Genomic DNA, 71,258 nt, shown 5'->3' on the forward strand with positions numbered 1-71,258 from the left:
TAAACTGTTGTACGCATTTCACGTCACACGCAATTATGCGTCACAAGTGATACTAAACGGTCCAGTCCAATGATATTACCCACGACAACTAAAATTAAATCTATACAAACTAACAAAGCACTTTTAACTCCCTTGAGAACGACCACGTGAAATGATTATTTATTATTGCGACTAAACTAAGTTTACATGCATTGTTCGAATATGCCTGTTTGAGACAAGTGATTAGCTTCAAGCTGGAATTCAAATAAGCACTTGTAATGGGATACCGATTAGAGGCATCGAGCAAATAGCCTGATGAGACGATAAGAAAATAAATTGCGTTATGTTTACAACAATCAGAAGGAGGAAAACTCGTTGAAAGGTAGCAGCAAGTCGTGAATATCAAAGCAACGATTTACGGATAATAATTAAACGACGTTAAAAATAATATGCGTCGTTAATGCCTCTCCGTCGAGTTGCGCAACAAATATTGTTTTTAATAAATAAATTCTCCTTGGCTCCCCCTTTTGATTTACCGTAACAGAATGATATGCCCATGGCTGTGGTGAACGATGATCTTTACCGCACTAATAACTAACTTGATGGCCAATGGAAGCTTAATGGAACGATAAAGCAAAATAATTTTACGATCCACTGGTTTCCCTAGAGGTCGCTGCTCAGACAGAACGCGTTTGTCAACGATAAAATTACGCAGATACGTGTAATTAAACGTAATTGTTACTTCAAGGATTATTAAGCATTCCAGGCACGTTCGAACTAAGATGGAACAAGTCTATTCACCCTTTTCAATTTGTTACAGTTTATCCTTTCTCTTCGGACACCTCTGTCATGTCCCTTACTAACGACTAGTTTTGTTTACCAATGGATTCGAGTTAGGAACTCGAACAATCCCTGTTTTAACCTACATTGAATAAAATTTTATTAGATAATTTTATGCTCCAATTTTGATTTTCTTACTCTTCTTAGCTTTTGGGAAAATATTAGCAAAGCTACATTTTTATTCCCGTTAATAATCATTAATTAAAACATCACGTTGTTATTATCGATAGGAAATAGAAGTTTATGTATCGTTAAAAACGAACTATCGTTTGAAACGAGGATCTCCGTTGAGAACCGCTACTGAAAGCAATCGTCAACATTACAGTTATTAACCCTTTGCACTTCAAGTGTATATCTACAAGGCACAAACAATATCAAGTGTTCCACTTCAAGTACGCGTCTCAGCCATTTTGTTGGTTCAACGATATCACATCCCCGACAATAAATAATGTAGAGAACCAAATAACAATTTGGTTTTGCGTCGTTAAAATGCAACAATTATCACGCGCAATCAGTTAGCTCCACTCGGAATAATAAATAAACGGCTGGAGGAAAAGCAACGATCGAAAGAGAAATAGGAGCAAACAATTTGCAACACACTGAAAGAATGAGATAACTATTTGAAACATTCCGTGTACTACCGGTACGTAATAATGTTGCAGCTTGAAATTGATTAGATAGGAACCGGACGATTATCAATATCATATTTTTATCGCGGCGGACCATTCCTCCGCGCGAACTGGAGGCTCGTCGAGGACGCAACGAGGCAGTCGTCAACGTCTATGGGCGTCGAAGGGGTCGGACGGTGCGACAGAGCGGTACAAAAGATGCAGAGAAACAGTGGTGGTAGGATGGGGGACAACGAACAATTCAGGGTCCTCGTAATCGGTTCCATATAAAAGCATATGGCGCGTCAACGGGAGAAGACATTCTCACCGAGTAATCGGTCCGGTGATGACCGAGCAGCAAGGTCATCGAATCAGCGACCCGCACAACCCACGCCACGTGTTTCGACCGATATATTTCGTATTAGATAAAATTGCGGGGAACACTTGAATATTGAAACGTGGAAACGCGAGAAGCGGGGTTTTTCTGCAGGAAGGAAGAAAAAAAAAACGTAACGGGAAATACATATAAGAAGGCAGTGTTTCGTGATTAGTCCGACAGAAAGTGAAGCAGAAGGAATACGGTCACCTCCTAAATTCCATCGGGTTTCGCGTGTGCCAGACATCGCTTAAACCTGTTTCTGGCCTCCTTCGGATTTTTCCTTGGATTCCTATTGAAGTACAGGAAACGAAGTTGAAGGCGACGCGAAGAACTGAAGATCTCGAGGCTCGCGATACATCGTTTCTAAGGTGAGCGAACGAAAATACGATTGAGCTGTTCTTAGCTGCGTGGAGAAATATCGCGTGTGATGTGCTGGGAAAGATTGCTCGCAGTAAACGAACTTTGAATCGTCCTCGTGCCCTCTCGTGTGTTTTAATTGATTTAATTGTTTCATGATAAAATGTGAGTGGGAATTAGCAGTAATTGGTGAGAAACTATTACACAGAAGATAATACAGAAATATTTAAAATTGCATTTCTCGCCTCTTTATTCGAGTGAATGAAAAGTTGTTAATTATTGTCAAAATTATACAAATATTTTTAATAGTCTATTCATTCGATTACGGTCGACAGAAACACAGGTTTCTCTAAAAAAAAAAAAACTTTCATTACCTCGGGTTGTATTTTTTGTTGAAGTAGAAAGTAGAGCGAACGATTGAAGTTATTATTCAGAAAAACAATTGGCATACTTTCGAAAAGTAACAATATGCCAGCGACCTCGAGCGTACATTGTTACGAAACGACTTTCTTTCCCTTTGATTAAACCTCAAGTTTGATTGAACCTCAAGTACAATTTTAAAGAAAAAGTAAAAGTAACGGATTTCATTTATAATCTGTTCCAATCATCTCCATCGAGGAGCCCTCGACTTTGAAGACAAATTTTAAATGACTCCGCTCCGAAGCCTTCGAATGCAAGGGGTTAATATAATTCATTAAAATTAAATGAAAACTTGAAAATATCTAAATATTAGTAAAACGAATAAACTCCGAAAATGTCTACATTAAAAAACAAGTAGAAAAAAAAAAGCAATTCTAAACTGCATTCCCAAGGAGTAATGAACAATATACGATAGAGCCACGGGACACTTTCAGTTCTGAAAGTATGGAACGTGAACTTTTCGTTTCTTTCGTACGATTACAAAAGCCGCGCGCGTTATATAAGCGTTTACATACCGCAATCTCGCTGATTTTCACAACGATCCTACAACGATTAAGTCACGTTTCGGTTCGAAAGCAATGTTGTATCATTAGATTTTTATCATCCCCTGAGAAGGAAAAGATAATCATCGAATAATCCAGCACGGCTGGTTTCGTAGCAACAACGCCACTCTGTATACACGCGAATAACTCGCAGTCTGCGGCATAAAGGTTGCTAAACTTTACAGGAGTGGAGAAAGTTTTCACGAGCCGAATAATGTCGTTCCAAAGTGTTTCGTTCGACGAAAGTAACGGAGAACATATCAAAAAAATTAATCGCAGTCTGTTAATAATAAATATGACTGTCAACAAATCGTAAAACGAAAGAAAGAGCAAGATAAAGCTTCTTAGTAAATTTCTATAAAAAATTAACCCTAACATTATCAATATTTCGATGATTAATTTTTTTATACGAACTGCCGTATAAATTAACCCTTTTTTAATAACACGGAGCAATTATTACCAAGAATTTGACTTCTTTATACGTGAAAACCGGCTATGTAAAAAAGAGTGTAAGGGGATATAATAAGAAAGATTATTGTACATTACGGTTACAGCTAATAATATGTCTATTATCCCCGTTTTGCAACTCCAGCAGATTTTTAGATGAAATAGCGTATAAAGATTTTAGAAACTGATTCGATGTCACTCTCCGTTTCTACATAATTGTTGTTTTCAGCTGATTTAATAAATTTCGGTACTTCCACGCATCATCATCTACTTTAGATACATCCCTGTATCTATCTGTACTTTACGATTTTCATATAAACAAGTTAGTTTACTAGAACAGATTACGTACACCGATCTAACATACTTTCCTCACACGTGCATGGAAAACAAGAAACAAAAATAGAGAGAGAATTTCAGCATGAAAATTAAGAAGGATCATAGTTATTCAGAAAAGAAACTGTTGCGGAAAGAACATAGTATCGAGAATGTCGATTAAACTAGATAAGAAATGAAAAAGGGAATTAGTTGATTTGAATTGTCTGGTGAAACGTCGAGTATTGAGAAAACCCATTAAATTAATAAAGAAAAGTAATACACCAAAAGGACGCGTTTCCTCATCGTCGAGTTTCCTTATCTTCGGTTAATTAAACGAGGTGTGGTGAGACAAGGATTGTCTCATCACACTGATCGTTCGAAGGCCAATTGAGCTGTTCCACTCGTATTATTCGAGTGGTCTATCAACCATGGCCGTCCACCAAATTCTAATCAGAAGTTAATTAGTCATTGTTCTCTGTTGCGTCGACGTGGCGAAACAGGTGAGTGGTGCACCGTTTCCTATGCTTTCACCAGCACACTAGAAAGAGAACTCGTTCCGCGTCTGATAACCAACTGGAGCGTGGAAAAATTACCAACCTCCTAGTGAGAGCACAGATTAAAAATGCTATGTCTCTGTATACAAACTCGTAACGTAAATCGTAACAAAATGAAGCAGCGATCCTTTCGATTGGAAGAAAAGAAAGTTTACTGTGCCGCATTTTTTTATGAATATTTTTGAGAAATTTTAATATTTAAATCCAGATTCAATTTCTGTTGCTTTTGCGAAGAGTTAATAAAGAGGACCAACATAGGTTTAATGAACTGAAAAAAAAATAAAAACTGAACAGCTCTTAATAATCGACTGACAATAATCGTGCAACAGTAATAATCGAACGACTATGGATCGTTATTGCAGTAGAAATGAAATCGCAATTCTGAAGGCCTGATGGAAATAAAATTCCTATGACGTCGACAGCTTTATATCGCGTTTACTGAATTTTTATAACAAGTAGGAAACAAGATATAATTGACGTCAAGAACGGAACTAGTAGAAAAAATAATTTGCACCTATGTAATGAGGATAATTACTTACAGCAAAGACGAAGACAATTGTTTAAATTTGCAACCTCTTGAATAACAACTCTATTTACATTTCTAATTACATTCTAATTACCCATTCAAGAGATGAAACGAAAAAAAGGATAAAAATAATCGAAGCAACGTAATTATTTTAATTTCTCCTACAGCTCTAAAGATGAAAAGCTTAGTCATCGCATTATCCCATTTTCCGTTCAATCAACTCCTCTACAGCATTTACCATCGCGCTTCCGTTAACCAGGAAAACACTTGAATATTATTCGCAGTTAACATGCGCAATAATCTGCTTGGGATTTTCATAGCTTGGGTTAATCAAAGGTGAAGAGTTTTCCGGATGTAAGCCATGTCCTGGAGGATTTGTATGAAGATACACTCGGTGATTTACAAAGATACGGGAATTTGAAATTCCAAGAGAGGCTGATGGGAAAAACTTGCGAGTGTTAATCGAAAGTGAAGAGTTTTCCAAGTGTAAGCCATACCCTGAAGGGTTTGTATAAAGGATCTAGAAATACAAATCCTTCAGGACACGGCTTACACCCGGAAAACACTTCACCTTCGGTTAATACTCCAAATTTCCATATTTTTGTAAATCACCAAATGCTTGTGTCTATATTATATAATATTTGTCACTCCCTATAGATTGGTCGGTATCTCTCCGTCGATTAATTTGAAACAGAAATTACTATCAAAATACGAGACGTTAAGAACGAAGAGGAAATCCAAAATTGAAACATCCGCCGTTATGTACTTTGATAGATTTTTGGAAAATTAATTACATCAATGACAAAACCACGAAATGGCGTACGATTGTTAATTATTTCGCGAAAAACTCATAAAAGCATCTCGAAGAATGAAATTCTAAACGTCTCGTATTAAATAGAATTAATTATAGGGGCATTAACCTAACCTAACCTAATCTAACCTAACCTAATCTAACCTAACCTAATCCAACCAAACCTCGTTTAACCATAAAGTTCTGAACACGAACAAATTTGTACCCGCAGATGGGAACTATTCTACAACAGTCTGTTTTTAAAGGCAGACAGAGGAACGCAGGCAAGAATACGCTTCATAAATTATTCAGCCAGGCTGCGGCAAATTATTCCAATCAGCGGGCGATCCACTATGAAGGTATTCACTTGTCATTGATGTTACTAAGAAAAAATAAACCGTGCATAAGCGTGTACGCCAAAAAAAGTGTAAGCAGAGGTATGCCTAACGAGCGAGTGGCAAAAAGGAGATAGAAAAACTCGATTCCTATCAAATTACCTATACATATTATCTAGACGCACAACTTATTAGCATTCCGTTTTAATTGCACGCAAATAATAATATACTAGAACATACGACATTGTTTTAATAAAATAAAACTGATCAAAGTGTTTCAAAAGTACTCGGAACGTGTATTTCCACGTTTTATCGCACCTCGCTTTTCCTATTGTCATTAAAAGTTAAATAGAGGTCGACTAAAACGAATAATTAAAATTTTTCGAAAACTCTTTTAACTGCATAGCAACGTTTCGTAAGAATAAGGTGAAAAGAATTATCCGGGAACATCAGAATATACATTTTGGATCTTAACAAAAAATTTTTTATTGATTTATTCGATATAGACGATGATGGACAGGAGTACACGATTTCTTACGGAGAATTGGACGAGTTGACCAATAAATTGGCTCGAGTGTTCGAAAAGTACGAAAAACCAGAGAACGCGTCAAAGTCGATCGTAGCGGTGTGTATCAAGCCTTCTCATCGACTACCAACGGTGTTAATTGCTATTCTGAAAGCTGGGATGGCATACCTGCCCTTAGACGCGGAATTCCCAATGGTCAGAATGAAACACGTTCTGCAAGAAGCGAAACCATTCGCAGTGGTAATCGAGGAAGAAGGTAATCAATCGTGAATCTTTCATTTTTTTTCTTTTTTCTCGCGGAACGAACAATTTTCAAAACCAATTTCGAATACTTTAAATGCTTTTTGCGAACTAATATCACGTCACTGGCTCGCGATTATTATATCATTAGACTTTCACGGGTAGAAAAATTTCTATACCATATATGGTGTCCGATGAGACCAAGATAATTTATTTTGTAAATATCATTTAGTTTTATAATAATTTTGCTTCCTTTGTCTCGATGGCAATCCTTGAGTATTATTTTTAATGAAAACTCGACACTGAGTAACAGAATTTTTGATATTGGAAATATTCAGAAACCGGTTTTCATATGCGTGGTGTAGATTGGATGATGCAGATTGGAAAGTTGTTCATTTCTTACCAGGTAAACCTTCGATATTCGATCCTCAAACACTGGGATATCCAGAAATACCAATCTTTAGTAATTCTAAAATTTTTACGATCGAATAAAAATTGAAATGATTCACTAAAATTCGCACAATCTTCAAAGAGTAATTATATACGAGCAAATAATTCTCACGTGTACTCAAACAAACATATTCTCGCGGGACTCCCGTGTGTATTAAAAATACTGCATAGTAATGGGATAAAGAATATTTTCCAAGAAACGAAGTAAATCAAGTCGAACTCTGAAATTCATACAGTTCTAAACAACTTATTATTAATGGCTGACTGAATCACGTATTTACTCGAAGAGAATCACGCGTACGTTGAATTTTTCCTTCGCACAACTTCCTCGTGTTCTACGAAACGCGATTATTAATGAGAGGAAAGATAAATGCAAAACGGAAGAGGGTTTGAGGAGGCATTCGAATCGGATCTGCAAGAGCGTATCGCGTTCAAGTACGATTTTCCCCTCTAGCGGTAAACGGAAGGACCTTGCCGCGTATACAAATCGCCGTACTCGACTTAAGGTCGACTCGACACGAGATAAAAATCTCGTTCGATTTTCTCCGGGTAGAACTTCCGGAACTTTAACACGGCCGAGGTTTCATTGGCGTAGAAACCACGTTCCTGTCTCGGTTAACTGACCGCTATTTTATAGCGTACAAATTCTTCACTCAAAGATTACAAAGAGTTAAACAGTCAAAGAAGGAAAAAGATGCTGCTATGAGGGTCCTCTAACTTTACAGTTTGTTCTTTTTATCAATCTTTTAGCGGATCCGTCGATTTACGAAGGATCGAGCACGATTACATATCAACAATTGCTAAAACGATCTGAAGGCGAGGAGAAAGAGGACTTAGAAGTCGAGGAAGACGTTGAGAAGACAGCCATTGTTCTGTATACCTCTGGAAGCACCGGAACACCGAAAGGTGGGTGCCTTATTTATATGGAAGTTGATTAAGTTTTATTGTATCAACGAATAATATTAATTGTTAAGGACCTTTGGTGTACAATGATCCATAATTTATGCTAATAATATTATTATATAATTAATGTATCTATTTCCTTTCTACAAATCGTCCGTAATATTTTCAGTATTTACTTCACTGCTATAAGAATTCAAGGTTACTCTGAGAACAACTGAGAGTTAATTTCTCTTCTTTTTTATATACTTATATACTTTTTTTTTATATACTTATATTACTCCATTTTCTCTAACTATAGGAGTGCTTCTGCCACATGCAACTGTGCTGAATCGTCTACAGTGGCAATGGCAAGAGCTACCGTATGCTCCAGATGAGGAATGCTGTGTATTCAAGACGTCTTTGACGTTCGTGGACAGTGTCTCCGAAATTTGGGGGCCATTGCTGCAAGGGCGCACTCTTGTAGTCGTTCCTAAACACATCACTAGAGATCCCGAAAGATTTGCAGCAATATTAGAGAAACACAAGGTGAATTGAAACAGCGAAAAATACCAACAGAAAAAGATGTTCGTACGATAAGTTTACAATTTATCTTTAATTAGTAAAGAAACCAGACAGAAATGTTCGGAATTTAGTTCTTTGCACATGTCCTTCAATTCGGTTCAGCTTGAACCGACTTATGTATGAGCTTGAATCAAATGCTTGAATATTCTGAAAATAGATTTTTTCTGCACGGAAATAATTTTTTATTTAACGTATCCTGTGTGTTTCATAACGATTTCAGATACAACGATTAGTACTGGTTCCGTCTCTGCTACAATCCATGCTAATGTATCTGAGCTTGCAGGTAAGCAAAATGGCAATTATTGCATCACGTAATTAATCGCGAACGCGGATCGTAGATTATGTAGATACATGCAAATGGCGTAGTGCCTCGTTAAGTATCTGTACGTGTTCATTTCTTTCCTCGCTGTTAAAAGATCCGTTATACGTATATACTACTATACTATTACACTACACGCGCCTACGATGCAAATTTAAAATCCAGACCATAGACGTGTGTCCCTTTCAAAGAACGTAATTTTCACACGTCGACTCCGCCAATCTAGAATGCAATTACCTATTTAATTATCTTTTACGTATTACCATCCGTGATTAACGATTTGCAAACCAAAAATTACGAAATGGCATAACACACAAAAGATATAAATAAATGTACTTATACTTAACACAAATTCGAAATTTCTTTAGATCTTATCTTTTACTTCTGTTTATAAATATTGGCTGCGACTAGTTGCACACTATATAAGTTAATAAGACACAGTTGTTTGAGTAACAATTCGCTTTAGTCACGCTCGATAATTGCCCATAACACGTTTCAGAAGGAGAACGGACTACGCTTATTGAAACTGTGGATATGTTCCGGCGAAACGTTGCCGGTTTCCTTGGCCGATCAATTCTTTGCCACGTTCGAGAACGACGATAAAATATTGGCGAATTTCTATGGAAGCACAGAAGTCATGGGGGACGTTACCTACCATTTGCTGAACAACCGGAGACAATTACAATCCACGGAAAAAGTGCCAATTGGTAAATGAAAAAAGTCAGCAATTTTAAAATTTAAAAAAATAATAAATTCTTTCGTAAAAAGAATAAGAAAAAAAAGAAAGAACATATCCTTCGAACATTCGGCGAAAAGATCTAGTTGAAACTGAAGAAGGAAACGTTTCTGAAATACAAAATGCGAAATTTGATAATCTTCGAAATCTAGAAATTTCTGCAGTCTCAGTAACGTTTCCCTAGTTCAAGGCCGCGTGAATGCAATTCTTACCACCATTATCTGATTCCAGGAAAGCCACTAGACAATTGCATTATTTATATTGTGAACAAGGAAATGCGTCTGGTCCCACAAGGTGAAGTCGGGGAACTGATTGTCGCCGGAAGGAATCTCGCGACTGGCTATATTTCCGACACCGAGTCGCGCAAGTTCCAGGACAACCCTTTCGCGATCGATCCAGGTAAATCTAACACTTTTCTACTTATTTCTATCTATTCGAGTTTTCGATCGAAATTTCAAGAAACACACTCCTATTTTCACTGTGAGTTGTCCGGCTGTGCCCTCAAGGATTTGCGTCTCTACGTTTCGCCAACATCGTTCCGTTATACTCAGAGAACTCTTCATCTTCAGTTAATCCGAGCCTTGAACAAATTGTTTCCAAAAAATATGCACTCACATTATTTTCGAATATCTTGCAATATTTTTCTTCTATTCAAACTTGTGTTTCAACAGGTTAGAAAAATTGAACAAAAATTTTAATAATCAACGGGCGATACGAAAAAACAAGAAACGTACAATAAAATTACTCGAAGCATACAAGCTCTTTCATTAGTATTCGTAATTTATGTTAACAGGAAGAACAAATTACAGGCACCCATCCTGGTGTTTGTAACACTTTTGTTGAAACGGGGCTTCCCCACTTTTTCCCGCGATACTCGCGTAATCTCGTTACGGATGTAACATTCGATCCTACTTTAAATGGAAATAATTCGTGCCAGAACCATGGAAATCCCCAGTTTCTCTCTCTCTTGTTCGTTCCATTTTTTTATTCGCTTCTCCAACAAATGAATCATCGAACAGTAAGAATTATTTATCCTCTGAACGTCTTGTTACGTCTAACAAGTGATTGATTGCCTTATATACGCGCAGAACGCGAACGAATCGATTACCATCAAACAAAACGGAAATAGGATGAGAAAACGGCAGAGACGAAGAGTTGGATATAACATCCATTGAGCCTTCTTGAGAATTATAAGTCATTGCATAACATTGAGACCATCGTTCTTGAATGTCTCATTAACTGCATCAATCATTGATAGCTGCCTATTATGTTTCTTATAGGCAATTTTTTTTCTTAACTGAAGATAACTACTTAGTCTAAAATTTAGTTTTATAAAAAGATATAAAAAATCACACGTGATGTAATTTATAATGATAGGATTCCCAGTGCAATACGATCAATAATATCGCACTGTCTGCCTTCTGAACAGAATACTCGAGAATTTATTGTACCGGTGACTACGCGAAGGTGTGTAAAGACGTGGTGATGTATGAAGGACGCGTGGACTCGCAGATCAAAGTCAGAGGACACCGTGTGGACCTCACTGAAGTAGAGAAAACGGTGTCCCGAGCACCTGGCGTGGACAAAGCAGTCGTTCTTTGCTACAAACCCGGGGAACTATTTCAGGTACTGATAAAAAGAATTGTCTTCAGGAAATAATATTTGAAAAAGTGATTGGTCTTGTTGTTTAAAAAATACTCTCTAAATATCAAACATGTAAATGTATAAACTTTATTTCATATTCAATTTCTACAGGCACTGATCGCTTTTGTGACTGTTACAAACGACTCGTCCGTATGCGCATTGAAAATTGATACATTTCTGCAGGCTACGCTGCCTGTCTACATGCTTCCACGTGTTATGGTCGTGGACAGCATACCACTCTTAACAAACGGAAAGACTGATCGTCAGACTCTGTTGAAGAAATATGAAGCCTCTAACTTTGACAATGGTACCAAACTTCCATACTTTCAATTCACCTAATCGAGACTTTTATAGTTATAATTAAACTGCATATATGAAAGCATATTAATTAATACAAACATCAAATAAAAAAACGTTCATACTTATCTTAATATTTTTCACATCTCAGAAAGTAACCAAAGCATGAATTGTGACTACACCGGTGTGCCCGAGAAACATCTGGTGAAAGCGAAAATTCTGTTCCCTACAATAGCTTCTGTGATCGGCACGCACGGTCGCGCAGACATCAAGTACGACTCAAATTTCTACGAACTTGGCGGGAACTCGCTGAACTCTATATACACGGTCACAAAGCTAAAGGATCAAGGTTACGAGATAGGCATCACGGAATTCATAACGGCAAAGAATCTGGCCGAGGTACTCGACCGAATGAGATTCAGCTCGGACGATACGTCCTTCGAGAACAATCTTAATGAGGAGGAGTACACTTTTGAAATGCTCAATTACTCCCATAAAAAGGATACCATAGAGTACGTAGAATTCGTTGAAACTTATCTGAATAAATAGGTTATATGTGATGATAATACTGAAACGCTACCACCATCTGTGCACAAGATAAAAATTTAAGAATACATGAATTATATGACTAAAAAAATGTTTTGTCTTTTACAGCATTATTACAGAAAGTTTCTACAACAAAGCGGACCTAGAGCAATGGTTAGCACCGGATATAAGCAGAGAACATTACCACGTAATGATGGAAATCCTCTGGGACCCTTTGGTTGAACAGAACCTTAGTTTCGTCGTGAAATCGTCACGAGATGGTAGAATAATCGCCGTGGGTTTAAACTTCGACCTCTGGGACGAACCTGAGTTGGTCATCGATTCGAAATTAATGGTCGTTTTCGAGTTTCTAGAATACCTCGAGGCGCCTATCAGAGAACGAAAACTACCTAAAGGGAAGGGACAGATTATACACAATTTCATGATGGCGACAAGCAGCGATCTAACTCCAGCCGAAAATGTGATTGCGATGAAAGAAATGGAGGAATACTGTTTGCAGCTAGCAAAAAGAAAAGAATACACTGGGATATTCACCACAAATACAAGTCCACTGACGCAGGTAATAATTTTCAACTAAAAACCGTGAATTGTTCTATATAACATATATATAACATCTCGTCTATCAACGTTGTACAGCCATATTGTTTTGTTATTACTTTAAATTACCTTAATTTTAAATAATATATATAGCTATATTAATTAGCGATTGGCATAAGAATTTTTCATTTAATTACCATTTTGTTTCTGTTGCAGCAACTCGGAATAGACGTGTTTGGATATGAAACGATGATGACTTACCAAGTGAACAGGTACAATGCCCCGGACGGTACGAAGCCCTTTGAGAAAGCACCGGACAGTCAACTAGCAATTTGCTCGTTAAAAATGATCGCCTGATATCTCCTGGAAACGAAACGGATATATTAATGAAACTTAAACTGTGCGAGAGCTCGATTTATCGCAGTCGTTCGAAATGATGAAATTAATATGCATGTGTATACTGATATAGCGTAGGAGATGACATTGAGTATTAATTTATCGTAAACAACATTCAATTTTTCGCACTTCGTATTTTTTTGTGACGTAATCATTTAGTGATTCTTTCGTCTTTAGCATAATTGCTATTGCTATGACTTTTTACATAAATTATTACAACACTTTAACAAATGTTGACACACACAATTAAGAAGAAACATGAATATCATGATTTACAGAACATTGTAAATATTTTTGTACATAATATAGCGTATATTGAAAAGGTTATGTACGTTACTACATGTGTAGAATAAGTAAATTGAATGATTTAATGAAAAAAGTTACCTATATCTTTTAATGTTTCTTTCTGAATCGTCAAAATCCGTGTAGATAAACAAATAACACTACACTAATTCTTAAACGTTCACTATTCATTGTAAATTAAATATATAACAATAGTATAATTAATATTAAATATGACCTTGCACTTTGAAAGTTTCAAATTGAATACTTGAAATTCTTTCAAATATATTTAATTCTAAATTTTTCCGCAGATGACAGCACATGATGATTTTATCACACTACATACGACTTCAAATATAATTGGTATCAAACATAACCTTAAGAAATGTCAACTCGATAAAACAAATTCCAATATGTATATATAATATAATTACTTGCACCCAAACATAATAATGGCATATATGTATTTGAATTTGTTATAATCGAAATAAATTGTTGATAAAGCGTCCGGTCATTTCACCGTTTAACACACTTTGACAGAGTCACCTGTTAGAAACACGTTTACGAAATGGCTCCTCTTACGGATTTATTATCATGTAGCATAATTGAAAAAGATTCTAACGGCGATATATTATGGACGTGGTCTTATCCGACAGTTTCAGAATCACAAAAAACTATGGTTGCAAGGAAATGTAATTTAGAATCAGAACATAATTCGTCCCAAGTATTTGTATTTTCAAGGCACAAATATGATTGGTTCTACATACACTGTAGTGAAGTATTTGACTCTGACAAATTACCAAAAGTAAGTTACGAATAAGTTAATTCCCTTTTGAAATAGAAACATTTAGATGATTATATTTATATGCAATAAAAATCAATTGAAATTATTTTTCAAATAGGTAAAGCAATTCGCATTGGTCTTATTTGCGAAGGATTTTAATCCCCGAAAATATGAAGTCCTTTCACGAGTCCTTAGTAAAATGTATTGTAAGACTGGGAAGCCGACGGAAATATTACAATTGTATCTCTCTGTCTTTACAAAAGGGTCGTGCTCTACACAAGAAAATGGAACATTTGTTTCTGACGATTTCAATAGCCATTGTTTCACGATAAACATAAATGTCAGAGAAATGATAAAAACATTTGAATTGGAAACAATCTTAATATATACGGCTCTACTTCTAAAAACAAGAATAATAGTTTACCATCATAGTCTGGAACAACTTTTGAAATGGATCGTGATATTTCCTGCATTGATGAAGCATCGCAAAGTCGCTGACAATTTATTCCCATGGATTGATTTAAACAACAATGAACTGGCGGAGCTAAAAGCATGTATTATATTAATCGACTTGTCTATTGTTACTTAAAATAGTAATAAATGTCAATTGATTAAATTTTTCCAGGAGCATTCGCACTACATCGCTGGCTGTAGAAACAGTTCTATTTCGTCAAGAACAGACTTGTTCGATTTACTTGTAAATATTCCAGCCAGAGAAATTACAGTTGCTTCGCATGCGAAAGGTATATGTACAAGATACAACTAAAATATATTATTTACTTTAGTAAGTGTTAAATATGATATGAAAATAACATTTGATTTTTCTAGAGAGCCTAACAATGACAAAAACGCATAAAGAAATAGCTCTCTTTATGATACAATTAAGTGAAAGTCAATCTTATACAGAAGGTCAAATAATATCTGAAATAAATGATAAAACTCAAGATCTGTTAAACCAATTAAAATCTTTAGCTGTAGTTCAAGGGCCTGATGGAAGGAAGATGGTGTCCGCCCAAACATTGAAGGAAAAGAATTTGGCGCCTGCAGTTGAAAATTTTTTGATCAACTTGGCTGTGGCAGAAAATTTGTTTCTCGTGTGAATTTGTGCATTATTCTAAATATATTCGTCTATTGTATAATATAACTAAGTAAATCATTTTACGCGACCACAGTACCACATAATAAATATATTGTTGCGTTGTAATTCGGAAAAGAAATTAAAAACTGAAATCTCTTGAAGTCATAGGTCATTCAATTCAGGGACAGAATCATTGAAAATAGATCTTTACGACATCTGGCGCCAAATCTGCTTGCTATTCTTAACTACGCGTATTAATCGACGTCAGAAAATATTTGCGATAAAAATTTATTATTTTTACAATAGAACTAATAAACTGAACTGCGCCATTTTTACGACATTTTTAATCACTATGTCAATCACATTAGGAACACTTTGAGTCAAACGTTCACTGATTTGACTAACCTATTACGGGAAGCCATTTTTCTATATAGTGGCCGCCTTTCATCCGGTACACGCGGTCGAGGTCTGTCGTGACAAACGTCGCGTAGTGAAAAGTGTAGATTCTAAATTTTCCACGTAAATCCTCTGGATTCCGTGATTACGTGTATGGTGTGAAATTAACCGTATTCGTGCGAGAAAATGGCGCGATATGGACAAAGACCTGAGAACGCTCTGAAAAGAGCGAACGGTACGTATACCATTCTGCAACAAGCATGATATGACATGGCCGATGGCTATTTAGGATAATCTAGACCCAAGAAATTCTTTTAACCCTGTTGTCCTAGTATTTCTCAATTCTCATTGTTTGGTTTGATCGCGTGTTTTCGTGATACTACTTAATTATCGTAAATAGGGCATCCTACTTGTATCGCGTTCAAGTCGCCTATAGTCACGTCTGTCTGATTTTTTCCGAAATATTCATTTCGTCCAACCATATGTACCTAGAACAGTCAAATTTTTTAAAATACTTTGTATAAGAAGAGGCTGTTCCGTGAGGTTATCTGTTGCAAATGTAACATAACGCTAAAATATTCGATATTTTTACGAACATTGGAAAAAGCATACGTTTACATTAAATAAACCTTATACATGCTACAAATTAAACTTCTTCCGTTTGTTGTTTTTATCATTATACTAGCCTTCCTTTGGAAATTTTTGCTCGTTTTATTAACATTCAATTGACTTTGACAGTACAACTATTTCTTTGTTCTGTTACATAAACTATGGATGTATATATTGTAATATAGTCAATTAGAGTAGCGGAGTGAATTATGACAGATTGCTATGACTGATTAGACATTTTTTGGCAAGTGTTAAAAACATATGTTTCATTCTTTTTTTCCCCACAGAATTCATTGAAGTAGGAAAACCTGCTCGTGCATTAGATACCTTGCAAGAAGTCTTCCGAAACAAAAAATGGACGTACAACTGGTCAGAGTCGGTGTTAGAACCAATAATGTTCAAGTACCTAGATTTATGTGTAGAACTGAAAAAGTCGCACATAGCCAAGGAGGGCCTATTTCAGTATCGAAATATGTTCCAATCTGTAAATGTTGGAAGTTTGGAGAACGTCATACGCGGATATTTGCGTATGGCTGAGGAAAAAACGAATCAAGCACGGAAGCAGAGTCAACAAGCCGTCATAGACATAGATGATCTTGATAATTTAGCCACACCCGAAAGTATTTTACTGTCGGCAGTTAGCGGTGAGGATGCACAAGACAGAAGCGATCGCACCATTTTAACACCATGGGTGAAATTCTTATGGGAGTCTTATTGTCAGTGCTTGGAATTACTGAGAACCAATGCTCACGTCGAAACATTGTATCATGATATCGCACGCATGGCCTTCCAATTTTGTCTTGAATATAACCGTAAGACTGAATTTCGTAAATTGTGTGAAAAGTTGCGAAAACATTTAGAAGAGATATGTAAATTACCACCAATGGTTTCAAACGTTTCCATGAATAGAGCTGAGACTCAACAGCTGAATCTAGAAACGCGACTAAATCAGCTTGATTCCGCGATACAAATGGAACTGTGGCAAGAAGCATTCAAATCCTCTGAAGATGTACATGGTATGATGAATTTGTCTAAGAAGCTTCCGGTGCCAAAAACAATGGCAAATTATTATCAGAAATTGGCTATGGTCTTCTGGAAAGCAGGAAATTATCTATTTCATGCTGCCGCATTATTTAAATTATTACAGCTGTCCCGTGAAATGAAAAAGAACATGTCTCTAGAGGAACAACAAAGAATGGCCAATCGTGTCTTATTAGCGACGTTGTCTATTCCACTGCCGTCAGCCCATCCTGAATTCGATCGTTTCATTGAAACAGACAAAAGTCCGTTAGAAAAAGCTCAGAAGCTTGCCACCCTTTTAGGACTTACTCAACCACCAACAAGAATCTCTTTGCTTAAAGATATTGTTCGCCTGAACATTGTTAATTTAGCGTCTCCGCAACTGCAAGAACTGTATTCATGGCTGGAGGTTGAATTTCACCCTCTAGAACTGTGTAGTCGAGTAGACACCGTCATTCAAACGCTACAGCAGGATGAGAACAGTCCTTTGGTTCAGTATGTTCCAGCTTTGCAAGACGTCACGCTAGTACGTCTAGTTCATCAAATATCGCAAGTTTATCAAACTATACAATTTGCCAGACTGTTGGAACTGGCCAAATTCACGACAGACTTTCACTTGGAGCGTTTGTTAGTCGATTGTGTACGATACAACGATATGCAAATACGAATTAATCATGGGAAAAGATGTGTGCATTTCGGGGTAGATTTGTCGGAAGCTCAGAGAGAAGACCATCCTGATGGTCCTGTATTGCAAGCAATGCCTTCTGAGCAAATCCGTTGTCAGCTCGTGAATATGGCCACCGTGTTACACCGGGCGATCAATATCATTAATCCTAACAAAAAGAAAATGGAACGTGAGAAATTACGTTCTGCCATGGTGAACCATTACCACGAGACCAAGATGAAGGAGCACCAGAGAATCCTGGGAAGGCATAAAATTATAGAGGAAAGAAAAGAGTATATTGAGCACATTAACACGGTTCGCGAGGAGGAGGAGATGCGAAGGCAGGAGGAATTGCAGAGGCAGCAGATGTTGGCAGAACAAAAGAGACTTGAGCAGGAAAGAGAAGAACGTGAAAGGAAACGGCAACAAAGTGAAATACAACAGATCAAGGATCGCCATCTTAAGGAGAAAATGCAACAAATATCTCAGACTAGTCACGGTCAGAAGGTATTGAAGAAATTAGACGAGGACGAAATCAAGAAATTAGATGCAGAACAAATCGCAGCTCGCGAAGCAGAGGAATTGCAGAAGGAACGAAGAGAGATGCAGCAAAAGTTGAAATCTCAGGAGAAGAAGATCGATTACCTGGAACGCGCGAAGCGTTTAGAAGAGATACCACTGATAGAAAAAGCGGTCGTAGAGAAAATGGAGCTGGCAAAGAAGCGCTGGGAGCAGCAGGAAGCTGAACGAATCGAGGCAACTATCGAGGAAAGAAATCAAGCTGTAGCGACTCGTGAACGAATGGCGAGGATGAAAGAGGATCATGATATATTTTTGGCCAAGATTTTAGCTGAACGTAAGAGTATTTATTTGGAGAAGCTAAAGGAGTTTGAGAAGGTGCTTAACGAAGAGCGAGCGAATAGATTATTGAAACGCAAGATGGAACGTAAGGCTGAACGAAAAGCAAAATGGGAGAAGGAACGGGCTGAAGCTCTTGAAAGAAGGCGCCTCGAGGAGTTACGTGTCAAGCAAGAGGAAGAGAAACGTCGTTTGGAGGAGGAAAGGGCCAAGAGAGAGGAAGAAGAGAGTTTGAGGCGTGCAGAGGAAGAGGCGAAAGAAGCTGAACGTTTGGCCAAGATCGAGAAACAGGCAGAGATTACTAGAGCTAGAGAAGCTGAGATTGAGAGAAAACTTGAAGAGGACAGACAGAAAGAGAAGGAGGTGTCGGATACATGGCGACGTGGAGAACGTCACCGTATGCAAGAAAAACCAAGTACGTGATGTTTTACATTATTTTCTTTTACTGTTACACCTTACATAATTCTGTTATATCTTTTTATGTTTGTCATTTGGTATTTTAGTGGAAATGTCATGGCGTCGCCCTGTTGAAGTAAAAGATGATGGTATTAAAGAGGAATCTAGCCATTGGAAGAGACGCGACGCAAGAGACACTGACACGAGAGATAAGTGGCGAAAGGATGACGATAAATCGAAGAAAGATACCAACGAAAGATGGAGAAAAGATGAGTACGATAAGGATGATATGAGGGACAGAGATCGAATAGATAAAGATCGTGGAATGGATGGACGTTCGGTAAGTGTAAAATGTTCGGTTATAACGTACAAAGTGCTTTTTCAAGAGAAAAAGTTTTTATTGTATTGTGGATATTTTCAATTATCTAATTTCACAGATGCGTGATATTTCACGTGACCCGATATCTGATGGACCTCGTAGTCGTGGTAGAATGTCCGATCGTCGCCTTGGTGGTAGTGGCGGCGGTGGTGGTGGTGGTGGTGGTAGTGGTGGTGGTGGTGGCGGCGGCGGCCATCGTCGTGAAGATGCAATGCGTAATACTAATAGTCAAAATTGGCGGGACAAGACGGATACGATACAAAGTACGCCTCGGGACTTACCGAGACGCGATGAAAAGTAAGTATATTCTCACTAACCTCTTTTGTTATCGTTTCATTATAATAATATAAACTCTTTCTACAAATATCCTAAAAGAATAGACCTCCTGGCCTTAATTTTTTATACATACTAAATTTATCATTTAAAGATGTATAATTTTCTGTTTCGATTATTTCAACTATTAATAAATATTTTATGAAAATGATCTGCCTTGAGAGTAATATAAAGCAATAATGTGTAACAATATCTGAAATTGTTACTACTATCAGTTATTTTTTAATACTAAAATTCTTCGTTTATCCATTTTTATATTTAACTATAAATAGTGAAATTCTGACATATGAAAAACTAATACGGTACAAATTAATAATGTGTGTGTGTGCGCGCGCGCGCGCATCTAATATAAGAAATACTTTTTTAATTATTAGACGCGATGATCTTAAAGAAGATAGGCTGCCACCGGTACAAATCGCAAGAAGACGACCTCAAGAGGATGATGGCTGGTCACATGTAAGCCGGCGTTAACATACAACTCGGCAGGTATCTGTTACAAGCGATGTACATTATTCTTCGAGATCAGTGCATAATACGCAGTTTGATTTTTGCCTGAAATTACTGATGAGCCCAATTCTACTGTTCTGTGCATCATTTCATTCCTCTCGAATTATAGTACGATAATAACATTATAAAGGAAATAAAGCTAAGCACAAAGATCAGTGGGTTAGAGCCAATTTGCGTATGCATTATACATAAGAGAAAAATGATACCATAATTATTAATAGGTGGCGGTAACGATGATTTTTTTATAAACGAAAATTTTCTAAATCTACCCCAGTGTGTTACAACATGTCTTAGAGTTACGAAACAAATGCAGGAACATATTCAGAATGCTCAGACATAATATACATATGAAATATGAATCGATATAGAAGAGCAAAAGAAATGGTGAGTTGTAGGAATATTAACTATATTGAATTCGTTGGGCAAAACTGATGGCAAAAGTTAGAAAAAAAAGTCTCAAAACGTTAATAAAGTTCTCTTGTATCTTAATTCTTATATTAATTTTTTTTTATAAAACCGATATACATCGTGTGGTATTGTTTTCTTGGAAAAAGGCAAGAAAAGATGGAAAGAACAATTGCGTAACTTTCAAAGATACATAGTAATCTTCCGCACACATAAGAAGCAATGATTTTTAGCTTATACAACACACATCAGAGATTTCAAACGAAGATAGGAGTAAATGTCTTTATCATGATATAAATGGAGATCTACCAGTCTTATCCGTATTGTGTTTTTAATTGTTTTATTACATTTATGATATAGTTAATGACTAAGACACTACGTAATAAATAAATCACTACCGAGTATCAAGCTCCGTTTCTATTTACATCCTGTGAAATTTAATAAGCAAATAGTTGAAACAAGTCAATGTATCTTTCACAAACGACAAACACATGAAAAACACAAGAAACACGCTGTTTTATCAACAAACGATCTATTTTTTGTATTCATCTATCTAAAAGGCAAAACGTCATCCTACGCCATCCTACGATCTTAATTGTTAATCGTACGAAATAAATGTTGACAGTTCCTTAAAAATGTAGAAATGCGAAATTAATTTAAGGATTAATAAATGTTTCTAAAAAATGGATATTTAGAACGCGCAAAAGGATAAACAAGTTGTTGATGAATATGGTTCAATTACAGTAGAACGAAAGCATACGATGAGTGTCGCAAGTATAGCTACTAAATGTATTTATCTGTAACGAGATATTTCTCGAAATTATTACACGAAAATACAGTATAGTTCAACATCCTATGTAACATACATTTTGTTTAAAGTATTTCAAATTTCGCGCATATTATGACGCACACGAACAATTAGTTGCGCGGCTTAAATACAACGTTCGAGCGGAAAGTACGTTCCGATTGAATTATTGCGTAGATCGTGTTTCTTTTCTCTTACATACTACATTTTGCGAAGTCCTAATCTTAAATGTAATATCGAATTATATTTGAATTGTACCACTTCCATGCTTCCATCGTGATTCTACAAATTTTATTCTGGTATTGTTAAATTCCGTTCTAATTTTAAATATGCTAACTTTTTTCCTTTTCTCTCTAAGAGTACGACGCTCTAAACAAACATCTAGGAACTTATCGTTTCATGAACAGTAGATATGTATTGTATACCGCAGCCGGCTTTCTGTTTAATCGACTCCTGTTGCCCCGACGTACGCAAACAGATTTGAGCACTACCGTGTGTAATTTTTTTGATGGATCTCTTTTTCTCTTTGAGTCTTGGATCCTTAAAGAGACCCGGGATATTCAATACAGCATTATTGCCGCGGCTGTCTTTTCTTCCAGCGCCGGAATTGTCTCCAGTCGCTCTATCTTGTCGCGTCCCGAGCCCCAACCAACTAATGCTATACTGATTAAATGCACCACACCGGCACACACAACGAGCCTGAAACAACAAACGATTGAACTTCAGAGAGAACGAATCATACCTTTAAAAATATAATTAATCCTTTATATTCTACTTTCCTCAAGGGAAAAATAACTGCGCTGATTACAGAAGAGAGGTTATGTACAACAATACAAAATGACTTTAATATTCACTTTCGTTCGTTTTTTTTCATTTTCAATAATGTCACAGCTTTCAATTTGCCATTTCTTAATTATTGGTATAAAACTATTCTTGTGAATATTATTCATCACCCTGAATTATGATATTATAATATTTGCGTGTTATAATTTAATACCTTATTGATTTGAATTCTCTGTCGCAACATAATTTTCTTAACAATATTTACATAAATTCTTATGAAATTATGACGACTCAAAACATTTAAACTCGTTTGTCATTCTTCCTGTAAACAAATGTATATTTTAACTTATTTAACCGCCTTAGCGCCGTAAGCACATGAATCTGCATAAAATTATGTTTATTCAATAGTTGACAAATATCAGTTGAGTTAACAAAATAATTAAATTTTTACAGTTATAATTTTGTATTTTTTTCATTTTTTCTGTATTTATGATCGTCATTTGACAACCGTTAAGTTGAATTTTAATGATAAAAATGTAACAAAATTTCTTTAAAGGAATTGCAGCAAAACAAAAAATCAAGCAAAAAACTTGGGTGTTTAAAAAATAAAACGTTCGACGATAAAAATTTAAACAGAAAAGTATTTCAACAAGATACAAGCTAAACCTCCATTCCACGCTCGCTATTCTTGATTCGAAAAGGCCTGAAACTTTACTGGAAATCGGAAAACGTCCATAGTATTGAATGGCGTGCATAAAACTTGCCAATAACTACGAAAACGCGAGATCATCGGTGAAGTTTGACTGAGTTTTTGTTATTATGAATGCGTCCTTACTATCGGACAGAATGAAAGGTCTCTTACCAAAATGAATAACCAAGCTCGGCAGACCCTTCACTGGTCCACATATTGTCAATGTCCTCTTTTGGAAGGATATTGAAGTATAGCTTTGTATAATACTGCGCAAGCCATGTGCTAGTACTTGCCATGCACATTAACACTGAAATAAATATTAATTAATACGATACTTTCTTTTTAGTTTAGCTAAAACAAACGATTATATTAGAAATTTAATTTAAATTAAAGGGCTTTTTATACTTACAGGTTAGAATATTTATGAAATACACTCCAGGATCTGAAAGAATCTTGGATCTGGGGGAAGTGGCTGTATTGAGAACAGCGAGTAGAGCAGCTAGACCCGCAGTGACTAGCGCAGCCGAGGTTGTCGTTAACGTACTAATCCACAGACCCCAGGACATCACTGTTGGGTCTTGCTTGATCATTTGAGGCACTGAAACGAAACAGACAATCGTGTTTAACATTAACAAATATACGTTACATACATTCAATCAGAACGTTTCCATCAGTAAAAGTCAGCTATCCGCAAGTTATTTTCTGATATTTCAGTGTTTTATATTTTTCGAATTAACTTTAATCAGTCAACTGCATTCAATGTGTGTACCCGTTAATCCAAAACTTCAGTTTGATGTAATTAACGAGTATAATTGCTAATTTTTGTGATCCTTCCCCGTTTTATAGAAGCATTTGTTCTGTGCCTGATGCGCATTCTATCGTCATTTTAATTACGCAGCCAGTATGTGATTTCTAAAACTAAATTCTGCACGTAACTAATTGAAATGTATACAAAGTAGAGTGTTAGAAATTGAATGTATATTGCTGAAGATTGTTTGTATTTATTGAAATCAAGCGAGCCAATAAGAGCTCCTAACTGCGTCTCGTTCCTCTCCCCTCCCCGAACCGCGAGATTCAGGTGAACCACGGATCTTATCGCGAGGGAGGAGAGAGGGTGGGGTAGCTCGTGGCCCACTGGTATCTAGTCTTATTTAATAAAGTCATCGACGTACGACTGCCGAATCTCCGAGCGTCTAATTAACCCAAGCTCTTTGTTTTGGTTGCGTCGTCCCGATAACTTTCCCCGTATAAAAGGTCAGTATTATTATTATTATTGTTATTATTATTATTATTATTATTATTATTATTATTATTATTATTATTATTATTATTATGATCATCGTCATCATCATCATCATTATTATTATAAATGATTAAAGAGCTTGTTTAATTAGCATATTATTGTACGCTACTCTATATTAATGTCCGTGAAAAAAATGTATTCCTACCAATGGTTCACTTTTTCTTAAGTAAACCGAATCGCACGCTGAATTGACGTGCAAATCGAAGTTATCGTAGCGCATAATGAATAATTAAGCGTGCAGTAAATACTCTTCTCTTAGTCGGTTCGTTGTATTGCGTTATATTGCATGGCAAATAACGGGCAATTTAATTAGTCGTTAAGTTAACAGCTCGTGTCCACGAAACGACATCCAAGAAATTTCTCAAGAACTGCGCTTTCATTATATTCAATATTAGTCAAACTACTTGGTTCCAGCATCGTGAATAGTTAGTATTTTTCGTTATTAATCACCGTATCTACGACGAAAGCGTCATAAAATAGAACATCTGTTCTATTTGCATGGAATTTTGGATAGTACGCAAAAGAATCAATTTTACTGAAATGTATCCCTGTATGGCGAGGATCGGAATACACCTACGGTATCCCCTGGTTGCTGTAAGTGATGAGTAATTGGGGGGAGAACGTGTTAACGAAGGTGTAGAAATCAGTAATGAATTTTAGTTAAAAAATTGAATAATGTATGCAAAGATATTAAATACAAAAAGTGTGCAAAGCATGCAATGAGAAAAGTATGAGAGAGAAAAGATCTATCGGTATTAAAAGATCCAGTAGAGAATATTAAATCGTTATTGAAATAGTATCAGGGTTATTGAATTTTATCAACTCTAAAGAGATTTCTATATATTTTTGAACATGAAAAATAACTCTTGATGTAACAGAACCTAATATTTCGATGTTCGCACATAGATTGTGTTGCGGCTGTTTTTTGTTGTATGTAATTTCGTTTGTTATTTTAGATTCAGCTTTAAAAAGTAAGTTTTATTTTGTACTACAACATTGAAAATACTTCCTTGTCAACCCAATAGTACTAAGGAAAGAAAGTAAGTACAAAACGTACATATAAGAGCGAAGAAAAGAATCGATAACAACAATTGTAAACACAAGAAAACAGGGAAATACGATCCAAGAGTTTCGTTGACCGCGAAAGTTTTCCAGAAAAAGGGATTCTAATGTTCCTTGCGGTTAGCATTGCAGCCGATGATACGAGGCAGCCGAGCACGTGAAAGTCGACTACGAGGCATGGTCACGAATTTTTGCACACTCAGGAACCAGTTTCTGTTCCTATTGTTAGAATCGTCGCGGCCGCTTTCAGAATCTTTCCCCGAAGCAGCTTTTCTTTTTATTCAACCACTTCTTTTTGTACTCACCACCGACAATCGCAAAATTTTTTTTTACTAATGAAATTTCGAACGAAAAAAGATTAGCTGCAAACCTTTTTTAGATTTGTTTCCGAATTGTTAATTGTACGTTCCACTGCTAAGTAATTTCTGTGGCTAGTGAAACGGTGAAGTCGTTGAACTTACTGCGACGAAGAAGGATTCCTTTTATTTTTCATTTGTGATCAAATTGAAGATATTAAATTTCACAATAGAATTCAAATTCTTCATCTTCTATTACAATATTTCTTATAATACATTCTTAGGAAAATTTATACATATTTAAACGATTAAGTCGTCTGTTGTTACGCACCCTTCGCGAGCTAAACGAATTGTGAGAATATTCGACAGAAAATCTGGGGTCTTCCCGCCTAAGAAAAAAATGACGTCTAAATTGTTTGGGGATCTCTTGAACTGATAAATTATAACTTAAAGTTCTTCCACTTTGCAGAAACCTACTCTATTAAATCCATAGTCTGGAAATGCACAGCACGCTAATTAATAACTGTTGAAACCTTTTAACTGTCGAGAGAAGACTTACGATTCAGCAGAAAAATAAAGTTCTACCGAATTTGTTGTAAAAAAGAAAAGAACTGAGTATTAGAAATGATTCAGATATTCCATTCCATTCGCTGTTGTTGTTTAGCACATGTATGACACGTACGATGAACGATTAAAGAGAACATACTATTCGCGTGTATTGACGTGTTCAATACTTTTTTCGATTTTCGGATAGAGGATATCGCAAAAGCCAGACAGAGGCAGAGGGGATTGATAAACGATTACGCGAATCCTATTGTGACACGCATAACAATGGCAGTGTTGCAAGTATAATTATACGAAGAGGCTGTTATTGACCTCACGTGCGAGGAAACACGATTCGTCAGGTATAGTAGCTATACCTGATGGTTGACCGTGCACGCGTCGCAACTGTCTTGACATACGTGATCAAATCATTGCGCACACGTGTTTCTCGCGGCGTGTCCCTTCGAGATCATTCCCCGGCCCAATGAAACAGAAGTGTTTCTCATGACGCGTGCCAGCAGTCCCATTATTCTCATCGGAAAAAAAAGAATAGCTGAATTCGATTTGACGATCGTTCAATCTAGCTGTTTTCACAGGGACGTATAGTTAGATACAGAATCCGTTGGTAAAGGTAATGCAACAGATCCTTTATGTTTCAATATACATTGACTGCAACGAGAATTTCTAATGAGCATCATCGCGCTCGACACCTCGCCTGTTTCTAACTAAAATTGGATTGTTTAAGTTGTCGGATTATGGCGATGTAGGGCTGACAGGTTAGATTTGGAAAATATGATCGATTTCAGATGTAGAAATTAGGAAAGTCTTACTTGGTAATTAATGTTTCATTATTGGTGGGTTATTTAATTGTACAGGTTATCAACTATAAAAAAGATTGATATATTTTTGATATTAATACAATATTTTAAAACAAACTATATTTTTCATAGGACAATACAAAGAGCTATCCGATTAATCAATATTATGTATGTGTTCGGTTATCGGAACAGTTTCCATTGTTTCAAATTCTAGATATAGAAATTTGATATTTATTATCAGTTATTAGTAAATCGGTAAGAGTTGGTCAAAAAAATACTATCTTTCTCGACACTGAATCATTTATAAGAAGAATGGCACTACGTTTGATATTTCACATCTCGTTGTTACTGGGTCAAACTGCTTCATCACGAAGATCTAATTACGTTTAAGTTCTGCTAAATTTTATAATTTTCCATAGGTTGCTGCCACAGGCTACTGCCTGTACATTTAATTTGAAAAGAGTTTTTAGTTTAGAAATTAAAAAATGCTAATCGAGATAGTTTTTTCTTTTTAAATTTGCAAGAATTTACTAGACGAAACTGATTAAAATTATCGGACTGAATTGTATAAAAAATAAATAACTTTGCAAAAAAATTCTAATTTTTTTCCACTGAATAATCGAGGTTTTACTGTATATTAAACTTTTCCGTGGATCGAGACTGGAATATGAAGTTCTGGTTAGACGGGAAAAATTTTGGGACTGAACAGAAGCTGAGAAGAAGGAAATACTGTCTTGCCAGATCGAGAATGCTGCACGGAACGGTTTCTGGGACAAAAATGAATATCTCGGAAGTGGCAGGATATGCTACGGCGAAATTTGTTCTGCACATCGAGCGTCCAACCCGCGAAGGTTTTACAAAAAAGAATCCAAATTTCTGGCATAGACAGATAGTAAGAAGATAAAAAAGGCACTCTACAAGCTTTACAATAATCTGATATCATTCTTCCACTAGATTTCGTAAACAGGGCAATCTTAAAACAAGAATGTTATCTTTGTAACGAGCCACAGCGACTGTGACACCAGCGAGAATATTCTTCGAAAAGAAAATGTATCTTCTCTGTTTACGTTTTCGTTCGCCAACTTTAATTTTACCTCACCTTTCCTAACTCTTTGTCCCATTTTCAAATTCCACTATGCTTACAATAATACAACATTAACATAACCCGTAATTATCATTAGCGTATTACATTTATGTTTATTTAAATTTGTAACTTAAGCCATTAACACCGATCTCTATTTTCCAAAAACGTCTACGTATACAAATGAATTAATATGTTGCTTTAATTTGTCTTAGTTAATAGGTTAAGTATCTTTTTTGAAACCCTTTGCCAAGGGTAACGATTGTGCTATGTTACAGAGACCCTGACGCCATCTGGTACGATACCTACATTCTCACCTTCTCGTGTCTATGTCTCACGAAAATTGTACCGCGTAAAGTGCGTGAGACAAACCGTTATACACGGTGATGAGCCAGTAAAATTGTTATTCAAATGTTTCAGCTGCCGGGCAGTGTGCTTCGTCGATTACGTGTGCGCTAACCAGAGACCGCATTCAGGGTAAGATGCTACGAGGGAACGAACGTTCTCGCCCGAATGCCCTCGACCGACATTGTACCACCGCTTATGCCATGATAACAGTTCCTCGAGGCAATAACGATTTCAGTATCAGGATGACGGGACACGCGAGCATTATAAACAGCCTTGTTGCGCCTCGTGTTCAACCAAGGAAGCTGGTGAAAAGCTCATTGCTGGATAACAAAGGTAGGGTTAATATCATTGTTGAAATTCTTTCGCCCCGAGTACTGTTCTGTTCGAAGCTTTAATTTCTCTTTCGTTAATCAGCGCGCGATCGATAATGTATTGTGTTTCTTATTGAAAGGTTTGTTGTTTGACCTTGACAGGAAAGAAGATAAATACGTAAATATCTTCTTACGATAAACGAAAAATTAATTACCACTTGTGATATTTGTCTTATCGTTACAAGAACCATCATAAAATAATTTCAAGAAATGATTTCTATCCAAGATGAATCTTTTGAAACAACGAAATTCCACTGAAAATCGTAGGGGCTCGTCGTTAGATTCTCATCGTGAGGATGGATTGGACGTTGACGAATACAAACGGTATTTCGCGAGCATTAAAACGAAACAGGTCCCGGACAATCGAAGCGATTAGTACGAACGAAACTGATGCGAGCACAGCGATTATCGAATGGTAGATTTATGGTAGATATACGCGCGGTTACGATCTCTGCTGGCAGAAATCGCGTGCAGGTACAGTTATGCCGAATGAGATTCCCCTGTCTGGACAACTATCCGGCAGAATTTATAGCACCAGTATCACATTGGGCACCTGAAGCGGTGGGGAATCTTCCTTGTGCGGTTCCCGCGACGATAACTCGCCGACTGATATTATTCGGTGTTACGCAGGACATTGTGCTTGTACACAGAACGAGAATCAAAGTTTAACGCCCTATTGTTAGTATTGTCGCTCGCTTGCCATTAGAGGGACCACAGAACCTTAACACGCACGGTATAGTGTACTTTCTTAAAACTACTCTTTTTTCGCCTTCGTTCCTATATAATATCAAAGAATTTCTGATCTGTTCCGAATATCCTCACGTCTAAGGCGTGGCTTCCTCTATATGGGTAGCTTATACAATGGTAAGTCCATTCGCAGGCCCAGGACTAAACCTTCCTTCTCTTTTCCTCCAAACCCTTTTTACCTACACATACACAGCTCTACAAAATACAACGCGCTTCATAATTATTTGAGTGACATCATAGTTTACAAGTAAAGTCGTTGATTAGTTTAATATTGAAATGTATGTAACGCAAAAGCTGAATTAATTATCGCAATGGAGGATGATTCATGTTACTGGGACGTTTATATCCAAAATTTTAATACACATGAATTGAAAAATATTCCTTTCTTCAACTATTACATTTCATTTCGATAGAAGGGAAATTATAATGTAGAAACGCATAACGCGGAATACTTAATTTTCTCGTTTGTGCCTTTTTTAGTTCTCTGTATTTAAATCCATAATGATTTAAATACAGAGAACTAAATAAATCATTTGCATGCATAAACGCTTATTATTTTACTGACTGATAAATCTAGTTCAAACAACATCAATTCGTTACTTCTATTAAGTATATCGTTTTTAGACTAACGCAAAGTTAAGCATCTGTTTAATATCTAGCTAGTTATTAATATCTAGCTCTCTTTATAAGAATATATTAGAACTTTTATTCAAATTGCACGTAAACGGTAAACCATAAAATTGTATCGTTTAATAAAATATTGTACGTTTATAAGAGAATTTCTGATCAGTCCCTAACGTACTTTTCTCCCTTTTTACACGTACACAGCTTCATATAAAGCAACGCGGTTCAAAGTGCTCAACGATTGTTTCGAATCTCGGCAAAACAACAGCTTGAACTCTGTCAGAGAAGAAGTTGAACTAAACCGGGTACCCGACATCGAATTAACATTGATCAGTGAGACTCGGGATTGGTAAAGTTACAGACTCATTATCGAACGGACGATTACTGTCATTGGAAGTTACGCACAGATATAACTAGCTTATTGTTCTCGGTGTTTCTTCCGAAGATAATATCACCTCCGCGGCGATGGAGAGTTATGTAAAACGCATGGTTGGTGAGAAACTCGTCAGAAACTCGGATTAACCAGTGGGGAACAGATTGAATAATTTAACAGGCAAGTATCCGTGTTTGGTGCACGATCCTGGCGAAAAACTACGTGGCCAGTGTTTTAACTCATAAACTTCATCGTAAATTAAATTCAGTAAACAGCACTGACACTCCGTAAGCACTTGCGAGTGGTAATCACGGCGCAGTAAATATTGCAGCCCACATTCTGCCTGTTTTAAAACAGCCCTTGAACCCCCAGCTTGAATCGAAGAACAAGTGAATGCATCTTTTGTGCGATAACACGCTGAAACTGTTAATACAATTATGAATAAAAAAAAAACGAGATAACCATCCGTTATTGGAACGAAATTGAAAATACCCACTCAATGATGAAACGCAATCTCAATCGTGAAAGATCAGAGGAGCTCGCGAATTGGCCATAAAGGAGTTGAAGCGTTTAATTAGCGGCGAGTAATGAATTTGTGGTCGTACAACGAATACAACAGCCATGCTTGGTGAAGCAAAATACAGCAAGATCGTAGAAAAACGATACGGAAAGGAAACGATGGTGTCTTTAGATAGAGAGTATTAACTGTTCAGGGTCGAAGCTAATCCGATCCATCAACCGTGACGTTACACCTAACAGATTATCCACTGGTCAGAACTACTTACTACTGTTTGAAATTATGGATACGGGAAACTCGAGTATCTTTCTGTGTGGACTATATGAAGAGCACTGGATCGTTTAGCACTTGATCTCATCTCAAATATTTTCTCTACACGTATAATAATAATAGTAGATCTACTTCTACCATTTCAAAAGGTGGCAACATTATTGATTGCTATCAGCCGAACAACCAACAGGTATAAGATCGTGAAATCACCGATTTTTCAACTTTAATCAAACTTCGTTTCTAATTACTAAATGACGATCATTTTGTACTTTATTGTCCATTCTAAATTCTGTATCGCATAACTTGCTGCTCTGAGAATGCAATTATCATATAACGCAGAACGAATCAAACTGATTTTATATTTTATTTATTTCCAAGTTTCTTCTAGTTGACTGTATTATATTTACAATCATCTGGGAAAAGAGTATAACGTTTATCTGAAAAACAGTTATTTAACCGCCATCAGTAATAGAGAAAGACTTACCGGATATGTGATAGGTTCTCCATCCGTAGGCGACGTTCAGTTCCTTCTTCCCTTGAAGAAGGCCGAAATGAACCCTTCCCGCGCTCTCTTGGGGGTTTGGAGTCCTTAAGGGTCGCGCCTCCACCCAATGTTGCGTGACCAACGCGGCGCAAACGAGTCCGCCGCCCAGTAACGAGAGGAAGAACGTGGCGAAGATCGTTCCCCTTCGGAACATCGACGTCATCCTTGGATCACGGGGCAAGCCAGCCTTCGGGTAGTTCGAGATCACTGGACAAAGGAGGAACGAAAGAAGCGGCGAGTCATACCGGATGCGCGGCTCCGCATTCCTTTCATTCCGATACCGAGCAACCGATGAAACTTCGATGAAGTTTATACAATATACTGCGACGGGAAACAAGCTCGTGCACGCTGCATTCCTCCGTGCAATTAAACTACGGTGAATACGGTAAGTATGCGCGCATTCTGTTTACGATTAAATGATTACAGCTCGAAGGTACGATTGGGAGAAGTTCACGGGCGAAAGAAATGCTGCGGAAAAGGAAAACGAGATTCGCGATGCACAGATGCGATGCTTAATTCATCAGACATTATTTAATGTTCATTAAATTAAGATGTCCCGCGGTATTATTGAATCCTATTTCCTATTTCCAGAGGCTACGTTGCTTCTTAGAGATTTCACAGTTTCAGGATTATAAGAAGCCATAGAAAGTTCGAAAAGTACCGTTCCAAGGATTCCGCTGGTAACAACGAGTATTCTCTGACAGATTTCAATTACTCTCGAGTATTATATTATACATATAATATATATTAGTATTATATTATACATATACATATATATATATAAATATATATATATTCTATTTTTTTTTTCTGAGATGCCAAGGTGTTGAGCATCTATGAATAGTGTATGTAAAGAACAAGGTGTTGGAACTTTTCAATCTTTTGGAATCGTACGAATCTTCAGTATTTTCTGAAACCTTTAGAAACTTGGAAACTTGAGAACTTCTCGCCAGCTATCCTGGAGCGTCCAAAGTTAGTGGAAGTAAAATTGTTCAAAATTCTTCCGCAACATTGGGCATACGCATATACGTAGATAGAGCCCAGAGGTTCGAACCTTTTGATATCTCCGGTACCACCTCGTGAACCTCGTGGAGCTTGTTGCAATTTCCTTTAGAATTTCTATCCGATCTGAAGTAAACACAATACACAAGAAGAACGTACGCGCAGAAATGTCGTCCATCTTTTATCTGCGTCACGTAACTCGCCGATCGTAAATGCGTCGAATAACTTGTTTCCTTTTACGTGTAAACGCGAAAACCGCACGGAGACAGTGCATATCTCTCCACCAAATACGACACATCCGTCTGTCTTCGTCGGACCATCGGAATGGCACCTCATATTTGGCGAACGTTTTCCTTTCTCTCAAAACGGTTTCTCTTTTCAGTGAACCAGCGTCGACGTTATGCACTCGGATGCCGCTTCCATACTCGGGGAACGAGACGCTCTCGGCGTGGGCATCGTGGTACTCTACTTGACGATGGCAACTATTTAAATTATGCCACAGAAACTATGCCGCTTTCGCAACAATTATCCGGTCCTCTAGAAAAAATCCACGGGCGTGAAAGCGCCTCGAACAACATGCACTTCACGCTACGAACTTCGCCATCCCTTTAACCCTCGGCCCTGCAAGCCATAACTGATGCGCTGTCGTTTAACCGGAATTTATACCACGAGGAATTCCAAAGTTCCGTCTACGAAATATTCTCAACGATCGCAATGTTTTGATCTCGTTAAGGCGCAGAGTACATCAAGGGCAATTACAGTAACAAACGTTCACGCAGCTCACTCGGCATATCGAAACTTTAATTAAACGACAGCACCACAATAATAATTATTTCAAGCATTATCGTGAAAGAGCGCTGGCTTTTATCATCAACATTTCATCACAATTACATTAACCTTTTATAGCGTAAACGTACCATTTTTTGTTCCCGTTGCTTTGCAATCATTGCTATACAGTTTAGAGAAATATCAACTATTAATAATTGCTACTCTGAGAGTTAAAGGCATTATGAAACTTGAACAGCGTCCTTTCAACCCATTCGTTGCCAGCAGAAAATTGTATGATTGCACAAATGAAAGTGATCCGAATAAAACAGTTTAACCCTTTGCACTGGTATGTCGCTATATCGCCGCGTATACGTATTTTATTATTATATGTACATTTACAATAGTATCACAGCTTTTAGTTTCTGGTAAAATTTGTGTAGTTTTTTTATTTTTCCCACGAAACCGGCAAATTCAGATGTAATATGTTTTCATCTTGATCGAATATGAAAACCAATTCCGAGTTGCTTGGTAGTCTTCTCAAATATAAATACGAGTGCAAACGGTTATAGGTATAAGGTACAGCGGAATTCTTATTATGAGTCATCACCAGTCATCATCATTGATTACATAGAAACGGACTTCAATGTCTCGATGAGTCTCAAAGCGTTTAAATTAATAACAGTGTACCGTGAGGAAACTGAGGGAACTTAAAAGTCTCGTCAGTAAATAAAGGATAAAATAGTAGGGAGTTGTTGGTAATAAAACTGAAAAATAATCGGATCGCGAAGGGGTTAAATGTACATACCTTGCCCCTGGCTCTCGACGAAGTGCACCTGGCTGAGGCTCCTCGAGAACTCGCCCTGCTTGACCTTTTGCGAGAAGTCGTTGTTTCCAAGCCTCTTGGAGAACTTGACGCGGCAGTTACTCCGCGGCTTGCCGGGCCTCGCCAAAGACGACGGTCTGGGCCTTTTCGCGAACGTGTACGGTATGGTGTACGGCTGCGCTACGTAAAAGTAAATCGGCCGATAGTCTTCATGGAGATGAGGCTGCGCGAAGCCGCCGTTCGCCGGATACCCGCTGTAAACGCTCGGTGCTCCGTTGCTGTACGCGTACGAGCCCGTGTAGTGGATACCGTAGTGGTTCGCCGTGTTTCGTGACTTCTTTTCCACCGTTTTAAAAGAACAAACAGAAAAAAAGAAGAAAAAAAAATATATAGGAAACAAAAAGGGAACCAAGAAGAAAAGACTGGCCCCTTTAGTTGGACGGGTCGTTCCGGACGAGCGTCGCCCGACCTGTTGCTCGATTCAATTTCTCTTTAACACCAACGACAATCGAGAATTCGTGTAATAGCCTGTTATTTTATCCGATATTTGGAGATCGTTGATTTCACTGTTTAAGGAAGTCTTTCCCTTTGTTACAGTCATCTAAACAACGCCCGGAGGAGTACAAAAGTTGGATTTCCTTCTTCTTTTCTCTTAACGGCTTCCTCTCTTCACCCGTTTGAAGTTCTCTTTTTTTCAACTTTGATGAACCAACGTTGACGAACCAACTTGGACGTAACAAGTATCCGGAATGATCGATTCGCGGTCTTGGCTCTGCGAAACGTCTCTCAAGATCGGAATTGGTTTTCTACTCGAGCAAAGAGGGGTACGATGGTCTATCAATTATAAATCTCCGGTGGATCCAGCTGGTCGGCCGGAAGCTCGACTACTGGTTATTCATTCAGAAGTTACTCCTACGAGTAGAATAGAATGAGAAGTGTAAAAACGGAAATTCCTTCCAGGCGATTCTTTATCAAGGGAAGTGATTCAAGACCGCAATTGAATTTTTCACCGGGATCGTCCGATCCGTGTGCGGCCGAGATTGTTTTCCTGGGCGCCTTCACTCCCGTTGGTATTTCAGACGGGGGAATCGCCCTTCTCCTCGCTTCTTTTTCGCTTAATTGTCAATTAACCGTGCGCGCATACACGGTTCTGAAAGTTTTCAGCCACCGACCGCCGGCCTCAAGTTAGCTGGAGACCCTCTATTTGCATGTAAGAGCGAAACACCCCGGCGTTGTCCTCTCTGTCCGCGCGTCCCTGCTTTGAATGATAAAGGGAGATCCTTCGGAAGTTACGAGTATCCTTACTGTTTTTCTTTTTTTTTCTTTTTCATGTATATTCTCACCGTGCTTTCCGTGTCACGTTGAAAGACTACACTCTCTTCCTTGCTCCTTTTGTCTGTATTTTTTAACAACCACTCAAGCACACGAGCACCGTTCGAGGTTAAAATCCCAGAGAGCTATTAAGCCTCCTTTTCTGAATTAAAATTTGAACGTCCCCGTAACGACAACGCGCAGCTTCCCGCGCATAGTAATCGCATTAATTGGACCACGTTCGTTCCCAGCGAAATCGTAAAAAGTTTAACGAACTCCTTTCTCTCTCTCTCTCTCTGTGTGTGTGTGTGTGTGTGTGTGTGTGTGTGTGTGTGTGTTAATCCTGTATTCCCCTTGCATCAACCAGCCGCCGTAAGTACCGATAAGTACAGGCTTAACGATAAGCCGACGAATACCGGGAGAAAGAACAGAGAATATGAAGAGAATATGAATGCTTATCTCGCTCCTTCGATTCTGTAATAAACTGCCGTCCGAAATACCGCCTCTTGGCCCACTTTTTGCTTTCTTCTTCTCTTCCTTCCTTCCTTTTTTCTTTCACCGAAAGTTATTGCATCGTACGTCCCGCGATTTCGTGTCCACGATGCTTCGGGATTCTCCTCAAGCACCGCTCGAAGTCTAGATTTCTCGGCATCGGCGTCGTACAGGGTACTCGTTTCCTCCTCTTGCCGTTTCACGTTGTGATGTCAACTGTAAACAATGCGGTCCACGTAAAGTATCCGACTTGAGAACGAGGTATATACAACAATAACAGAGGATAAAAGATTTTAGTGAGAATGATTCTCTTTAAAGGATCCTCCATTTGTCGAACTCGAACTTCTTGATTTACGTACTATTTAATTGTACGTAACACCCAATTTATATGGGAATGGCAAAAAAAAAAATAATTTATTTACTTTTATTTAAAATACTATTGTACAAAGGAAGCGGCGCTTCCACAGTTTTCATGGATTGCACATCACTTGAAAATGCATATATTTATTTCTGTTGATACAAGTATGACGCTCATCGTTGTCTACTTTAGACCATGATGCATTGAACATACCAAGTAAAGTCGACCGAAGAATAATATTAAAATAAAAGAAATTGAAACTGTACTTAATTTTTTGCATTATCTTTAAAGTTGGAACCATGTGGTAAATTTTATTTCAAACGAATGTTCAGACGACAAAGAAGTGCATAACGTTGCGAGAAATACAAGACGTTAAAAACCTGTACGATTTCTTGGAAGAAAGAGAGGCAAATTAGTTTGAAGAACGGATATTGCGCAAGATAGAGAACGTAAAGAATTTATTGATTTTGCTTTAAACGAACCTAGTGGTACCAAAGACATTATCTAAGACGTGTTGAAGCGGAAAACTAACACTTTTTTATTTGCTTTATTTCATAGATTGATTTTTCCTAGCATTACATAAGTATTCGGTAAACAACAAAGGAGTAACGTTAATAATATCAATCATATTTTACTATATTTCCGCATTTTGAGAATAGACAAAATTAATTCCATCAATTCGTTTATTACGTATAATTTCTGTAATACTAATGAAAACGAAAAGGAGAAATATTGCATTTTTTAATACGAAGGAAAGAGTTTCAAAGTAACTTCGTTACGTATAAGGCATATTTAACTTTATAATGGTTAGACACACTTTTCTTGAAATTCAATTTTGTCACTGAGACCCTTCTTGCATCCTAACTTGAAATCAGATATCAACTTCTATCGCGTCGCAACTTCCTTCCCCACTTTAATAATTGCCAAATGAAGGTAATTATACAGAGCGTCTCCCTCGAAAGAAGCCACCTAGCAATCTCCAGAATGTTCACTACGAAAAAAAATATTATACAAAAGGAACACATTCGTTATAAAACCTTGTCAAATTACGTCTTACGTGTACAAGTGTATAATATAGGAGACAATATCATTAGCTAATCAATTTTATGCGAAACATAACAACGTATCTCTCTCTCTCTCTCTCTCTCTCTCTCTCTCTCTCTCTCTCTCTCTCTCTCTCTCTCTCTCTCTCTCTCTCTCTCTCTCTCTCTCTCTCTCTCTCTCTCTCTCTCTCTCTCTCTCTCTCTCTCTCTCTCTCTCTCTCTCTCTCTCTCTCTCTCTCTCTCTCTCTCTCTCTCTCTCTCTCTCTCTCTTCTCAACTATTTCTCAAAGTTCTCAAAATGAGTTTACGTTGGTATTCATGAGTAACACTGTCCAGTAACGTTCCTGACGTAACTGGAGCAGCAATTGCACGAACGTAATATATTGCATTCACACGTCCGCGTGTTGCACGGACGCATCGGTTTTTACGAATTATTTAAGGGTTCCATCTTCGTTCCTGTGCAACCAGGACGTAGATGGTGTTAATTCACGCGGAGTGGCGCTCGCGTCGTCTCGAGGCTGTCACCGATCCGTGTAACGGCAGTAAACCACCATCGAATTTCTCGCTGGCCGATTTTAGCTAATAATTACGTAAACAAACGGCCTTTTCACGGTTTGTAAACGAAAACAGGTTACGGGAGGACTAGTCTCCATGATCAAGTCCTCCTATTTTCGCAATCGAAACATTGACGCGAAGTCGCTGACGTTAATACCAGTTATGTTAATGACGCATAACAATAGCAGAGAGCGAGTACGTAGCAAGAGATATAAGCAAGAGTAACTGTACGCTTTTCATCGGCTGTACAACAGAATGATTACGATAGGGTTAATGCATCCTTGTAATAAGTATTGTATTAACTTCGCTGGAAGTATCGTAAGACAAACAGGGAACGTGTTTAATAAATGCTAAGTGCGCTTAATACACGCAAGTTGAATATGACATCGACGTGACGTTGGGCAATGGTAGAAAAGGTAAGGAGGTTGAAAAAAACAAATTCCTTATTGAGCTTAGTACACATGATTTTGTTCCGAAATCTGACCTTACTCCACTTAAGTACGCGTCGTCGGTCGGACTTGCAATCCACGATAACTGCTTGTCGACTAGCAGGCGACTAATGGGGGGAAAGAAAGGGTTAACGAAGCTGCAGAGAAGAGTAACGAATTTTAGTTAAGATAGTAAATGAAAAAAGGGTGCAAAGGGGATAACACGGAGCGATCATAAGAAAATATGTTAAACCGTTAATACAGCATTCGGTTACAGATTGATTAAAATGATAGTGGTTGATAAAAAATATTGTTGGATTCCGGGTTGACGAGGCTGAGGAAGGGATAGTTTGAAAGGTTCGATGGAGTAGTCAAGAGCCAAGGATGGGACATAGGTTAAAAGTGAGACAAAGCATAAGTAATAGGGTATTTACAAAAGATAACCATGACAATTATGTCTTATGAGATAATGCGTTGGCATTCAACAATTTATTGCAACTTCTTATTAAATATGTACATATCATATATGCGCATATGTACAGCCAAAGCCTTTGACTCTCAAACGAATATTGTTCTTGTTTTATTTGAGCTCGTACAGTCACTCTTTATTTTAGTCCACCTGCAACCGAACAGTCTCTATATCGTTCGAAACGCATCAAAAGATTAAACTAGTGAGACCGAACAGGTGAAACCATTTAAAATTGATTTGCGCTTTTCGAGCGAGCATTTATTGAAAAAATATTCAGCTTCGATCGCTATTCTTAGTTTCTGTCGCGAACAGAAACGTAGAAGAACCGAGTGTACGAGGACAAAACAAGCAAGATAGCAAGTGTCGAGGGAAAAGCGAGAGAATGGGGCGAACAGAGGAGAAATGACAGCGAATAAGAACGGAACGTAGTAAAAAATAAGAGAACAAGGAGACACAGATGAAACGGAGGGAAAAGATATAGAAATTGACAAAAGAGCAAGAAAAAATATAAAAATATGTGCGACTGAATGTGGAGAGGTTGAATGATGAGGTCGACTAAATGGTGTTAGTGTCCTAATGCAGTTATATACATAGCTCTGTATATCTTCGCGTGAAACATCACCGCTTGTAGGAAGAGAACAAACAAGCGAAAAGTAGAAAAATAGGGAAAAGAGAGAGTCACCGACGTTCCGAATCTGTCTGCACGTGACAGTTTTGCTTGAGATGGGACGCTTCAGAGCATAATTCTATTGTGGCATTGCTCTCTATTGAGCTGATATTGTTTCGCTCGTTTCTTGATTATTTCGTCTCGAATGAACAAGAAGAGAAAAATAAAAGAAAAACTTGGGAGACAAAAGGCAGTTTGAAACGAAATGGTCGGAGACAAAAGTATCGTCCCGATATTTTCATTCCACTTTCCCCTGTTCCTTTTACAACACTTTCATTAACTGGACCGCGGCAGCGAGTTACATATGTATTATATGTAAAGGGATGTATTGCAATAAATAGCAGATGTTATTTTCACATGTGGCCTCTCGACCACTGTTTATAGACAAAATAATTAGAGCAAAGGAGAAAATGCAGAGATTACGTTTTGAGAGATGTTTTCTTAGAATAAAGCCTTAAAACTATAATAACAGTAACTGAACGCGATGTTTCTTAACTATACTATATTAGGTTGGCAAAAAAAACTTTTGTCATTTATTATCTTCTCCTTTTGATACTTGATATCAATTACGCACTTAGGTTTGATTAGAAGCAAATTCTGTGTAATTTTGTTTGTAGCTGTTAACTTTGCACTGAGTTTTATTTCGCACAATACAAAGATACAAATATTAGAGACAGAAGAAAAATGAAATGAATCCTTCGAATAGCAGTTTAACCAATCCCAGGCGCACGCAATTGCGTATACGTACGGTATTTTCCCAGTAAACCATTCTATTTGACCGGAGAATTTCTCTTTTTGCCAGCGTGCATCGACACGGAGCCGAGATAGCTATCTTCGGTATGTCTCTCTGAACGTAATTCTACCGCGATTCTATCTCGTACACGATATCGGCTATTTTTTCCCTTCGAACAGATTGACTCGTCGTTAGAACCGGTCCGGTTCGCGGATTTCTCTTCCCTACCCGCCCCTTCTCTTTTTCTTGGCGCAACTCTTTCGACATGTACCCGGCTATTTGCTTCGGGGCATCGGACAAAGATGCATCGTGGTCCACCGTAGCCCGTGAAACTAGGACACGTAACCGTCCCCCCACCTCTTCCCGAGAGCCAGCCTGTTTCTTGTCCTGTCCACTCGTAACTCGCGTAACACGACTTTCAGGATAATGAAGTTATGGACGATATCGACTGACCCGTGTTCCTCAATTTATATTTAATATTGCAAATATTTTATTTACGCGTACGAATACGTAGCATAGAAAAGGCGTTGATGCCTATTTGTATCTTCGAGTGAATAACGTGACGGGAAAAGCCTATTTAATTCGAGATTCGTTTGTTTGAGAGGAGAACCATCTTGCAAGAATAAAAGTTAAAGGGGATAGGTGGGGGAATACGATGAGAGAAAGGTAGTTAAGAGCATGTACAGTAGGATGTGTAATTTCCTTAGGCTCTTCTTACGGTTCTTCAAGAAATAATCGCGTTACAAAATTCCTTCCGCGAGGTATTTTACGACGCACGAAACGAACGACTTAAATTTCTATATGATTCACTCTTTCGCGATACCGGGTGAATTGAATCAGCTGGGATCAGCAAATGAGAATTACTGATAATTTCGATCAATTATCGACAAATCAAACGCACCGGTTTCATCACACCTCAAACCGCACAACGTTTGAATCTTCGTTACGATGCAACAATGACCTCATGAATAATTTAACACGCGCCATTGTCTCATCGGTATGTACTAATAACATCACGTCAGTTGTAGCGTATCTGACACTGATTCACTCCGTGAATGCGTTCGTTCTTTATTATCCATTCGGCTAGTCGTGGCGTGTTGTTTTTATGGATTAAAAGAATCCGGATGCGTCCGATTTTTATCATTCTTGCAATATCGACATAGTCCAACATTTACTCTTTCTATGCAATTAAAAAACCCTCTCCGTTATTCGAGACTAAAACTATATCTGCTTGTACGTATAAATCAGAGTTTCTCTCGGCATGGTAATAATGGTGAACAAAATTTTCATAGAATTACGCGAAAAAGTATTAATCTCTTTAATATCAAAAAGCCACATTCTTTGTACAATTAAACATATTTTTAAGCAATGACCTTTGTCTTATTCTATTTGAGAAAAAAAAGACGAGAATATCACAATTCCACCCCAATTAGTAATTAATATCAGATATTAATATCAGAGGATTAATATCAGATGAAATATGAATAATCTGATGGTGAATACAGTTTTTTTTCACAGGAGAAAATATTAACGTTTTTCGTCGTATGAACAAAGGCGTAAAGTGTAACCAGTAGAATGAGAGATCAATTGTTAACGGACAGCACCAATCTTCTCGACAAAATTCTCCTAGAGACGAAAATTCTCGTAGGAAGAATGAAACAAAGAAAAAAAAAATGAAAAGGTAATAAATTTTGCCTGCATTGCTTCGGCATCGTTTGCTATCCGTTCCGCTTCTCTCCCACACTGAAAAGGTCCTCTTGTTTCACAATTCAAACTTGAGCCGAGTGACCTTCAGCATCTACCGATAAGGAACTGATTTCCAATACTATCGATAGTATCTCGGACACAACACTTTTTCCGACACCGTATTACCGCAATTTGTTGGTAAGAATCGCGAGAGTGACCACGTCGGAACGTATTCACACGTTGTAGAGCGTTTCTTCAACTGAATTTCTGACTAAGGCCCTGACTCTTTATGCCCACCTGGCTCTGGCAGGTGTTACAGATGGCACCACTGCTCGGTCATCTACCATTCCTCTATCGGTCTCTTCTACGGTTGTGACGAAAAGGGCCCGCTAATCCCATTTCCTTGTCAGAGATGCCATGCATAATACATATCTTCTTCAAACTTAATAGTACCAATGAAAAGAATTTTAAGGACTGACAAAGGATCATATCTTGTTGATCATTTTTTAAATAATTTTACTAACACTTTTACAATAATTTAATAATTGTTCAAATATCGTTTTTCCGCTTCGCTGAATTTTACAAATATCAAGAACGCCGGAGTTCCTCCGCGTACTACGAATCTGGAATTTGTATTTCAGAATTACTTGAAATGTTCACTTCTTGGTTTGTAATTTTCGAACTTACCGCTGATCCTTCAGTATTTCCCCTAGAGAATAACAGAGATTCACCTTATGCAGAGAACATTTATCTTTGCCCTCAAAATAAACATTTACATTCTGAAGAGTATAACGTTTCTGTGAATCCCATTCAGGTGGTTCATTAAATAACTCTTCTAATTGTTCCATCAACCTGAATAGATAAAAATATTTATCGTATGAAATAACTAATTTTTTTTTGTACATTTCAAAATTTATTATAATGTCAAGGCATACAACGTGTCTTCGTGAAAATTCTGTATAAAATCAGTTTGTTGCATTTCTGGGTACAATATCATGACTGGCCAAATAAGTTTATTTTGTGCATTTAAACGAACTCTACTTAGTGCTATCTGTGGCACTTGAGGTTCTAAATCTTTTAAATCTGGACTTCTTTTCCCTTCGATTAATTCCAAATGGATTCCTTTACTTTGTATAATGCCTATTAATTCATCTTCCTCTTTAGTTAATTTCTTTTCTAATCTATCTTGCTTTCTCTTATCTCTTTTCAAGCATTCCTACAGATATAAAAATCAATGATATACTCATTAAATAATTTCACAAATTTTTTAGAAATATTCCTTACTCGTCCAGCTGCAGCTTGGGATTTTAAATTTAATATTTCTTTGTCTGTAGGAGATTCATCAAGTAATTGATCGCAAAGAACAACGCATCGATCGTAATCTTTCATATGATAACAACATATGGCAGCTCTATTCAAAGCTTTCTTGTAATTTGGTATTAACTTTAAAGCAAGTTTGCAGTCATTTAAACAGGATCTGTAATTTGCATAAGAAGACATGGCTATGAAATTGTCGTTGCACATTTAATTGTACATTAGGATATATACCTATAATTTTTTAACATAAAATGTGCAGCCGCTCTATTATTATAAAGTTGAGCCATTAAATCATTATCGTTGCACTTAGTTCTTATTCCCTCTGTGTAACTTAAAATAGCTAATCTGTATTTTTTATACTTGTAATTAAAATTTCCATCTTCTTTATAATTGTTTGCAAGTTCTATAGAAAAAGACAAGTATATTTTTAGTTAGTTACTGTTAAAGAAAATGCAAATAATTGAAAAAGTTTGGAAACAAACTATAATCAAATATAAATTATATCGAACCTTCAGGTGTATTTTCGTCTTCTCCATACTTGAGCTGCTGCAAGCCTTCCATTAAAGGAGATAGTCCTTCTCCAGGTTCTGGTGCTTTCTTCATAAAGAAAGGATGCTTTTCCATTTCCTGCTCCCACCGATCTTCTGGCCATCCTTCCGTGTAGCTCTTTTTCTCCAAATTATTTATATATTCATCTAATTCAGCATCTAATTTCGAAGCAAGCTTTAGCCGTTCTTCGTCAGTCCAAGTTTTATGTTTCTTGTCACTTGTTGTTGTCATTGTTCAACAATTGTTTAAACGAACTTTTTTTAATGATTCCAAAATACACAAATACAAGTATCGATCCTTACCGATACAAATTGTTCGTTAAACTATCTACATCAACTTTGATCATGGTTTTGATAAAAATAATTTGATTTTATGCAATATAACCTCTAAAATTTCACATGTATATTTATATATGTCATTTTTTAATATCGTAACTTTACTGACAGGGTATGTTTCTTCTTTTCTACCAGTGATGACGCTACTAGTATTATCATAACTATTTAAATAAAAGTTATCGCTTTTACACCACTTTGCTTTCTTTAACAATTTTTGTACTAAATCTTTCCATCTATCGTACAATAGCATACATAAAAAAAAAAAATTAAATCGATAATAAATAATTGAATCGATTTTAGGATAAAGACAATTGAGGGTGCATTTAAAAATCATAAGTTCAATTAATATACCCGATTTAGGTATAAAAATGTAAAAGATTTTTAAAGTGTACCAAACGAAAAACGTATTCAATCATTATTTTCTGATTGCTTAATCCTGAAACAATTGAAATTACTTTTTAAATCTTGCTTAGTTTTTTGTTTACGGAATAGTAGGATGTGATAAGATTCGTGTGAAAGCTGAAACAACGATTGTTATAAATAAATAAAATCCGTATTGAAAGTTAGGGATGAGAAAAGCCAGAAGGAGATACGTCGATCGAGTAGTAGGGCTGGTTAAGGTTCGGACGTTTACGCAAACATTCGGATTTTGGCCCCTTTGTGTTCGGCTCGGCAAGATGGCGCTCGGTGAAAGCTGGTCCACGATTGGTCGATGAGACCGCACCGCGAATCTCCCGAGAACAGTCGCTTCCACGGCCTCGGAGCGGGCGAGTTGTTGGTCCCCTTGGAAAAAAGCAAAACACGCTCTCTCATTGCGGCGACGAGTGTAATGGCCACCGTGGGCTTAGGATAGTAGAGAAGGCGGTTCGTATTCATTTATCGGAACGCTGGCAATCGTGTAACGACTCACCGACCGGTTAACATCAGTGAATATAACCCGCGTGTGCCGAACTGCCACTTTTTCCTCTCGTACGGTGTCTTCTGTTCGGTGAAGAGTGCGTGTACATCGAGTAGTGCATCAGTGTACTTAAATGTGTGCCAGCCATTGTCGAGCGTGCATCAGAGTGCCGGTCATCTAATCGTCAATTACACTGGATAATATTGGTTGTTCGTTTCGTCAGTTGGATTCTACCCGTCTAACACGCCACGCATCGTCGGTGAGTAACTACTACGAAATAGTTTAATGAAACTGTACTGCACGATGTCGACGACCGAGGTATATCGTGCTCGTTTTGCCCTCCCCTTGACCAAGCGATGCTTGTCTATCCGTGTTTTTGCCTACGACTAGACGCACCCTTACCATTTCCTATTCTATAGAAAACAATCTTTACCTGGTTGTCATCGTCCAACTTCGATACTTTTCGTTGGAAATATTTCTATTTGTCCGTCAATTCTCCATCGGTCTCTCTTCTGCCAGCCGATCGTTCGCACATGTACGGCCTATCCTTCCCATGGGGGAAAAGTCCATTTATTGTCATATGCAAGTAGTAATGAGAGTATGCGCGTTGCGAAGCACGATCAATTTCGGAAGATCTACTACCACGGTGGAAAAGATGTCGCACCACCCTTTTCGTGCTAGTTTATTATTGCCAAATGTTTTCCGTCGTTCTCTCGCCCAACCGATTAACCAAGAGTATCCCCCTTTTTTTTCTCTCCTCCACGTCCCTGCCGGTGTACTTGAACCGTTCACGTAAACGCTATTAAATCCCGTGCTATTTCAATGGAAATATTCGTTGATACGTCTTCCTTTCGCTAGTTGCGTACGAAAGCTATTGTTGTTGTTCATCTTTTCCGACTTCTTGATGAATACTTGAGGAAACTAAACGTCGGGCTAAACAAACCGTGAGAATTGACGTCGATACGATTGCCTTCGGTTGACTCGTTCGTTTTTCCGAGTACGCGTCTGTCTGTTGTTTTTTCATTGATTACCGCGTATGGGCGTATTCTTTTGCAAACAAGCGTACCCCACGGTAATCCCATTTGCCCGGAAAGTATAAACGCGTTCCGCTAACAGTGAACCTCCGTTTCGTGGTTTGAATAGAGATCATTCAGGGTATCGCGAGATAATGTATCGCGATAGTAACAGGTGCCCCCATCCTCTGCTGTTTTCCGCCCTTTTTGCAAAGAGGAGCACGTGCCTCGCGCTCAGAAGCAATTCATCCATGCGCACGCTATTATTTAAAATCTCCAAATGTTCATCAATCAAACAGTCGAGTGTCCCCCCCCCCCCCCCCCCCCCAAATATTTTGCTTTTTGTATAGCAGTATAACTATCTGTATTAAAAGCAAAGTAGTTGTAACTGTAAACTTATCGCGTTCTCCGCGATCTTTTACTTCATGCACGCCATACATATATATCGCCTGTAATGCGCTGTACTCGAAATGCTGAAAGTAGAACGCTCACACGTGCCACTGACAAAACGCGTATCATCGTCGTTCTGCAGTCGAGGCGGGTTTCGGATCGTACGAACTATCGATTTCGTCCAGAGCGATGGTAATTTTCGCCTAGCTCGGTTTTTAATTAAATTTTCTCACCGATCCGTGCGATTTTTTTTTTGTTTTTGTTTTTTATGTCATTGATTAAGCGCAAAGTACCGCACGTACAAGCAGGTTCGAAAAATTGTATCGCACAGAGAATATTGGGAGGGTAGATTATAATATAGCGCCGCTGTATTATTGGAAACTTGTTTCGTATTTAACGAACTTTTATGAATGTCAACGGCAGGCGAACGTGTAATACGAAAATGAACTTTACAACTCGTTCGTCTAATCCTCAATGACAATACTTATTTATATTCACGAATCGATTTTCACTATAAATACGTACAGCAAAAATAATCCCATTTCTGAGCGATGGTAAAGTTCAAAGGCGAGAGGTTAATCAGAATATCGAGTTTACTGATAAAGATTGGAAACTTTAAACTTCACCCGCTTCTAATCTTGTTCGAAGGATTTTAAACCAGATAAATTTTAGCTATACTTATGTCAAGATCATTTTTCGTAGTAAAATAAATTGCACGTAACATAAACACGTTAACGTAAATGCCGTCTATAGACGTCCAATACTTGGAATTGTAAATGTAAATTACGTCTATAGACGCCCGGAAATTTTTAGAAAAATTTATTAGAAAAATAATAATTTTATTCTGTAAGTCAAGAATCAATTAAAAAAAATTGGCTCTCGTCGTCCGTCATCGAATTCAGAATGAGCGTCAACGCGTTAGAACGCTAGTCATATTAATAATTTAGCATTAGTGCAATAAATTTCAAGGTCATTATTTATTACAGAAGAGAGAAGAAAGAAAATAATATGAAAAAATGAAGGGAACGAAGTATAAACGTTAGTCGAAAATCGTTGAAAGAAAAGGCTAGCGGCCATCGATCCGCTTGTAGTAAGTACCTTGTGTTCAGTATGACGGGGCTTGCACTCGAGATGACACTTGGAATATATTCGACGAGATCCTCTCGTGGAATTCTTTTTGACGTTGATTACGGATATCCACTCGCGGCAGCATGAATCATGTTGAACCTAACCGAACCTTCTTTCCTCGAGGCACCTCACACGCTTTCCACCGACGAGTCTTTGTTAATCTATCGTGATTTATAGAGACAAGCGCGGTTAAAGTAGTAACCCCTATTGATACGAGTAATAAATACAGCGAGATTAGCTCCGGTTGCTAGTTGAGGATTTCACGACGGGTCAGTTTGCCATCAGCGGTTCGTTGTTACGTCTAGGCCTGTTTAGTACAATAGACGCGCCACGGTGTCTCTAAATCATCGCGGCCGTAATGACGTATCACTGAAAGTAGCGCTTAATCCCTGGATGATTTGTGAAGTTTATCGATCAGCTATTTTAATACTTTAATGGCCGCTCTGTCAACTAGTAATTTAGTACGTGTTATACAAACTTTGGGAAAATGGTAAATAATGGAGCAGTAGTGATTCTTCGAGTAAATGGTTACTGATTTCAACGAGTTTCGGTTATTTGAATGTAATATAACTCATCGATTTATTCTTATTTGAACATTAGAGGTTTCTATTTATTTACCTGAAACTAATTCATTTAACATTAAAATTATTCGAATGTTAAATTGAATGTTGATGATGTATAAAAATATAAAGATAAAAATCGAATATCTTGTATCGAAACAGCAAATGTAGAAACAGTCCCATCAGGATGCGCGTCAATACTGACGTTAACATTAAATCGTTCCCCTTTGAATCGTATATCAGCATAATAACAGCGATTGACTGGTGGTCGCTCGTTCGTTACGGTATCGTAAATGTCACGCGCGGTGATAAAAATTGCCGACGGACCACATTATGTTTTTATTTTCCGGCTATTGGCCGAAAAGCATCGTTTGCCGCGTTTCAATTATCGCTGAACAGTTCGCGATCGGTAAATAAACGTACGGCTCGCGAGGTAACAACATTCGCGCATAGACAAGCTTCGGAAAAGAAAAAGGACTTAGATCGAGAGCTCGACATGTAAGAAACTGGTTACTTTGTAGGACGAGGCGCCCGCGTTGTGCAGGGAAAGGTTCTAATTTTCTGAAACCCATTTTTCTAGGGCTCGGAAAACTTAAAATCACTCGATGAAAAACTCGAGTTGCCGCGTGAAACGCAGTGGCCTTCGAGTCGCCTACGAGTTGCCCCTCGGGCGCAAAGGGTTAACTTGTCGCGATCTGAGGATGTTTAATGAGACGTCAAGAATTTGATGCGAATTTCGAATAGTAACGAGAGGGCAAGTAAAGTATACACCGCAGGGCGGTCTTTATAAAGACGGCCTTTATATTTGACCGGTCGGAAATTCAGTGAGCATGTGGCAACGTCGGATATATCTTCCCTGTGTTTCTTTCTCCCTCGGGCTGAGGTTCGATTCGTCGGACGCGCATCTTTTTCCAGCGGCACAGGCCGACCATCGGGGCCCCATCGCGTTCCGTACCCGTAGCAGAAAGTTTCTTCTACCTTTGCCACGCCACCACCTTGCACCCTATCCACCCGTGCTCTTTTATTTTATTATTCGACCCGACCTCCGACGAGTTAGGCTGTTGCCTTTGCCTCTACGGCCTGCTGATTCTCTTTTCTCCCCACTGCTACTCGTATATACCTTTCTCTTCGAAGCTCCTCGCTTCGCCGACTAACGAAGAAACTGGAATCTCTGTTGCGGCACGGATCTATACGAAGAAGAGTCTTTGTCTCCCTTTCTCTCTTTTTTCGCTATTCGTCTTTATCAATCACGCATTTACAAACGTGCCTATATGTGCGCGGTTAGTTGGTCCTTACTTCGGTGGACGAACCGGCGTTTTCCTGCAATTTTCTATTTATCTCGGCCGCGTTATCGAAGCTCCAGTGGGAAGCGCACATATTAAAACTTGACGAGGCTCGCATGGAATCCGGGAAGAGGTGCTGTGAACCATAAACGACCAACGGGGGGGGGGGGGGGGGGGGGTAGCGCAAGGAAAATCGTATATAGCCGGCTATACGGAGGGAAACTTTTCATAATGTAGGATGCTGGATCCGTTTAGAAATTTTTCAATCGTACCCCAGGTATCGTGAACTTTGCATTCCTGGCATCCTTCGCGGTTATTCCGTGTAGTCGGATCATGTGGAATAGTACCGACTCGTCTGAAGTTACCCTTTGCGTTTTTCCACATTTTTATTCGATAATATTTCTCTCTGAAGCCATAACGTTATGGGTGGTATTCTTCTGTTTTTTTTTCTTTCACCCCGGCACGTTTAGCTGGACGATTCCCACGTATACGTATTTTAACATTAGTCACGGATTCGTGCGTTGTCAGTTGCAGGTGATAACGCCTGTGAGTTTATGCCTTGTATTGCTATGACCTCCTACGTGTTTAAGTCATTTTGTTTTTTTTAGATTACACCGTAATCCATATCGTATAGTTTCCCTTTACAATTTAACGAATTCGAAATGTAATAGATTTTCAAAGCATAATTTATAGTCTGAACGGAGTTAAAAAGACCAAAAATATTGAGTCATCGGAGACATAATTTTCAGTGGATTCCACGAATTTTTATCGTCCGTATGAGGGGTAATCTCCGTGAATTTTTTATTGACTGTCCTTCTATTATCCCTTTGCCCCTTCGTTCAACCCTTTCGCACTATGCGAGGTACTACGAATGTAGCCAGCCACATTCAAATATGTTCGTAGCCGCGCCATTTTAATAATATTCGTGAAACGTATTCAATACCCACTTCTATTCTCCCTTTTACGTCTTCCTTTTTCATTTCACGAAAACAATCGCGTTAATTCGTAACCCGCAATGCAGTTGTACGCTCTGTAATCGAACCTAGTTTGCGCCAAGATAATCACGAAAGACAACAGCAAGTCATAGCAAATATTTTTATTGACCGCGCGTATAGGAAATCGTGGACCGGTCACGGTCGGCTATTCAGAAATCAATCACGTTCGCGCGTGATTGTTTTATCCAATACTGGCAGGGGTACGTGACTCCCGTGATACTGTTGGCCCGCTGCCATGTTTTCTCTCTCGGAAACGCTCGCGATCGGTTAAACGTTAATTAACATCCCGACCTTTAACCGTTCGTGAACCTACAGGGTAATCGTCGATACCTGACCGACCTGCGATCGCTAATACTCTGACGCGCTTCCCCTTCCCCCATTTCCATTGGTCGATTGTTTCTCTCTCTTTTCTTTTTTCTTTTCGTCCGCGAGAGGAACTTCGCGTAACACGCCGTTTAAATCCGCAGAGAGATGAGTCAGTGTTGTTGGCGGGAGGAGACCGTGCCGTTGGAAGGGTTTCACCGGGTAAAAAAAGTGAAAGAATAAGGCTGTCGGTTTCTCTCGGAATGCAAAGGTTCGAAACTATCGGCTCTCGATTCTCACGAGGAGGCAGCCGTATCGGTTCCATTCGGATCCTTCTGCCACGGCAATTAAAAAACAGGTAAACGGGTTTTCGGTACGTTAATTCCGAAGAACGTAATATCGAACACTGGCCGCATCCTGATCGTCTCCTCTCCTCCCCTATCGCTTCCCAGTTAGCTGTTGGATGACCCCATGGACTTTTCAGCCGCGTATACACGCACGCAGTGACTATGTGCGACCCACGTACACGGTTTATCGAGCAGGGACCGGTCGTTAGAAGTTTGAAACTGCGGGGGGGGGGGGGGGGCACGTGTGTCGCTTCACCGTTTCCCTCGTGATGCGTGCACCAGAGTATTTGAAGTTTTTAAAGCAGCCCCCGGAAAAAGAGAACATATAAAACGAATGAGTTTTGATCGTATTTCGAATTTTTTTTCCCCTTTTTCTTTTTAATATCGGGCATCGAAAGGACGATAAACGTAAGGATAATATCGTGTTTCCACTAGTGACGAATAGACATTTCTATAAATATTTTATAGAATTTGTGCGTGCGGCGTAGCGTTATTCCAGTAAGCATTCTCGAGGCCGCTGAACCAAGCATTACCACATAATACGCAATTAACCACAAAAATATATATATATATATATATATATATATATATATATATATATATATATATATATATATATTTTGTTTACAAAATTCTTTTCAAGAATCTTAGTAAAGAAGAAGAGAAATCTGAGTAAATTCGTTTCTCTTTATGCACTAATTCGTAAAGTCAATGTAAAAGCGATATAACGCTTGTAAAAAACATGTTTCCTTTAATATTTTCATTTCCTTAATTTGGCAACGGCTTGTTCTATTTTTTTTTCTTTTTTTATGGAGGTGAACGAGAGGTAGCATTAATTTTCCAAAGTTATTTTGATGACGTTCTACTGGTATCATTAATTGGATCTAATTAAGTTTGTAATGAAATAGATGCAATGGCTTGCTAATACTTTTTTCAGTCACTGTGTAGCAGAAATTCGTCGTTTTCAATTCCAAAGAAGCGTTTCGCAATACCGTATCGCGCTGACGTGTTGCACAACGAGAAACCGCACGCGCTTGCCCCACGAACGTGTCACGATCGATACATATAAGCGATCGAGGGGCTTTTTTCGCGTGCTAAAAAAATCCATTTGGATCTAGCGGCGCTCTAGACGACGTTGTATTATGGAAATCAGTGGAATCAGAGTGTCGAGTATGCAAGACATGTGAATTAAACACGTAATACACCGACTCCGCGACGTGCACCTGTCGCGCATGCAAATCACTTAAGCCGCTGAGCCTGCTCTAGGCCGGTTTCCAAGCTTTTTCGACCGCGATGCATATCGCTGCGCTTGGATTGTATCGTAGCAATAGATTCGCACGTTTCCGCGCGCGTGCCCCCGATACTCGTACGCTTCGTCTCTTGATTCGTAGATCTATCCATTTATCTGTAGTCTTATCTCTAACCTTACTTTTTTCTAGTACCAGTTTTCTGTCTCCGTAAGCTTTTTGTAACCGTTACCCGTTAATTTCGTTCCTTCTTCACTGTCTCTCCTGTCGTTCTTCGTGCACCGGCTACAAAAAAAGGTACTTTCAGACATACCATTTTCGATCACGTTCTACGATTTATTTTCACAGCTCTCGACCTTTATGGCCATTTACGTTCTTGTATGTAATTATTTATGTAACGTACTATTGTTTTCCATAATGTTAACGTATCACTAGTATATTTCTTTTTTGCTTTTTCCCTTTGTTTCTCAAAGCTTTATCAGCCTTCGCAGTTTTCTTATTTTCTCTAACTTTCTACGGACGTGAGTCAATAATTGAAGCTAGAATCATATTCGCGTTTCTGTTTCTCGTGCAATATTCACGATTTCATATGCGACACTTAACTAGCGTGTTTGCTTGTCTTTTACAAAGATTGCTACGGTACAATCCAAGTGCAATATTCTCGACGTTATTATTATCTGTCCCCTAGCGCTACTCGCAGCCGGAAGATCACGCGGCGTCGATAAATCACCCGTTAACCGGCGCTCGCCGCCTTTCCACCGACCCCTGTATCCGAGATATTATTCATCACGTTTTCTCGTTCATGGAAAATAGGTTTCAGCTGCGTGAGGTAGGTCAGCCAAGCTTCCCGTAAACACGATGAGCGATGCCAATTATACTAAGCGTACCACGAGTATAAACAACCTTCCCTAAGTACTGTCAACCCTCCTATAACGCGGTATACTTATAACACGGTTTCTAACTAAACTATACCTTGTCTTTTGCATTTATAAAATTTTATTTCACGACCATATGCATCATAATTTGGTGCTTTGAGAATGCAATTATCGTATAACGCAGAACGAATCGAACTGATTTATATTTTACTTATCCCTGAGTTTCTTGCTTCTTCGATTTCCATATAACACGGTATGAATTGTAATTATGTATTTCAATAGCCCTCTAATCAAGTCTCTAATAGAACTGACACCCCAAATTACTTTTTAATTTTGTTGCCAACAACTTCCTACAATTTAAAGTGTTTTATTTGAAATTTACTTCAAAAGACAGTTCCACACGTACACATCTTGTACGATAAAAATGAAATTGCCAATGAAACACATGACCAAAATAGTAATAGAACTTCGCTCAGATTCTCGATTATTATTCTCTTTCCTCAAGGGTCGTGTTTTCGCTCTGAGATCATGGTACGGGTGTGGTAATCTCAAGGCGCTGCTAGCTATATAGTTGGGCGGTGTTTAACTCTTTGCACTCGGAATTATTTTCAATTTTTTGTCAACTATTTAAAGTGTTTTATTTAAAATTTACTTGTAACTCTGAAACTTTGTTGTAATTTGTATTTGTGAAACGTATATTTATTCATTTTCTATTTATTTATCGATGTCGAGATATGCTCGACAAATTAGTGCAAATGGTTAACCATAATTGACCCCTTCTAAACGGCCGTAGTAAGTCGAAAATTCCACAATTTCCACAAACACCATGTTTGAGTGTTTATTCATGTTTTTTGAAAACGTCAAACTAATACGCATGACACGCATAACTACGTTTTCGCTATACTGAAATTATCATAACGAGCGACCGGCTGACCCGGTGTACGAGACAATTTTCTAAGAAATTTGTCAAACGGTAATTCGAGCAGCTTTTCAAGTGTAAATTCAGCCAGCGATGGCTAACAACCGGTCGGTCGGTCGGGTATGCAAATAAGTTGGTCAAGATAGCCTCGGGACGAGTGGAGGGGGGAGGAAGCGAGTCGTTATTCCGATACCATTGTTTGTATTTCGTGGCGGTACGTGAATCATCGGTTGCTTAATTCCGATAAGGCCGTCGGCTGCGGATGTTTGACGAATTTTAAACGCGTCGTAGCCAACGCGACCCTCCGCAAATGGGCCACCGTGACGGAACCAATTTTCCGAAAGTCGAGGACCACCTTGGCGACTGTGCGCTCCCGTCTCATACTGTTTATTATTAAACAGCTCCTTTTATTCTCTCATTTATTTATTTATACTAATCTCACTTTTTTCCTAGGGCAATAGTTTTAAGATTACTTTAACACTTTGCATAATGTTCTACAGTGCCCTGTGAGCGTCATACTGTGACGTCCTTTAGATTTATAATTAAAGTAATTAAAATTTCATATCTCATCCATAATGTAAAAATATCTTGGAAGTCACACTTCAGGTGTATTTTAAGATGACCAGGACTCAAAGCGTTAAACGCGTGCATGCTTTTTAATGAAATTTCTTAAATTTGAATATTATTTTAATGGATGATAGAAAATTTACCAAAGTTTATGCAATGACCTTCGAACCAAGGTTACAAAAATGGTGACAAACATGTTTAAGTGGTGCAAACAGCAATGGACGTCTTGTTGGTACTACCGTCTGTTTAAATAACTGCTGCTCTAGCACGAGCAGTCTCGTTGAATTTACTTGTAGAGTACTGCAGTCCACGGTATTTTATTTCGGGTAAAATGTCATTGAAATAATTTTGAAATATTAATGCTGCTTTACCTTCGCTACCATCGATCGCGCAAAATAAGAAACTAAAAGACATGAGAAACTACGAGAAGCTGTTATCGAGTTAATGAAATAAAAATATCAAAAGGAACATAACTATGCACACAAGCTTTCAATTAACCCTTTTGGTGTTCACCGAGAATAATTGCGGTATGAAGTATAGATATTGCATTTTCGATCATCTGTAACAAAATAACTGATATCGAATTACAAAAGTGTCAAAAGGATCTGCTACGAAACGAGTGATTGGGATAGCTAATATAACGTTACCGAAAAACAAATTTTAGTATTATTATAAATATTTCTGTTTAGTTACCTAGCTATTGAAAATATATCATGCTTACGTATTGAATATTTATCTTATCGATGTAGCGTATACGCACTCTCCGCATCAAACAGGATAGAATATAACAGAAGGTTAAATCCACAAACAATTTTATTGATTATTTTGCGACGAAATTGAATCATTTATAACGTTTTATAAATTTATAGAGTTCTCTCACGATGCGAATAGTAAGGCCTCCATCTCATAACGCAACGACGTATCGTTGTTCGGTACTAAAAGGGTTAGAAAAAAAATCTGGTAGATTAACAGCAGTAGAGATACAAATAACCGCGCGTTTTATCTCTGTTACAAACGTCGAGGAACCGTGTAACTGCGAAGCTCTCGATGCTGTCGATCAGGGTTTCACAATCTTGTGCCCTCACCTTCTCAACCTTGAGCGCACATACCCCCGCTAAGCTGTTTACGCGTGCCCGCGACAAATTGTTGAAATAATGAAATTAGCGTTTTTTATTGTTTGTCACTGCATGCGTTCGCTTCTACTTTTTGCAATTTCGAATGCACCCGCACCATATGAGAAGGTTGCGAACCCCTGTTGTAGATATTCCTACTTTGTAAGTGCTTTAATATAGATGGCGATCTTGTTGAACATCCACTTGCGAGACGAGTTTGCTAAAGAAGCGCTACAGAGAGAGAGAGAGAGAGAGAGAGAGAGAGAGAGAGAGAGAGAGAGAGAGAGAGAGAGAGAGAGAGAGAGAGAGAGAGAGAGAGAGGGAGATAGTGGAGGGGTGGGGGGGGGGGGCGAGGAGGAAAGTGAGGGAGCATCGTTGAAAGCCACATTAAAGAGATATTCGCGGCGTACATTGTAACCCCTTCACGAAAATTACCTTTCCTCATTCGACTCGTATTTATTATGGGCAAAATTGCGCGGCACGCGCTACTTCTCAAGTGGAATTTATAACCCTCTCGTCTCCTTCTTCGAATAATTAATATGGCTACCGCAACTGGCATGTGGAAATTTGCCGAAATATGAAATCGCCACGAAGACGCGCGCTGTGCTCTTTTGAAATATACACGAAACTAATGTATACTTTGGTTATGTTAATTGTTAATTCACTCGTGAACGAGGGGAAGATCACCCATCGGTGCAATTAATTCCTCGATATTGCTGTTCGATTCTGCGAGTAGAAGAAGGAAATATAATTAATTAAAGCGACCTTTTTGCGTCGCTTCCGTAGCTCGAGTACGCTGGAACAGCTGTTGTTGGATTGGTGGATATGAAATGCTTTTCGGGAATGAAACTTTAGCACTTCGAGCTCTGCCCACTTTAATACAGCTGAATACAGGATTTTGACATATTTTTAAAAAATTGTAACTCGTTGTAATGGAGTTTCAAGATTTTTTTTTAGTTGCGGATGAAATGTGAAAATTTAAATCTGTAAAGGGCGTTATATATCGCTCACCGGGCACTGTGTAAAATTCTGTAAGGCGTCATATAACGTCCGTAGGTTCCAAAGTGTTAATTATGCGCGTAATTCAATTAACAATTTCATACGCCGAATGAAAATAATTTCGACATGATTGTGCAAAATATTAGTGATTTTAGTAGACTTTTCCAAATTTATGAGAATCGTCGATTACAGAGTTCAAAAATTCTTTGAGTACTGCCTTCATGTTTTCAACTGCTCCATTTCGCATGTATTGAAAACATCAGAATTCAATCGTTAAAAATCTGAAACAATACCGAGCTGAGGCAAAAATCGATATTCTATTATAGTAATAAAGGTTTATTTCTTTGAAAAGTGATGCGATGGCTATCTTAATTCATCTATGCTTCTATATACCGCTTAATTTATGCAGAACCCATTTCATCGTTTTCCTGGCTCTTCTATTTAAGCTAAGCGAAAAATAATGGGTTACTTTACATTTCTATATAATTATTTGCAGTAATGTCTTTTAAAACATTATCATCAATAGGATTTTTACTAGCCTCTCTTACAATTGACTTTTAAATGAAAATTATCAGAGTCTTAAATAACCCTTCGTGCATTAACTCCGCTATTATGGGTAATTAGAATCGTTTGTTATTTTTTTTCTGTTGATATATAGTAGAAATTAAAATGTAATTTCCTCAAAATTAGTGTACCCATTTACAGCTACTGTTTCGCCATCTATCCCTTGCACGTCTAACGTTCACCACGCCCTACTATTTACCCTAAAGACAAATACCGTAAAGGGATATAGGGATACCCCGAAAGATGGTGTCGCCCTTAACACCGTCTCCTCAAATATCGGTCGAAAAATATTAGCCGGACGCACACATATCGGTCTCTTCCCAAGTTACAAATGTACGCGATCAATACGTTCGTCGATCAGGATTGCCAATCGTACTCGACGCGTCAAAGGCTATTGATGCACTACGATATCTACCAATACCATTCCGTTCGATTCTCGGTCAAACATATCGACACGCGTTCCGTATGGACAAATATCTTCGCGAACAGCCGTACATTCGACCCTGTCCTACGACCGGACACGCTCGAGCAGCGTCGATGATTCCTTTTTTCGATCTATCTCGACGGTTATAATGGCCGGTGACATTGGGACGCGCGATTTGATATATCATTTTCGTTTCGACACGTTCGAGAGACACCGACACCATTCCGAAACGGAATACCTATACGAGCGAGAAAAATCCACAATACACCCCTGTGCACGTGTTGGCCAGTCTGCTTAGCTTCACCTGCCGTCCATTTGTCACATCACAAATTGCATTACGCGGCACGTCGAATTTCTATATAAAACGGCCTTAAGACGCCATTGACTGCCGCCTTATGGTCATCCCGTTTCCCGGTTTACGTTTCTCTACTTCTGTTCAATATTTTCTCTCTCTCTCTCTCTCTCTCTCTCTCTCTCTCTCTCTCGCTTTTCTCTCGTCCAGATACTTGCTTTCTACGTCCTCTCCGTATGTCTCTCCGGCCATATGGTTCACGAGCCACGCCACTGTATTCATTCATAATACACGCTACCCTAAAAGTTAAACGCGTTAAACCATGTGCTCGGCAAAACTCGGACACAGGGGCTTTCAAAAACTGCGTCCGGGGCCGGTTGAAATTTTTAAGAGCGACTTTTAACGTAACAGCACCGATCGACCCCTCAGCGGATTGATTCACGCGTGGCGGGATGAGGACTGGCAAGGTTAATCCGGACGAGTTTCGCAATAAATATTTTCAACAATTTCATTCGACGCAGCACGAGCAAACGATATTATTATATTTCGTGCGGCACGTTCATGTTGGTCGATGCGTTTTACTTTTACTGTAATGCTCATTTGTCGTAATGATCATTGTACTCGTAAAATGTACACGGAACAGTTTAACAAATAGCTTCGTTTTTATCGGTTCTTTACTAAATGTTCAAACAAAAGCACAAGAAAGGGGATAGTTGACGGGGGAGAACTTGATCGAGTAATCCCAAAAGGAACCATTCCATTTTCGTCGCGGCTCCTCTCGTTACAGACGCGTCATTTTCATACAGAATTTTAATCAACACGTAAAAAGGGGATACATAAAACATCAGCTTTTTCGATCTGTAACACCGACGGTAGCCGTAGAGATCCGACTATGTAAATTTTATCTTCCACTCGTGAGACGGTGGCAAGTCATAAATTCGTGGAAACTCTCTCGAAATCTGTGTTAGGAGTTAAGAACTAATCCCCCGGCTGCGTCTTGGGGTCGAGTCACTGACAAGGACGTCGAGTGCGCGGGAGCCAAATGCGTTTTGGGCAAAAACGAAGTTAAGATAGCGTAGGTAAGCCTGACCAGGCCAGATTATGTCGTCAGCCGAGGACGCTCTTCCTGTCGCCGGCCGAGCCCGACAAAAGGGAACGATCCCGAAATACTTATGGAAAATTTTTCGGGCACCGTTTTCACGATTACTAAGCAGAAATTTTCAAAAGAAACACGGTCAGAGACGGGCAGGAGTGCAGGTAGACCCGAGCAGGATACGACCGTGAAGCACGCTCTATTGTGATTAGCCTCGGATCCGTCCATCTGCAGCATCTGGTAGTTGGAATGACCAGAAGTGGTAGCGTGCTGCTCGGCCAGTACATAAGAGAAAGAAGGGGGAGGTAGTTTCGATGGGAATCGTCCGAAAAGCGGTCGCTCGTGGCGTGCAAACTAAACTAACTGCCGTTCTACCTGCGCCATTACTTCGAAGACTGTGTTGTTGCTAATCTTTTCGATTGAGATTTTCGTGCCTCGAGTAGTCGGCGATAGAGATCTTTATTTCTCTGTGTCACGTGTTAGCTGTATAGAAGCCCGCCAATAAAAGACGGATTAAGTTGAGAATTTGTAATGATGTCATAATATTATGGGTTATTGTCCTAATCGTAACTGACGCACATAGGAACCACCCTATTTTGTGATCTCACTAGATCTGGATTTACTTTTTTTATTAACTTCAAGGCCAAACATTATACAGAACATGACGGAAGGTCAGGTGTAAAGATAGAGAAGACTGATTAACTATGTTTGAAGTGTGGACCTCGCAGTGAAATCATTTAGTAGACATGAAATAATGTTCTGCCGAATTATTAACGGAAACAAGAGAAAAACAATGGTTATCGCTCGTGTCGTCACGTAGACGTGCTATAGATCGATATCATTTACACGTTCATGAGCTTGCATATTCGAGAGAGAATTTCTACGTCCATAGATCGTGGTGGACGACTGGAGCATCAATATTAATACCATAATTGGCTTGATACAGCGAAGTTGTTACAGTTCTCGAGGGTCTTTCGCACGCGCGCGTCGATACCCATTACGCATTCATACGGCAATTGAAAAGTTGAGGAAAGTGGCACGCGTTTCAGTAAGTGCATCACGGTCGACGACCAGAGTCCTCCTCGCCGTCAAGACAATCGTGCCACTGACGCGTACCATGCATTCGTAACGCGATCGAGCGCGCACGTTCGCTTTTTTCCCATTCTCGTAAAGATAGAGGCATTGGCGGCGCACCAAGAAAGGTGACACCGAACTGGCGCAACGCGCGATTCAACGAACAACGGTGTGATTTTACACGTAAAACTGTATCTCTATCGATAAAGATGTTGTACAGAGTTTTCGTCGTGCCGATGGTAATCGATTTATTGACATTCCTGACAACGATTACGTACCCTCGTTGTAACGAAACAAAGTGAAGTGATAGATTGCTCCCAGTACTCTTTTATGTACTTTTCTAGTACTTTTTAATGGATTTCTAGAGTGAATGGTGGGTTTGTAATGGATTTGTTTCAACAGATTCGATTACTTTTATGTAATAATGGCGATTACATACCGATACATCCATCACTCAGTTATTACCTCTGAATACGAGTATTGAGTTTGAGATTGAAATAAATGTACCCAAGTCTTCCCGATAATAGTATTTCTGTACGAGGTCGAAGTTATCGGGACAATTGAACCCTTGAGTCTTGAGCAACGTCGATATCCTCGACGATCTCTCTCGTGTCTTTGATCGAAAGACCAAACGAGTCGCACGGTAGTTCCTAAGACTTAAGACAGTTACGTCGCCTCGCGGAGACAATCGAATGATGAACGTCATGCATCGCAGTCGTGACTTCACGAAACGTATTCTAGCCGACGATAGAAACCGGGCAGCGCGATTGAAAACGAACCAGGAACATCGACCTGACATTTATCAAGACGTGATTTCAGCCCTGACATTCCTAATCAATTCATGTATAGCTGGTGGATCGCGTGTAACAACGATGGATGGGTTATTCTATCCACTCATTGGATAAGACGGAAATAATGTGACGTTATCGGAGATGGAAGGAGACGGAAAGCTAGGTGGGGATTCCCCCGCTAGCAGCTGTTTATTATGCGTAAGGGAAGTCGAATTCTATTCGATTCCTGCGAGATACGAGAACGGTAATGAGCGGGTAATGCGCATTGAATCATGATCATTGCACCTAGTGTGTTGCGATCATCGATCGTGTGTTAGGGTCATAGGTGGCCGTGGAAAATACGCGCGTTCTCCGACCGAGTCGAGTCCATTTAGGGTATACTGTCGGGACTAAGGGTGAGCTAGAGCCTCCATCTATGCGCCTATTTCTACCTCTGCCTTTATCGGACGCGCGTACACTTGACGCGTCTCTCTCTTTCCCCCTCTCCCCCGTCCCTCTCCCTCTCACTCTCTCTCTCTCTTTCCGCGGATCGTCAATCCATTCCCTTCGAGCAGGCCTGTCTCGCGTTGCTTTGATCCCGGTTATCTAGCATGCATCGGAATCTTTCTCTCCACGGACGCGTACTATCCGTCCGTGCTGTGGATTTCAAAGCACAGTATTGTTGCCACGTAATAGTGTTTCATCTCCGTATTACGGATACCATAGTCCCCTGGTCGATCTGTGCGAATAGGGGCGCATTGATAGCGCGTAGAAACACATAGGATTTGGTAAGGCGTTACGCGAGAATGGATGCCGAGTCCATTGTTCGCGCATGCGCGAGTGATCTGTGCGCGTCGGCCGGATTGTTGTTACGTCGTGAAATTGAAAACGATTTGTTTTGCAAACCTCTTTACAAGTTACTGGAATATATAATATTCTCCGTTGTTTTGTGACGTGAATTCAAGTACCAGCATGCATCTAGTTAGAAAATTCTAGTTAGAAAAGAAGTTTCCTCGTTCTGTAGTGCGAAATTAATTAAAAATTTAATATCTGAATAACGAATCCAGTGTAATATATTAAAAAAAGAAAAGAAAGATCCAACTTGAGATCCATACAAATTTGTACATTTCGTTCCAAGGATTACGATACGTAAACATTGAAAATAAGAACACATTATTATGCGTATTTTTAGTTATAAAATTTCAATTGTACAATACTAAAATAACAAAATTTATTCAGTTGGGAAAAGTGATTTGATAAACGTAATATTTTAATTACCTATGTGCAATCGCTATCACTTTCCAAAGATTGATTTGTATTTTGTCGAATGAACAGAGAATCCTTTTCAATGGAAATTTTAATGATAATATTCACGACTTCGTGTTATTCGAGGGTTGTCGCAATTTTTTTTTGTCGCCGTATTGTTTGCGAGTTTGTGCTATCCGAGGGATACCTGTATAGCAATATTCCTCGTTGCAGAGTTACGTCGGTGAACGAGAAGAGGTTGTGGAATGTATTCGATTGCATTCGTCGAGCTTTTCTTCCAATGGCCTTAGCCACCTCGGAATTTAATGATAAATGACAAAGTCGTACATCGGAAGGTGGCTTCGTCTACGACTTGCTAAGAAATATTACGACGTTGAGTCATATTCTAGGAACCTCGTCGAACGTTTCCCGCATGAAAGGCGCGGCGATGCACGTTCGAGCCAGGTGCAAATGTCGCGGAGCCGAGGGTAATGAGTGAGAGAAGACGACGGACCTTGCATTCTCCACGTTTTACGAATGCGTCGTGAATCGGAAAGCGTGGAGACTCGTCCCTAGGAAATCGACGCCAGCGCTGCTGACGAATGTGTTCGTTGACGCTAAACCTGCCGACATTTTCTATATTCCTATCTCTATCAGTGATGGTTAAATAATCGCTTCTCAAATGTACGTTATATTCTTTTTCGGTTGATATTAAATAACACAGAATTTAGCATAGGCAATAAGTTAATATAATAATTAGAAAACAAATTTGATTAACCCTTTGCACTCGTATGGTCTCCTCTGAGGGGATATCAGAATTAATTTTGGGTTAACCTTATTCCGCTGTAATTTTTTGAGAAATACGTGTTTCCCTCGAGTCTTCTATTGAGATGGAAATTTTATATTTCTGGTAGACATTAGTCATTGTTTCTATGGGTAAAGTAACAGTTTACCAATATAAACTATTGCTAACGACCGGAAAAACGCCGAATGCAAAGAGTTAAAACCCGATCAGTTAACCGCTTTGGTAGGTTCAACGTTAAATTTAATCTTGTTCCACTTGTCGTTAAAATTTCATATAATATCGATTGGTTGATACGAAAACTTTACTATTCTGCATAATTGTATTTATAAGATCATCTGTATTTTGTTCTTGCGCATTTTACGTTCAGTGGAAAGGCTTTAAAAGTTTTAATAGTTTTGACCAATTTCCGCAATGGCGAAGTTCTCGGAGAACCTAAAGCGTTGGTAACTTTGAGGAACCTTGAAAGTGATAGAAATACACAGCTTCGCAATACGCAGCATTGAAACTGTGTTTGCGCATGTAACTTTCTTAACTGGTAGAATAGGTATAATCGCATTATTTTAACCGCCTGCTCGTAGAACGACAAAACTTTGGTTACCGCTCGATGAAACCCGTGATCGAATACGTCCTGTAGACAATATATTTCATCGTTTCCACAGTCATTTCTACGAACGCGTGGCGATCTTTCGTTAAGAATCGTATAATTAAGAATACACGGTGACATCGACGAGAAATTCACGAAAAAGAAGAGGCGATGGGAGTATTCGTTTCTTAGCAATCGACGACCGCAAAAGGGCAATTTGTCGAGAGTAATTTAGTCGGTGAAATTAGATCCGACCACTGTTAAAAATTAATTGCTTCGAAAGCCGCAAGCTGGGAGCATCAATTTCATCGAGGACGAAGCAACGGGTCCAACGAATTATTTTTCTTTTCCTCTTTGTTGTTTTATTTTTCGTCATTTCACCGAAAGGAGAATTGCTCGCGTCGATTATAAAGGTATCGTGTACATGTACCTATAATGGAACTGCATTCGTCTGATGACGATCGGTTGGTTCGATATAAAAAATTATTTTTCGCTTTTGCTATTAATCTAAATCGGTGCCATTTAACGAAGTTGCGTGACGCACGCTCGTTACGCTCTCTGTACACCGTCTATTTTGCTGTTTTCCACCGAGCCTATCCAAGCGCGCTTTTCCGGCCGCCCGCTTTGTTTCCCGTATTTGAGTTAAACGAGTTCCACTTCTGAGCAACAACCCGGGGGATTGTTACGGAACGCTTGAATTTTGAAACGCCTCGAGGATACGAATTTAATGAAGCATTTACTAACAGAGGTTCATCGCGACGCCGGTTAGTTACAAACGCCGCGTACACGAGCTGTAAAATTACAGATCTCGCGAGCAGTATTTTGGTCTGGTCTATGAAAAGGTCGTTAAGAAGGGGAATTCGATAACCATTTGCCGCCCAATGATTTGTTATGATTGAAACAGAAAGATAACGTATATTATTAGCAGCATCTGTTGCAACCGAACGTTAGCAATAGAAAACTTGAGCGAAACATGTGTTTCTGATTAAGTTGTGGTAGAATGATAAGTTTAACACGTTGAACGCCACAAACAACATCGGTAAGTAGAGGATTGCGTTCTGAGCGAAAAGTTTTGATTTTGGCGTGGCAGTTAACGTGTTAACGTTGGTAATCGCCAATCAATTCTGATATACTCTCAGAGGGGACATCCGAGTGCAAAGGTTTAGCAACGGAATTAATCAATTGCGAAACACAGCGGACGAAATTTATTATCCAATCCGAGTTTCAATCGCATTACTACATAATTAATGTCCAAGTAATAGCAGGTATTTGATTATCCGACCTATACGTATGTGCATGTTCTCAGCAGCCTAACTTGGCCACCGATGGCCGTTACCCTATCAACGTCGAAACCTTGCTTATGCTTCAATGAAATTTAGACAGTTAATTAATTTCCTGTAAACTATGTTAGTACTTATCGTACTTCTTCTAGTATAATTTAAGTATTGATTAATAAAATTAACGGGACGTACTCGCATTAGAAATATAATATAAAGAAGTCAGTAGATATTAACTCGTTGCGCTCGTATTTATATCCGAGAAGATTACCAAGCAACTTGGAATTAGTTTTCATAAAACATTTTTCATTTCAATTTGTCAGTTTAGTGAGAAAAATTAAAAAAAATAAGCAAATTTGATCTGCATCTTATCCATTTGAACAGTGAAAACCTATGTAATATTGTAATACTAATATAAATAGCATGCAAGAGTTTGAAGTGAAATAATTATTATTAAAAGACATAAAAAAGGTATTAGTATAGATGACGATCGGGTAAACAAATTTAAGCATGAATAAATCACGTTAATGTCACGGAATATGTGGTTAAAATAATCATAATATTTACTAGTAGTTGAGGTTATTTGCTAGCGAACAAAATATCGAACATTATTCTGTCATTAATCAAAGTATATAATCTGATATTGAGAAGTGCTGAGATTATAATTTATGAAAAGACGGTGGTGCGGGATAAGCAGTTAGACTCTTTCGATTTCAGTCTAGTGAGTTTTGCGGTAGGCCAACCTAATAGCAGAACCACATTCCAATATGGAATATGGTACTACTCGAACATCGTTGAAAAACGTTGAGCATTAATATTGGAATTAATGCAACGTATACGCAACGGTTTAACGTTCGCTCTCTCTCTCTCTTTCTCTCTCTCTCTCTCTCTCTCTCTCTCTCTCTCTCTCTCTCTCTCTCTCTCTCTCTCTCTCTCTCTCTCTGTGCGTGCGTGTGTGTGTAAATTCGATTTCATCGAATCGCGCAGCTGAGTCACACGGATGACTGAGTCTTTCTTACTCGCTTCTATCCAGTCTCGTACAAAAGGCGCGGCGATACAAGTGTTCACCTTCTTTCTCTTTCTCATGGCTAAGTGCAAATGTCAGGGAGTCGAAGGTAACGAGGAAAGGAATAAAAAATGTCTGAAGTCGGGCAGGAGGCTCCTCTCACCTTCGCGATCGCTGATGCTCCTCTCTCGCGTCACCAGAAATGGCTGGATGGAACCTTCCACTATTGAGAAGAAGGAAAGTGCGCCAGTAATCCTCGCCGAGAACCGAGTACGTCGACAACAGGCGTCGTCAAAGAACGCGCAGACGCGCGTTTCGCGAGCTTTCCCCGCGGATTAGAGTGTCGAGTAATTTCCCGTGTGCTCCACAGACAAAAATACAAGTTCAGCCCGGGGGTCAACGCGTTACGCGTAATCACAGCGATTCCGTGCCGGAGCCAGTGATGTTATTGCGCGCGCATGCTGGTTTCTCCAACGGTGTCCGAGAATGAAGTTAGCGCCGCTGTAATGAAGCGGATGGTGCTGTTTCAGTAAGGCAACTAAATGGTAGATTGTAGTTATTTCGCATGGTACACGTTCATATCTTGCTTTATACAATTTAGAAATGTAATTACTGCAAAATTATTAAGTTTGGAGAGGCTCGATAATTGAACTCTTGCGAACCTTGTTTATCGCACATGTCGTTTCGCAACACTTGTACGATTTTCTATTATGAGGATTTATTCATTTCCATTATTTAGCATTTCGTATGACTCGAAAATTTTCCATTAGTTTCCTCCTTTCATATTCGTCCGCGAAAAAGTCGTGAATATCACAAAGCAGCGCCGCGCACAATGGAAAGTTTCGATTAGAGGAGAAAAAATATTTGGAGGGGGTTGAAGTGTAAAAAGTCTGGAGTTGGTTGTACGCTTTTTCCGTAGGGAAAAATTCCCCGGGCAGACTATAGAAATAAGGTGGACGTTCTTGAAATCGCGTACCGCGTTTCAACTGATGCGCAAACGCTGCGCGCAAAAAAGAATGCAAGACAAAAGGTAACCAGGCATAAAAAGAAAAAGTCAAGCTCCGATAGCCAGCCACTCGCGAGGAACATTCGATCGCCGATGCCTATCTCTCTTTCTCTCACCCCCGTCCCTTGTTCCCCGCCTCTTTCCCTCCCTCTTGATGCTCGTTCGCAACGCAGTTACCGGGTTGCGTGAGAGAGTGGCAGAGTGCGCGCCTCTTCGAACGAAAAACGGAATGCGATTCTAAGTAGCGACGGTGACGATGCAACGTCGAGAGAGCCTCGTCACGGTAACACGAACTGCTTGCTGGCAGAGCTCTGCGTGAAATCCATAGACCTCCAGAGCTAATGCTTGAAACCTTTGTAGTAGCAACGGCGGCGAGGTTGATCGAGTCTGTTGTGGATTTTCGAACAATTCCGAGAGATCCGTCAGAGATGCCTGATTTTGTTGGACTACACAGCAGAAAAATCTGGTGAAATGAAGAGTATGATACTGAAATTACAGTAGAGAAATGTAAAAAGTGTGAGTTTAGAGTACAGAACACTGTTTAAATGGACTTACGTATTAATTTTCATCGCATCGAGGAATTATCGTGCACCAAGTCCTTTCAACGGTAATATTTCAAGAGACACGGTATACAGAGAAGCAATTTATCGTTAAGTAGAAAATGAACTTCCTCTCGATTCTATTTTACACGGTATCAATACACCCATAGTACATTTTACGGATCATTTGAAATGCATTAAACGTATTCCATTTAATCGCATTTACTAATACACGCTTATAAAAAGAATACGTTAAACAACGTACGCGTTTCGCATATAAACAGCATTGAAACGGAATCGATGCCAGAGTCTCTCGGTTCAGTTGCTTCGGGAAAGTTTCGAATTCGTTCCACACTCACTGCGGATAGAGAAACATCAAAAGATATCGATATAGCTCGTAACGAGCCAGCACTCACTAGGCGCGTGCACACGCTCATTCACAGAGCGTTGCATATGACAAAGTTCAATTTTTTTATTCAGAGATATCGGTTCTACACGCACGCGCGCGCGAGTGCTCTTTTCCCATTCCTACCCGGCGAGTGCCTTCGACTCTGTAGAAAGCCACGCGTATACCGGTTGTGCGGAATAAAACCAGTACGCTGGAAACCGATGATAACCGCAATTCGAAAACGGATCCAGCCACGCTTTTCACCCGGCTCTGCCTCCTTTTCTATGCCACCACGATTGATTCGTGTCCGCGCCTTCCCGTGTCGCAGTTGTCGCGTTCCACAAAACCCACCCCCGTCGCGTTCACCGTTAATTGAGCGCGCGTGAGCGAAGAAAAAATTATCTTTCTTCTAATTAACCGACTTCCAAACGTTTCTCGCTCCGTAGGAAGCACGTTAGTCTCGTATCAACGAATCGTGTGCACCGGCGACGCCAGACTATCGTGAAACGTACAAAGATGAACATTTCCAGCGTATTCTACTGGGTTTCTATGAATTTCTTTTGATTGGAAACGAAGGATGATATATAACACAGAAGATACGTAGAAGTTTGTTTAGAACTTTGTAGCATTTTTTGTCATTGTCGAAAATGTAATTGCCTACTTTGAAGTGAATCTCATCCTAGGCGTTATTCTTCGCCTAAATAATAACTTTACCGCATCATGTGAAGTAAGAGTAGAATAATGAATGGTGGAATAAGATTTGAGGTTCCATTTCCTATACTATACGAAAGACAGTTCGTTGTAGAGAGAAAGAGGGGACATCGCGTCTACACGGCTTTGTGTAAACCACGAGACGAAGCGCTCAAGCATATTCTCGCGAATCGAGTCGTGTCGTGTCGTATCGTATCGTATCGTATCGTATCGTATCGAATCGTTTCTCGGTGTGTTGCAGTCATTAATGGTTGTCGAAGGCGTCCAAAGGCTGCGCGAAGAACGACCACGTACCGTGGCAAACTTCGATCATGCTTCAACGGGTGGCTTCCTTTGTTTAAAATCATCCCGTTTGCCCGGTTCGTGGGATTATATCTGCTTGAGCGATCAAGCATCTAAGAATCATCTTGGACAAATGTTCAGCCGCCAATGTGAATCTCGGCCTTTCTGCGATCTCCGTCTTCTACCATCACTCGCCCCTTCTATCCCCACTGCTCGCTTGCCCGAGGTATCTAAGCACTACAAGACCAGGCGGACTAAACGCACATGGAAAATGCCTTATCTCGCGCCGTATCCTCTGGAATTCCACGCCGTCGGATGATCCATGGACTGTGACTAATCACAGTCCCGACGGAGGAAATTATAGTCGATTATTTTTAATTTCTTCCTCCGTCGAGGTTGGGAACTATTGTACCTTAAAGTTAAAGCGTCTCGATGCGATATTCTTTGTTGTAAATGACGCGTATAGATGGGATATTGCCGTGGAATTTCTTCGACAGAGTAAAAAGACACGCAGACTCGGCGGCGAGATTATTCTATTTTCTTTTATACCTATGAGGGCAATGTGACGGGAGTAAGTAATCACACTCAACCTTTTTTGCTCTCAATTTAATATATAACAATCAATAATAGTCAACAATAGCGAAACAACGATAAAATAACAGTTCTTAATGTTGAGGGCGGTGCTATGGCTACGATTCCTTTCGCGTCGCTACGCGACTCTAACGAAACTCTAATTGACCTCACAATTCTTAACGAATATGGAGGTTGTTCTAACGAACAGGGTGTTCTCGCCGAACTGTTCTAACCGAACTGTATGCTAGCGTCGTTCTAACCGAACTGTATGCTAGCGTCGTTCTAACCGAACTGTATGCTTGCGTCGTTCTAACCGAACTGTCCGAATCAAACTGTCGCGAGGACGAAAATGTCGTCCCTTAAAAGTGCGTATGGAAGAGGATGGGAAATCTCAGAATGAAAAGCATAGATGCACAGACGAGGAGAGTGAACGTTTCCACGAAACGTAACGGACGGAAATTGGTCATAAATAAACCAGGTTTAAGGATTTGCTGTACGCGACTGGCAATGCTCAGTCGCGACGAAATCTTAAAGGAAACAATTGCTTGGCCCAGATGATGGACGCAAACCAGACGGGTATCGGGTTTAGGAAACGCGCGAGCCTGGTCGCCAAGTGCTAACCCGCGGTGACCAGACCTGCGCTGTGTCGTAGGAACGCATTGTTATTTCTTTAGGAAATTTACGATTAGAAAATACCCGGAATCGTAGTCGCCACACCTATATATTATAAATACGTTGCTGTAATGGTTCCTGGTTTTATTCGACACAGTGTTAATTTCAGGAACGAAACCAGCCGGAAAATAAGACTCGTTATGAGTAATAATTGGAATTCAGAACGCGAAATAAAATTTGTTCTATTAAAATAATTTTCTGTCATAAAATATCACGTGAATAATTTCTCTCGGTTTCACGGCGTGTATTTACATTTCTCCCTCGATGAACAAAGCCGATTAGCGGGCCCGCGATTTATAATTTATACGCTACGTAAATAACAGGAAGAAAAACAACGTCGCTTTGTATGTTTTACTGTCAACGTAAAAACTTTATAACCCAACGTTGAAATGACGGAATAGTGTGCTTAAAAATTATATTTTATGTCTCGTACAACGGAAGAACGCGGTGTTCTAATGTCGTTGGTAATTCAGATCAGGAACAAAGTTTATCATAAAGCAACACGCAAACGAGCACACACTAAAGTATCACAACAAATGAATATCCCTCTGTTTCTCCCTTTCTCTCTCCCGGTTTATCGTACAGTTTCTCGATTTGCTTTTAAAATCAATCAGATTTAATTATTGTATCGCGGTAACAGGTTAGTCTA

General features: G+C 38.9%; 5 protein-coding genes and 2 long non-coding RNA genes across 9 annotated transcripts; 3 read left to right on the top strand and 4 right to left on the bottom strand.

Moving 5' to 3' along the window:
- Nucleotides 1-1,916: 1,916 nt before the first annotated feature.
- Nucleotides 1,917-13,306, top strand: E (nonribosomal peptide synthetase ebony). Of its 2 annotated transcripts, none has more exons than XM_076903815.1 (13): nucleotides 1,917-2,174; nucleotides 5,990-6,116; nucleotides 6,599-6,874; nucleotides 8,059-8,214; nucleotides 8,510-8,736; nucleotides 8,993-9,055; nucleotides 9,591-9,798; nucleotides 10,059-10,226; nucleotides 11,257-11,453; nucleotides 11,583-11,778; nucleotides 11,920-12,280; nucleotides 12,423-12,873; nucleotides 13,068-13,306. In XM_076903815.1, the coding sequence occupies exons 2-13, from the start codon at nucleotides 5,990-5,992 to the stop codon at nucleotides 13,206-13,208; spliced, it is 2,571 nt and encodes an 856-aa protein (XP_076759930.1). In that variant the 5' UTR covers nucleotides 1,917-2,174; the 3' UTR covers nucleotides 13,209-13,306. The 2 variants fall into 2 exon arrangements, with proteins under 2 accessions (XP_076759930.1, XP_076759929.1); XM_076903814.1 differs by having other exon boundaries at nucleotides 1,917-2,137; nucleotides 5,984-6,116.
- A 592-nt stretch (nucleotides 13,307-13,898) lies between these two features.
- LOC143429327 (putative DENN domain-containing protein 10 B) lies at nucleotides 13,899-15,474 on the top strand. The gene is made up of 4 exons (XM_076904865.1): nucleotides 13,899-14,334; nucleotides 14,432-14,863; nucleotides 14,939-15,056; nucleotides 15,142-15,474. Exons 1-4 carry the CDS (start codon nucleotides 14,098-14,100, stop codon nucleotides 15,411-15,413), a joined length of 1,059 nt encoding a protein of 352 aa, XP_076760980.1. The 5' UTR covers nucleotides 13,899-14,097; the 3' UTR covers nucleotides 15,414-15,474.
- On the bottom strand, nucleotides 15,168-15,878 carry LOC143429328 (uncharacterized). The gene is made up of 2 exons (XR_013102517.1): nucleotides 15,797-15,878; nucleotides 15,168-15,384 (listed from the first exon to the last, which is right to left on the bottom strand). It is a non-coding gene; the product is annotated as an uncharacterized LOC143429328 (long non-coding RNA).
- Eif3a (eukaryotic translation initiation factor 3 subunit A) lies at nucleotides 15,833-27,804 on the top strand. Of its 2 annotated transcripts, XR_013102516.1 has the most exons (6): nucleotides 15,833-16,022; nucleotides 16,684-19,353; nucleotides 19,442-19,674; nucleotides 19,772-20,010; nucleotides 20,421-20,970; nucleotides 27,794-27,804. XR_013102516.1 is itself a non-coding variant. In XM_076904863.1 (5 exons), the coding sequence occupies exons 1-5, from the start codon at nucleotides 15,974-15,976 to the stop codon at nucleotides 20,515-20,517; spliced, it is 3,288 nt and encodes a 1,095-aa protein (XP_076760978.1). In that variant the 5' UTR covers nucleotides 15,833-15,973; the 3' UTR covers nucleotides 20,518-21,362. The 2 variants fall into 2 exon arrangements, 1 of the variants encoding a protein (XP_076760978.1); XM_076904863.1 differs by lacking the exon at nucleotides 27,794-27,804 and having other exon boundaries at nucleotides 20,421-21,362.
- LOC143429326 (uncharacterized) lies at nucleotides 22,170-34,845 on the bottom strand. The gene is made up of 5 exons (XM_076904864.1): nucleotides 34,710-34,845; nucleotides 32,075-32,341; nucleotides 23,647-23,835; nucleotides 23,409-23,544; nucleotides 22,170-22,462 (listed from the first exon to the last, which is right to left on the bottom strand). The coding sequence occupies exons 2-5, from the start codon at nucleotides 32,295-32,297 to the stop codon at nucleotides 22,324-22,326; spliced, it is 687 nt and encodes a 228-aa protein (XP_076760979.1). The 5' UTR covers nucleotides 32,298-32,341; nucleotides 34,710-34,845; the 3' UTR covers nucleotides 22,170-22,323.
- Nucleotides 34,846-36,580: 1,735 nt separating this feature from the next.
- LOC143429183 (uncharacterized) lies at nucleotides 36,581-42,781 on the bottom strand. Its single transcript, XR_013102509.1, has 2 exons — nucleotides 42,478-42,781; nucleotides 36,581-36,746 (listed from the first exon to the last, which is right to left on the bottom strand). It is a non-coding gene; the product is annotated as an uncharacterized LOC143429183 (long non-coding RNA).
- Nucleotides 42,782-42,958: 177 nt separating this feature from the next.
- On the bottom strand, nucleotides 42,959-44,646 carry Dpit47 (DNA polymerase interacting tpr containing protein of 47kD). The gene is made up of 6 exons (XM_076904666.1): nucleotides 44,295-44,646; nucleotides 44,017-44,188; nucleotides 43,753-43,945; nucleotides 43,404-43,684; nucleotides 43,156-43,320; nucleotides 42,959-43,091 (listed from the first exon to the last, which is right to left on the bottom strand). Exons 1-6 carry the CDS (start codon nucleotides 44,563-44,565, stop codon nucleotides 43,007-43,009), a joined length of 1,167 nt encoding a protein of 388 aa, XP_076760781.1. The 5' UTR covers nucleotides 44,566-44,646; the 3' UTR covers nucleotides 42,959-43,006.
- Between the last annotated feature and the right edge of the window lie 26,612 nt (nucleotides 44,647-71,258).

Source organism: Xylocopa sonorina, chromosome 11 (assembly GCF_050948175.1).
Source record: "Xylocopa sonorina isolate GNS202 chromosome 11, iyXylSono1_principal, whole genome shotgun sequence".
Classification (NCBI taxonomy): domain Eukaryota; kingdom Metazoa; phylum Arthropoda; class Insecta; order Hymenoptera; family Apidae; genus Xylocopa; species Xylocopa sonorina.

Bases quoted from the DNA above. Each gene is read 5' to 3' on its own strand.
- LOC143429326 (XM_076904864.1), bottom strand. From the start codon at position 32,297: ATGACGTCGATGTTCCGAAGGGGAACGATCTTCGCCACGTTCTTCCTC. The intron at 23,545-23,646 runs GTAAGTATAAAA...TATTTATTTCAG, and splicing joins TTTCATAAATATTCTAACCT to TGTTAATGTGCATGGCAAGT. The intron at 22,463-23,408 runs GTAAGAGACCTT...TTGTTGTTTCAG, and splicing joins GAGCTTGGTTATTCATTTTG to GCTCGTTGTGTGTGCCGGTG.
- LOC143429327 (XM_076904865.1), top strand. From the start codon at position 14,098: ATGGCTCCTCTTACGGATTTATTATCATGTAGCATAATTGAAAAAGAT. The intron at 14,335-14,431 runs GTAAGTTACGAA...TTTTTCAAATAG, and splicing joins ACTCTGACAAATTACCAAAA to GTAAAGCAATTCGCATTGGT. The intron at 15,057-15,141 runs GTATATGTACAA...TGATTTTTCTAG, and splicing joins AGTTGCTTCGCATGCGAAAG to AGAGCCTAACAATGACAAAA.
- Dpit47 (XM_076904666.1), bottom strand. From the start codon at position 44,565: ATGACAACAACAAGTGACAAGAAACATAAAACTTGGACTGACGAAGAA. The intron at 43,946-44,016 runs GTATATATCCTA...TGCAAATTACAG, and splicing joins TTTATGTTAAAAAATTATAG to ATCCTGTTTAAATGACTGCA. The intron at 43,092-43,155 runs GTAAGTTCGAAA...TACAAATTCCAG, and splicing joins GAAATACTGAAGGATCAGCG to ATTCGTAGTACGCGGAGGAA.
- Eif3a (XM_076904863.1), top strand. From the start codon at position 15,974: ATGGCGCGATATGGACAAAGACCTGAGAACGCTCTGAAAAGAGCGAAC. The intron at 16,023-16,683 runs GTACGTATACCA...TTTTCCCCACAG, and splicing joins CGCTCTGAAAAGAGCGAACG to AATTCATTGAAGTAGGAAAA. The intron at 19,354-19,441 runs GTACGTGATGTT...TTGGTATTTTAG, and splicing joins CCGTATGCAAGAAAAACCAA to TGGAAATGTCATGGCGTCGC.
- E (XM_076903815.1), top strand. From the start codon at position 5,990: ATGGGAACTATTCTACAACAGTCTGTTTTTAAAGGCAGACAGAGGAAC. The intron at 6,875-8,058 runs GTAATCAATCGT...TCAATCTTTTAG, and splicing joins AGTGGTAATCGAGGAAGAAG to CGGATCCGTCGATTTACGAA. The intron at 11,454-11,582 runs GTACTGATAAAA...CAATTTCTACAG, and splicing joins AACCCGGGGAACTATTTCAG to GCACTGATCGCTTTTGTGAC.